Source organism: Apium graveolens, chromosome 4, assembly GCF_009905375.1.
Source record: "Apium graveolens cultivar Ventura chromosome 4, ASM990537v1, whole genome shotgun sequence".
In the NCBI taxonomy this organism is placed as follows: domain Eukaryota; kingdom Viridiplantae; phylum Streptophyta; class Magnoliopsida; order Apiales; family Apiaceae; genus Apium; species Apium graveolens.
The window spans coordinates 207,354,117-207,426,205 of record NC_133650.1 but is presented as its reverse complement, the minus strand read 5'-3'; the positions used below and the strand labels follow the sequence as shown (position 1 = coordinate 207,426,205).

The window sequence follows — 72,089 nt, the reverse complement described above, 5'->3', positions numbered from 1 at the left end:
TTATTTGCCTCCCAATCTTTTATGCAGGTTTCCCGGATAGGGGAGTAGAAATTTACTGAAATATTTATTTTTCTTTGATCTGTATCAATGGGTGGATTCCTTGAATTACTTAGAAGAAAAAATTTGGATTTTTCTTTAATTTGTAGCCCCTTAACTCCGGGGTCTTATGAATATAGGATTCAGAGTTGACTTGGTTAGTCTCTTTGATTTGTATTCAAGATTAGTTTTCTCGAATTACTTTAAAGAAATTTTTAGATTTTTCTTTGGTTTGTAGCTCCGTAACTCCGGGGTCTTATGAATCTAGGTGTTCAGAGTTGATTTGGTTAGTCTCTTTGATTTGTATCCAAGGTTGATTTTCATGAATTACTTGGAAGAAAAATTTGGAATTTTCTTTGATTTAAAGCCCGTAACTCCGGGGTCTTATGAATATAGGAGTTCAGAGTTGGCTTGGTTAGTATCTTTGATTTGTATCCAAGGTTGGTTTCCTTGAATTACTTAAAGGGAAAATTTGGATTTTTCTTTGATTCTTAGCCCCTAACTCCGGAGTCTTATGAATATAGGAGTTCGGAGTTGACATGGTTAGTCTCTTTGATTTGTATCCAAGGTCGGTTTACTTGAATTACTTAAAAGGAAAAAACTTTGATCTTTTTCATTTGTAGCCCCTAACTCCGAGATCTTATGAATGTATTGTATTCTAATTTGAATGTAGGTTAAAAGGTGTTTATGAAGATAAGGTTATGGGGGTAAAGTTGAAAGGATGAGGGCGAGATGTCAGGGATTTGACTGGACTCTGAAGAGATTGGCTAGTTTTCCGGGGTGTCAGGTGACGGCTGGAATTTATGCAGGGTTATGTATTTTGTAAGTTACTTGCATGTACAAACCCTTCACTTTTCCCCCATTTTCCTGAAAAGTTATGCCATAAAATAATTACAGCGGTATAATTTTTAAAAATGACGACAAGGTCATTAACTGCCGCAACAGTTACATTTTCGAGACTGGTGAATGGCTTCCACATGGAAGTTCTATCTGGCCAAACTTGTGAAGAGAAAAAACTGTTCACTTCACTTTTTCAATTTCTTTTTTCCGCCTATAAATACTCCTTCTCACTCTTCCATTCTTCTTTTACGCAACCAAAAGCCAAGGACAAAACCTCATATTTCCTATGAGTTTTCAAGTTTTTTCAGGAGGTTTGCACGCTTTCGATTCCGTTGAAGCCTCAACATTTTCTCCCGCTTACTTGTAAGTTATTTTATCTGCTTTGGTCTTCTTTACTTTGTGTTTGCATGCCGTTGATTTCGATGAAGTGGCTTGACTGTTCATTTCTTTCATTTTATGTTTGTTCAAATTTTGGGTTTTTTGATCTCGTATTTGCTTGATTATGGAGGTAGATAATGTTGTGTTTATGATTTCATGTTTCATGTTTATAAAAAGTGGCTAATTCTTGTTTGATTTGTATGCGAAAATGGGTTTTTATTTTCTCAAAATTGGCTTTGAGCCCGGGGTGGAATCACAATATTATTTGTTTGTGTGTTTCTGTGTATAACTGTATACATAGGTTGTAGATCTATATTTTGGTATTTTGATTTGTGAACAAGTTGTTCTCGAATTTGTTTGTTTTTTTTGTTTTGGGTTCGGGTGTGACATTGACTCTGTGGTAATAGTACATGCAAGGTAGACGTTATAAATAATTTTCTAACCTTAGGAAAAATAACTCGGAGTGTCCTCGATTTATTAGTGGTATAGACTTTAGTTCTCCTTCCTCTTCTTCAAGTCATTCACTAGACATGCCTCCGAGAGCAGAAAGACCGATACAGGTTTTGGCAGAAACTTTAGTTTTGGGCTCCGGGGGTACGTTAGCTAATGATGATGGTTCATGTGAGGATATAGATCACTACTTTATCCAGTGTCAGAGGGATCCCCGTCCTTTAGGGTTTTATTATAGAGATTTGTCTAAGGCCTGTGGGGCCCGGGATGGTTTGGAGGGGAGGCAGCCTTACAACAAGGCTGCAATGGATAGGATATTTTATAGCATTCCCGGGACCAGATATTATTGTGCCCCGTGGAGAAGGATATTGGTAAAAAATACACCGATGCTGATATAGACTGCGCGTTAAGTCCATCCTTGAATTTGGGGGAAGACTTTGAGTGAAGGTGGTCGGAGCCGAACGAGCGCGTGTACCATAGGCCTCTGAGTGGGTATGTCGATATTCCTTTAGAGCATCTTCGAGGTATTTGGTTTACACCAATTCAAAAAGTCCATATGCCGGGATATTTATGGCATTCCTTTTACCCAACTGGCCTCTAATTTTATTAGGTGGATTAGTTGGATTCTGGCTTGTTGCCATGTAAAGAACTATCTTCCCACCTTTAAACTTTTCCATCATCTTATTAAGATATAGAAGTCCACCAATAAGCCGTTGTTTGAGCTTCCATTAAAATGGAGGATTATGGATTCCCGGTTGATAAGGTAGTGATGCTAAATTCTTTATAGGGTTGGCATCAAGAGTTTATATATGTCTGGGGCAGGGACCTGGAGTTCATGCCACTTTATAAACAACGTTTAAAAAAAATATAAACCTCCAGTCTAGAGGCTCGGAGAAGGAGCTCTCACGATGATCTATGACTTCTGTGGGGCACTCAGAGAGCAATGGACTCGGGATTCGTTCCTTGATAACATGAAACTTCATGTTTTTGGCTGTAAGTTATTTTTTCTTGTGCTTCGTTATGTGCTTCATATAAATTATCTGTATCCGGGGTTAAATTTTGTTTGTTTTTCTCAGGTATCCCGGAGCTATATTCTATTCCAAACAGGATGTCTAATGCTTTGAAAGATTTAGCCGCCCGGTGCAAAAGATTGGAGGATTGAACAGCTTAGAAGCTGTTAAAAATAAGAAAACTGTTGAAGCTGGATCCGGATCATCAGGCCCAGGACGTGATGTGGAAAATGTTGTTGTCTTCGGGGATGAGGTTGATGTTGGGAAAGAGCAGGAGACAGAGCCTAGAAAGCGGAAGAGTCCTCATGCGGGTGTAGTTGAAGATGTCGAACTGTCGGAGGACCGGGCCTCTAAGAAAGTTGCTACGGAGATGGTCTCGGATACCCCGCAGACGTTGAAGGCGCTTCTTACAAGCTTCTCCCCGAAAAGTAGGAGGAAGGAGCTCTTTGAGAAATATGCCAGTGTTGCTGAGAGGAGACAGTATCTAAGGGAGCACCTGGATGATTTTATCATCGGTCTCCAAGATGATATTGCTGCTGTGAGTATTTTGATTTGTACTTGTGTTTTTCATAAGTATCTTCTTCTTATTGTTGACATATTTTTTTTTGTTTCAGGCCAACTCTAAGGTTTCCAGACTCGGGGCCATAACCTGGTCCCTGAAGACGAAGTCTGATGTCGGGGATGCGGCGAAAAGAGATCTCGAGAAGGCTAACTGGGAGGGAGCTTAAAAAATCTTAATGCTGATGTTGTCAAGGAGAGCATTGATCATAAGAAGATTGTGGCTGAGCTCCGGTGAATCAACAGCTTGCTGAGAATAACATGAAGGAAATGATTGAAGAGAATAAGCAGTTAAGGGAGGAGTTTGTTGCGTGACCCAAACCCGAGGATGTCATAGCTGGGTTCCGGGGTACTCTGGTGTATTACTAAGAGTTAAATGATAAAGTTGCTCAGAAGATCCATATTTTCTCGAACTTACCTACAGCTACTTAGCTCAAGTCCCCGGGGGACTCATTGACGGGTTTTTGGAGCGCTAACAAAAGCTTAACATGATTGTTGCAGCTGAAAAGACCTAGGGTGCTTCTGGTTCTAATCCTCCTCTTTTCCAGCAGCCTTTGGTTCAGTAGCATCCCTTTCCCCAAGAAGAGCCCGAACATGCTCGTCTCACTCCTCCCGAGACCCAGGAAAATTAATAGCAATAATTGGCCCTAGTGGCTTTGTAATTTGACTTGCAGTACTTTGTCATTTCCGAACTAAACTTGTTTGTTTATAACGTTTAACTTATGGTTTTGTTATCCCGGGGTCTGTTTATCGCTGCGATTTTCTAATTTATTGCTTTTGTTGCATATTATTTTGCACAAGTTTTTTAGAAAATTTTCTAGGTACTCATGGGCGGTGCTCAATCGACCCCGGGCTGGGGTTAAAATTTTAAATGCGCGAATTTTTTTTAAGTATACATAGATTGTGTTTAATCGACCCTGGGTTGGGGTTACAATGTAAAATATGAGCAAATTTTCCTACACATGGATTGTGTTTAATCGACCTCGGGTTGGGGTTAAAATTTAAGATATGAGAAAATTTTTAAAGTATACACTAATTGTACGTAATCGACCTCGGGTTGGGGTTAAAACTTATAATATGAAAAAAGTTTAAGCACACATGGATTGTGTTTAATCGACCCCGGGTTGAGGTTAAAACTTAAAATATGAGAAAAAAATTAAAGTACATATGGATTGTGTTTAATCGGACCCGCATTGGGGTTAAAACTTATAATATGAGAATATTTTCAAATGATGCATGGATTGTGTTTAATCGACCCCGGGTTGGGGTTAAAACTTAAAATATGAGAAAAAATTTATAAGTACACATGGATTGACCCCGGATTTGGGTTAAAACTTAAAATATTAGAATTTTTTTTAAGTAAACATGGATTGTTTTTAATCGACCCCGGGTTGGGGTTAAAACTTAAAATATGAGAAAAATTTTAGGTACACCTAGATTGTGTTTAATCGACCCCAAGTTGAGGTTAAAACTTAAAATATAAGAAAAATTTTAAAGAACACATGGATTGTGTTAATCGGCTTCTGGTTGCGGTTAAAACTTAAAATGTGAGAAACATTTTCTAGGTACACATGTATTATGTTTAATCGGCCCTGGGTTGGGGTTAAAACTTAAAATATGAGAAAATAAGTGAATGTTTGGTTAGCCAGAAATAGATTGTGAAAATTTATTCGAAGTCATGTTGAGCTTAAAATACGATATTTCATTGCAATAAGATTTTGATAATGGTTACATTTCGGAGCAATATTTGATATAGCCTTGAATTTCTTAATTAGACAAATAGAAAAAAAAATATAGCATTTGGAGTTCTTCTTTAATAAAGAGACGTCTCCGGTATGTACACCCTTTCTTACTGGTAGAACATCCTGAGCCGCATCTCGTGCCAAGTGTTCGGGACTTTGGTGTCATTTAGATAGCTAAGCTTGTAGGTTCCCGGTTGTAGCACTTCTTTGATCTTGTATGGTCCTTCCTAGTTAGGCTGTAACTTGCCTTGGTTTGTTGGGTCTAACGCCTCGGTATCATGGATAACTAATTCTCCGATTTCGTATGCTCCGAATTTAGCCTTCTTCATAAAGTAGAGTTTGGTCTTCTTTTTGTATTTTTTCATTGTCTGAATGACCTGGTCTCGTACTTCATCGAGGAGTTCCAAGTTCACCTTAAGGCTCTCGTGTACCTCTCAGAGATAGTAATCTGCTTCATCCAGATCTACACATTAGAACGATGAAAGTTCTTCTGTAAAGTTGGTCATCTTCGAGGAAGAAACGAGCAGCCTTGTACTTTAAATATCTGGCTTTGTTCTTGTCCTTCGGGAGTTTCCCATGTTTCAAGTAGGTTATGAAGGGAGTCATCCAGTTCTCAGAGCTACTGATACACATGATTTCGTTCCTTTCGATGCTTGGAGCCCAGAGTTCTTCGAAGTATACCGAAGTGTTTAAATATGAAGAATTATGAACTAGCTTTGACAATTCGTCATTCTTGGTGTTCTCTTCTCTATTGACTTGGAGGATAATTGCTTATTTAATCATAAATCCTTCAGGGCTGGTAAGGATGAGGCATGCTCCGGATCTTTCAGCAGTAGCGGATCCGTCAACGTATAACTTCCAAGAATCCGTGTTGGGTGGATTTTTTCGACTGATGTTGTAGGAATAACATTTGGTGAGAGTTAAAGGAAAATGCACTCCATCACGAACTCTGCTAAAGTTTGGGCCTTTATCGATATCCGGGGAGTGAAGGTAATGTTGAACTGGCTGAGTTCGATTGCCCAGTTAACTAGCCTCCCGAATGCATCGGGTTTATGAATGATCTTCCTTAGAGGCTAGTATGTGACTACTCTGATTTCTCGGCCTTGGAAGTATTGCCTTAGTTTCCTGCTTGCGTGCATAAGAGCGAAGGCAAACTTTTTTAAGTTTGGGTACGTGGTTTCAGCATCTTTGAGAAGTTGGCTAACGTAGTATACCTGGCCCTGTGCTCCTTTTTCTTCCCGAATTAGTGCAGCAGATATGGCCTTTGGACCAACCGCAATGTAGAAAGAGAGAGAGTGGTTCTCCCAGTTCTGCGTGTTAGACATGATTGAAGGGTTCATAAGGTGTTTCTTTACTTCTTCAAACGCCTGGTTATATGGGGTTCATTCTATTAGTTTCTTATTTTTGGCCCCTTTGAGTAACTCGAAAAATGGAAACCATCTCTCTGCAAATTTTGGGATAAACCTGCGAAGTGCTGCAAAACATCATGCCAACTTATGAATATCTTTTTGTGTCTGAAGAACTTTAATTTCTATGATTGCTTTTATCTTTTCAGGGTTTGCTTCGATTTCTCTTTCACTAAAAAGAAAACCCACGAACTATCCTGCAGTTACTCTGTATAAACATTTTTTCAGGTTCAATTTTATGTTGTATTTCCTCAAGTTGTTGAAACATTCTTTGAGATCTTTGATGTAAACCGGGATTTTTATGGACTTGGAGATCATGTCGTCTACTTAAGATTCCATATTTCTCCCAAGTTGACTTTTGAAGATGGTGCTCATCATTTTCTGGTATGTCGCCCCGACGTTTATGAGTCTGAATGACATCATGATGAAGCGTAAACAGCCCAGTGGGTTATGAAGACCATTTTTGCTATGTCATTTGGATCCATCTTAACTTGGTTGTATCCCGAGAAGGCGTCCATGAAACTTAGCATAATGTTACCCGTGGTTGCATCAATTAGCTGATCAATATTGGGAAGAGGGTAGAATCCTTCGGGCATACAGAATTTAAGCTTATATAACCAACACACATCCTCCACTTCACGTTCGGCTTCTTAACTAGGACCACGTTGGCCAGCAATCTGGATACTTATTTTTGCAGACGATATATGCTTTGAGAAGTTTCTTTATTTCTTCATCAATTGCTTGTTGACGTTCCGGAGTGAAATTTCTTCACTTTTGTTTGATTGACCTTTGCTTGGGATCAACATCTAGGCTATGCATTGCTACAGATTCATCTATTCCAGGCATATTTTCTGGATTCCATGCAAACACATTGGAATATTCTTTCAACAAATCTATGAGTTCTTTCTTAAAGGTGGATTTTAGGCCTTTCCCGTTCTTTAGTTTTTGGGTGGGTTTCCCGTGGTCGAATTCAACCTCTATTCTTTATGAGGCCAGTTCGACTTTGGTTTTCTCCTTTGTTTCAACAAACTTCTGGATTCAGGCATCTGCGTTGATTACGTTGTATCCTGAATCCTCAATGACGTTTATATCTAATTTTGGTCTTTTACTCAGATATTCCCGGTGTTTCTTCCTTCTTTGACCCTTGGGTATGGACATGGCTTTCTTCATGTTTAACGGTTCAGTTTCATCCATGACTATGGCTTTCCTGTAATATCTTCCCTCCACATCCCTATCTCATTTGAGTTCTCCAACGCCCTCTGGGGTAGGAAACTTGAGCTTCAGGTGAATAGTTGATGGGATAGCCCGGAGCTTGGTGATGGTAGGTCCTTCTAAGATCATATTATAAGATGAATCAACACTAATCACGTAGAATTTAATAAAATTGGAAACCTGTTGCGGGGCGATTCCAAATATAATGGGAAGATAGATTATCCTCGGATAGGAATCATGGAGTTTTTGAAGCCATAAAGTGGATCCCCGAGGCAGGGACCCATGCGAGGATGGCCCAGTTTCATCCTATTGAGTGTATGTTCGAAGACTATATTTGCCGAAGACCCATTATCCACCAAAATCCTTTTCACTTTATTTTTTGACACATCCAGGGTGACTACCAATGCTTCGTTGTGTTCCGGGTCCAATCCCTTGTAATCGGGGTAAGAGAAGAAGGTTCATCCTGGTAGGGTCGGATAATCATAACATCACTGTCCATGTCGGGGCTTCGGGGTGGGGATCTTGTGCCTCCTATGACAACACTGGCCACGTGTTTTCCGGTACTCGAGGATTTGTCCTTATCGTTTGGTTTTCTCTGTATATATTGACTCATTTTTCCCTTCTTGATCTAATCTTCGATGAACACTTTGAAGGAACGATAGTTTTCGGTTGTATACACATGATCTTCGTGATACTCGTAGTGCTTTTTTCTTGCCCTGTTCTCCAGAGGAACGAGCAGAGGTTTCAGGGGATAGTAAAAGGGTTTTTCTCTGACTTCCTTCAAAATATTGACCCTGAGCCTATTGAGAGGTGTCTATTCGGGTTCTGGCTTGGGTTCCCTTTTGGCTCTTGACTTTCTTTCACTCTTCTCGGGTTCTGTGTAGTTGCTCCAGAGTGGGGTGCCTTGGGATCTTTGAATATAGTTAGATTGTCTGTTTGTTTAGAACATCTTATCCTTCCTATAAGATGATCTCCTCTCCGGGAGATGATCTCCTCTCTTATAAGAACATCTTATTCTCCGATTCATTTTCATGGACTTGAGGAATTCATTTTCCTTGATGAACTTCGAGGCTAGGGCATACGCCGAGGCGAGACTCTAGGGTTCTCTATAGATCAAATCTTTGACGTAACCTTCGAATGACCCCGGGTGTAAATTTATGCGGAAGATATTAACAGCCTCTTTCTCTTCCAATTTATATAACTGGTTGACCGCTTCTTGGAATCTTTTGATGAATTTGGGGAGAGATTATTTGCTTCTCTATTGAATTTTTTCCAGGTGGCACATCTGAAGTTCATTCATGCGGTTAGCCCGGAATCGCTTCAGAAAAATTTCTCGGAAGTCTTTCCAAGCGTCCACACTATGAGATGGAATTCTGCAAAACCATTTTTGAGATCCGCCTTTAAGTGTTGATGCAAAGAAACAACACCTTGTTTGTGACGCCCTCAATCTCGGGGTTAGGAAATGAGGACCCACACACCTTCAATCTAATAATTAAATAAGCATAAACCCCGATTAACTACTAACAGGATCAAACAGGATAAAGTATGAGACAAGATTACAACTACCAACCATAAAATATAACTTACAACCCCAAAATAATATTAAATAAACATAATCAATTCCGGCTTGGAACCGACAGATAACCCATTGTATCTTTACAACCTTCTGGCTAAGCGCTTTCTCACTCAAAAACACCACTACCTGCTCTGGCAACCAGAAGCCCTCAACACGGTAGGGACCACCAGGTACGATCTTACGAGCAGTGCACCTAAGCCTGGTCATCTTCTTGCTTAACTGCCATGGTTAGATTAAAGCAAAACATATGAGTATAAAACTCAGCAAGTAACTATAAAGCAGTTCTACGATATAAAATCCACAATATACTTTACCAATCTCAGGGCATTATACTTTATTTGTTCTAGGTGGCAGATTTCCATCTTTCGAGTTATGAAAGAGTTATGAAGGAAAAATGTGGGACTTTCAAGGAACAAGGCTCGAAGCAGGGTGAAAGCCGACATTCATCACAAATCAATAAAGGATCAAAACAGATCTTTCAGAAAGGAAAGCAACAATATTTCACTATATGGAACCAATTATATGATCAACAGATTAAAATCAGGGTTCACGAGCTTTAAGCTTCACAATATCACAATCAACTCTTTTCAAAGCAATATAAACCATTTTCATTTTTTTTTCAAAGAATCAATTACTGAGTAGAAAGTTTCAATTCCTTTTTAAAATCAATATAGAACCCTTGATTGGACCACTTTATCTTTTTATTTCATTATAATACGGGTGATCAGCCCGTACCGACCTCCATCTGGTCTTTAAGGTACCATACGGCATAATTTCAGCCTTAAACTGGACTAGCCACGCTAGCCTCTTACAATGATCGGACTAGTCCCACTAGCCTCTTATGTCCAATCCAATCCACTAGGAATTCGTTTGGAAAACCTTGAGTTGGAAAAAGTAGGTTTTCTAAATTCATTTTATCACTACCAAGAATATGAAATCATTCGGACTCTTTCAAGTCGAAACTCATTCTTAGATTCAATTTCGATAATTCAAAGTTAAGGAAATGAATCAAGGATAAACAAGATGAAATTCTAGGGGTTTTGAATCAATGATAACAAGGCACTTAATTTAAAAGAATCAGACTGTTCCAAGGATCAATAGGGGATATGGTGATCAAAGAATATGGCATCATTACAAGGGGTTTGTAAAGGTAATTATAGGGTTTATAACAGTTCATGGCATAACAAATAAGTTAAACAGAAAAGATAGGTTACCAAAGGGTTGAATCAATAAGCTTATCAGTAACAGTTTTACAAGATCAAAGACAGGGTATCTCAAATCGATATCAGGGGTTCATTATTTTAGCAGTTCAATACTCTACATGGTATGAACAACATTCTCTCTATAACCATTTACACAAGTAATTAGAGTTACTTGCCTGAATTCGCTTTCCTGTTTCACAAAGGTTGAACTACTGCCACCTAGTATACCTTTCCCTTTCCTAGCCTGAATGCCCTCACGTTCCAAATCTACAATCAAAACCAAAACCTCAATTAGTTTCTCAACTCTCGTTCCCGAAACGTTCACTCAATACGATAGCTCGATTATACTTCTGACTCGAACTATACGAGTATAGCTTATATACACACATGCACATAGCACATAACACATTCTTTTCTCATAGCCTTTATATCTCTATATATATACTCGATCACCAACTTATACTCGCTAAATCTTGACTATTCTCTAAATCAAACATTTATAACTCATACGAACACACAATTTCATTCATAGTTAATTACTTACGACCATAGCTATCACTTATAGCTTTTAAAATCAATCAACTTAATTTCCCTTTTTCTTTTATCCTTAATTCGAACCAAAACAACAATCCAACAAGCAAAATCAAATATTTTCACATATAAACACTCAATCATTCTTTCAATTACCAAAAATCAAGTTTTGACCTTTATTTCATATGGCCTATTCGGCCTTAACACTTATCACAATCAAGAATCAAACATGCAAAGCCCTTATTTGACATGCATCAAGTATATCATCCCAAACTAGTTTAATTTCATTCTTACAACTGATTTAAACTCATAATTCAAACGTAATCATGGTTGATCACTCAATTTAACATTTAATTCAACTTAATCGAGTAGAAACATTCGAAATTTCCAAGAATCACAACATGCATGCATCAATTTGGACTATAACTCATTCTAATTACTCTACAATTTATAAAACAATCATCAATAGATCATTTGCTCCAACAAATCAACATGATTTTCCAAAAAAAACAAGAACCATTCGGCCTCTTCTAAGAATCCTCACATGCAAACTCAATTTCAAACGTTTGCATCTTTAATCACACTAATCTCTTAACATTAAGCTAGATTAACATTCATAATCAATAAGAATCTACTCATCAACTTGTAAACTACAAAACCATTCGGCCTTTCAAAAGAAACCACATGCAAACACAAAATAATTGATTAAATACTAGAGCTCAGTGTTTAACATCATTGCTCACCACCAGTTCACCGGAGTTCATCAGGCGGTGGCATCACGGTGGTGCCCCCATTCGGGGGTTTCCAACCTTCAACCACCGATTTCCTCAAGTGATTACACACATGCAAGCACTCATCTTTACTTTAAATCATTTAAAAACCAAAACCCTTTTGTTTTCATGAAAACCGAATTCAAAACCACCAAATCCAACTTTGGTTTTTCTCAAAATCTTGAAGATAGTGACATGCATGTATGTATATAGGTAGATATCACAAAATCTCACACAATCATGGTTCTATAACCGAAAAAAAAGTGAAGAACAAGTGAGAGATTAAAGGGAGAGTGTACCGAGAGAGAGAGAGAGAGAGAGGGAGAGAGAGAGAAATCCCGAGAGGGATGGAGAAATGAGAGAAAAAGAAAGAGAAGAGAGAAGCTCGGGTAAAAAGAAAGAAAAGAGGAGGTGGGTGAGATTATATACTACCAAGGGAGGGGTAGTATGGTAATTAGGTATCTCATTTCTGATTCACTTTTTATTCTTAAAAGAAAACGGATTTGATTTGCAAATGTCTCTCTCAAAAAAGATGAATTTGATACGAATGATAATTTTATAACGTGAATCTCGAAATTAGCTTTCCAACCATTACTCATAATAATATTTTGAGCGTACGGTTGATTTTATATGATTTTTACAAGTTTGTGATACTAATAACATTTTATCACATAAAAATCAATTTAAAATGCAACGATCACCAAATAAATCCGTCCATCATTTTTAGAAAGTCTACAGGATTATTACGAAGATAACAGAACAAATCTCATGCAGTTATCTTACCCAGATAATTTTATAAAAATGTGTGAAGGTTAAATAAACCTTTATATAAATCAAATAATTCCCTTAAATCCATAAAAATATCAACAGATCACGTAATCATGCATACAGATAGGCAAACACACACATATGAATACATCACAACTCATGTCTGGTCATAGAAATTATCCTTCTTTAATATTATTCCCTTTTTACGCGTTCCGGGTCACGTTCTGCCTGACGGCCCGACGCTCAGCGTTTCAATTATGCTTCTCATTATCATTATCGACCGACACGTCACTAGGATGCAATACTTCATTTAAACATTAATTTCACATTATCATACATATTTCACGTTTTATATACTTTAAATCCTTATTAGGACGGGATCCGTTCTACCTGACGGCCCGACGACACAGCTTAACTCCTAAGCTGACTCTTTAAATTGAAATGCTTTTACTTACACTCCTAGATTCTAATATACAGTAAGGACAATTAACCATCACTTAATCACATAATCATAATCACTTCACATAAATCATATTTTATTGACTTAATTACGTCACAAACTTCTCAATCATCATAATCTACCCTCCTTAAAAGGATTCTGTCCCCAAAATCTAGTCTAGGCAAATAGACGGGAATACTTTTCTTTCATTTCACTTTCTAATTCCCAAGTTGATTCTTCTACTAGTGGATTTCTCCACAACACTCTAACTAGAAGTACAACTTTATTTCTAAGTGTCCTCTCCTTTCGGTCTAAGATTTGAACTGGTTGTTCCACATAAGACAAATCCGGTTGAATTTCCACTGGTCCCAATTCGATCACATGGCTCGCATCAGCATTATACTTCTTCAGAAGAGATACATGGAATACATTATGTAGATGTTGCATTTGCGGAGGTAGGGCTAATTCATATGCCACCTTCCCAACTCGTCGCAGTACCTCGAATGGTCCAATATACCTAGGACTTAACTTCCCTTTCTTTCCGAATCGAGTTAAACCTTTCCAAGGATATATCTTTAGCAAGACTATATCTCCAGGTTCAAATTGCACATCTTTTCGTTCTCCATTTGCATACTTCGTTTGTCGATCTTGAGCTGCAACTAACCTTCTCCGAATCATTTCTACCTTTTCCTTCGTTTGTTGAACTAGCTCTGGGCCAATTAATTTGCGCTCGCCAACCTCATCCCAATACGTAGGGGACCTACATTTTCTTCCATACAACGCTTCATAAGGCGGCATTCCAATACTCGCGTGATAACTGTTATTGTAGGAAAACTCATTTAACGACAAATGATCGTCCCAATTTCCTTTGAAATCTATTGCGCAGGTTCGTAACATATCTTCAATTATCTGAATTGTCCTTTCACTTTGTCCATCCGTCTGCGGATGGTACGTCGTACTCATTTTCAGCTTAGTTCCCAAATGATCATGGAATTGTCTTCAAAATCTCGAGTTAAACCTCGGGTCTCTATCAGACATGATAGATACTGGAACTCCATGACGCATCACAATCTCATCCAAATACAATTTGACCAACTTTTCCAACAAAAATATTTCATTTATCGGCAAGAAATGTGCTGACTTCGTCAACCGATCGATTACCACCCAAATCGCATCATGATTGGACTTGGTTTTAGGTAATCCTACCACGAAATCCATTGCTATATGTTCCCATTTCCATTCTGGTATATCCAGTGGCTGAAGCAATCCGTTTGGCCTCTGATGTTCCTCTTTGACTCTTTGACACGTATAACACTTACTTATCCATTCCGCAATTTCCTTTTTCATGCTTGGCCACCAATAACTTTCTTTTAAATCCTGGTACATTTTCGTACTTCCAGGGTGAATTGAAAATCTCGAGTTATGCGCTTCTTGCAAAATCTCGTGCTTTAGTTTCACGACATTAGGTATCCAAATACGTGAGTTAACACGGTATATTCCTTTTCCATCCTTTTGAGCTTTAATTTCCTCTCCTGTCAACTTATCCTTTTTGCGATTCATCACTTGCTCTTGACAGCATCGAATCTTTTCCAAAATTTCGGGTTAAAATGACATCGCATATATAGCTTCACCTCCAAATTCTGGAGTATGCACTTCTATTTTGATCTTTTCATAATCCTTGATCAATTCTTCCGATGACGTTAACATATTCAACCTTTCCTTGCGACTTAGAGCGTCTGCTACCACATTTGCCTTTCCAGGATGATAGTTTATCGCACAATCATAATCTTTGATCAATTCTAACCACCTTCTTTGTCTCATATTCAATTCCTTTTGAGTGAAGATATACTTTAAACTCTTATGATCTGTATAAATCTCGCACTTTTTCCCCGTATAAATAATGCCTCCAAATTTTAAGGGCAAACACAATTGCTGCCAATTCCAAATCATGCATTGGATACTTTTGCTCGTGCGGCTTGAGTTGCCTTGACGCATATGCTATTACCTTCCCGTGTTGCATTAACACACATCCAAGTTCTTTATACGAAGCATCACTGAATATTACAAATCCTCCTTTTTCATCAGGTAACACCAATACTGGGGCAGTTACCAGTCTCTTCTTTAACTCTTAAAAGCTTTCCTCACACTTTTCCGTCCATATAAACTTCTCGTTCTTCCTTGTCAACTTTGTTAATAGGACAGCAATCTTAGAAAAATCTTGCACAAACCTTCTGTAGTATCCGGCTAATCGCAGAAAACTTCTGACTTCCGTAGGAGTCTTGGGCCTTTCCCAATTCATTACAGCTTCTATCTTGGCTGGCTCCACTTTGATTCCTTCTTTATTAACTACATGACCAAGAAATTGCACTTCCTTTAGCTAAAATTCACACTTCGAAAACTTAGCGTATAGCTTCTCTTTCCTCAGAGTTTCCAAAGAAATCCTCATATGCTCCTTATGATCTTCTTCCGTCTTGGAGTAAATCAGTATATCGTCAATGAACACAATAACGAACTTATCCAAATATTGCTTGAACACTCTGTTCATAAGATCCATAAATGCGGCTGGCATATTCGTCAAACCAAATGCCATTACCAAAAACTCGTAGTGTCCATATCTCGTTCGAAATGTTATCTTGGGTATATCTTCCGCTTTAATCTTTAAATAATGATACCCAGATCTTAAATCAATCTTGGAGAAATACGAAGCTCCTTTTAACTGATCAAACAAGTCATCGATTCGCGATAGAAGGTACTTATTCTTAATCGTCAACTTATTCAATTCGCGATAATCAATGCATAACCTCATACTTCCATCCTTTTTCTTTACAAACAACACTGGTGCGTCCCACGGGGATACACTCGGCCGAATTACTCATTTATCCAACAATTCTTGCAACTGAGCGGCCAATTCCTTCATCTCGACTGGCGTCGTACGATAGGGAGCTTTTGATCCTGGTTCCATTCCAGGAGCCAAATCAATCGTAAACTCGATCTCTCTATCTGGAGGTAGTCCAGGCAATTCATCAGGAAATACATCCGGAAAATCTCTTACTATTGGGATATCCTCTATCCTCACGGATTCTTTCTCCACATCCATAACATGAGCCAAATAAATTTCGCATCCCTAACGTATTAATCTCCTCGTCTCGATCACCGTTAGGAATTTCTTCTCTTGCCTCTTTCCTTTGAATATCACTTCCTCACCATCCTTGGTCCTTAACTTCACCTTCTTACTTTTACATTCTATTTGCGCCTCATGGTTTGACAACCAATCCATTCATAGTATAACCTCAACTCTCCTAACTTAAAGGGAATTAAGTCAGCAAAAAAGTGCCGACCTTCTATAATCACATCACAATCGGGATAAATCTTATTAACAATAACTTTCTCTTGATTTGCTACCTCTATAATCAAATTAGGTTCCAGAGGGTACGCAACACAATTTAACTTATCAAGAATACTTTCAGAGATAAAAGATCTAGTTGCTCCAGAATCCATCAATACTTTTACTTCTACTGAGTTAATAATAAGCATACATGCCACCACGTCCACATCTTGCACCGCATCTTTCATTGTCATATTAAAGGTCCTAGCTCTGGGTTGAGCTGATGGTGTTGGGAGAGACGGCGGTCCAGCAATCCTAAGAACATTGGCCTTTTGAACAGGCTCCTTGCAATTCCTGGCCATATGCCCCACCTTTCCACAATTGAAACAAGCCAAGTCAGGCTTCCTTGCTCCATTAGGACATTCTGAAGAATAATGCCCTTTTTGGTTGCACTTAAAACAGGTCACATCCAACTTATTACACCTTCTCGGGTGTCTCTTCCCACAATTCTTGCACTCTTGAATCTGAGGTCTGTTATCCTTCCCCGATTATCCTGCTTTCTGGAAATAGTTCTTCTAAGCTCCGTTATCGGGTTTAAACTTCTGAAACTTTTGGTGTTGACCTCCACCATTCCTTCCAAACTTTTGTCTAAACTTCGAGCTTCCTTGCTCTTGCTCCGAGCTTTCAAATTTCCTTTTCCTTCCTTCATTTTCTCTCCTCGCAGCTTCACGCTCACCTCCCACTATCATTGCCTTTTGTACCAAGGTAGCATAATTCTTGATCTCCAACAACGCTACTTGACTCCTAATCCATGGCTTAAGTCCCTGTTGGAACCTCTTAGCCTTCTTTGTCTCCGTATTTACACACTCAGGTACGAACCTAGACAGCTCCGAAAATTTCACTTCATACTCCGCTACCGACATCTCTTCTTGTCTAAGGTCCAGAAATTTCATCTCCAACTGATCTTGCATATAACACGGCAAATACTTCTCCAGAAACATCTCAGTGAACTTCTCCCATGTTAAGTCTTTTCCCTCCAACAACGCTTTCGAAGACTCCCATCAGAAACTCGCTTCATCTTTAAGGTAATAACTTGCATACTGAGCTTTCTTGTCATCCTTAACTTTTGCTAACTCAAAAGCTTTTTCCATTTCTCTTAACCACGACTGTGCTTTAATCAGGTCTGGAAAACCTAAGAATTTTGGGGGATGAACAGATTGAAAGTGTTTGAAGTTTCCAACTTTAGGGGCCACAGGTTATTGCAAAAGCTGAGCAAGTCTGCTCATCGTGGTGGTTTATGGGTTTACTTCTGGGTCTTGGGTTGGTATTTCTTCTTCTTGGTGATCTGGTGAGTTGGCAATTTCTTACAAACCTGATCGAGCAATTATTTAGCAATACGATAGCATGGCATATATACAACATTTTATTATGAAATCTTTTTGCGGGTTTTAAGCTTTACCCAATTTTGCTCATTCAATCCTATTACTACATAATTCTCATATCAATGTTGTTTTATCATGGCACAGAATAGGGTAGTACGAATTTTGAACATGGTTGTACGGAAACATGATATTTAGAACAATTTATGAGATATTTAGGGTGCACAATGGAAAACAAGATAATGGATTTATTTAAACAAATGGGTACATAAAGAAAAGTCTGGTTACCACAAGTTCTGAAATAAGGTACAATAATATAGCAGGGTTAAACAGAGGAAAAACTGGAAAATATCCCCCTATCTACCCCTAACTTCTAACAACTACTACTACAATGTTCCGAAATACAATAAAACAAATGAAAAAGGGATCTCGGCATCTGACCAAGTATCCCAAAGCCTACTGGCGCTGAAAAACAACAATTACGGGCTCAACCAACAGTCCTGCCTAACAACTAGTCATCCAGAATCTCTCTCAACACAACCAACATCCAGCGAATGATCTTATGCAGCCTCCGGGCCTCAGCATCACCATCACTAGTGGATGGTCCCTCATCCAATCTCCTCCGAGAAACCTGCTCCACCAACTGAATCCTAGCTCTCCACTCCTCCATCACTACTGAGGTCCTCTTCCTAGAGTCTCAAATCAACCTATCCACCAAAGCTCCCAACTCAGGGATACGGGAGTAAACAAAATCTCGGTCCTGGGCTAACTTGCCACCAACACTGACAGGTACAATCTTAGGCATCTCAGACTCTGGCTCAGGGGCAGGGGTCTCTGAATCTGGCCTCAAGGGTGAAATCTACATAGGGATCTCACTACTCACAGAGGGATCCTCCTATGGGTCTGAACTAATGGGGTCCACTGGGGTACCGGTCAAACTAATCTCGGAATCTGAATCGCTACCACTACTGGGATCCTGAGAGAAAACACAAAACAACAACCAAGAAACAATGTTAGGGTTAAATAAAGCTTCCAGCTAACTCACACCCTAACTCTAGTTTCCACTTTAACTAATACACACTTTCCTTAGACTATACCTTAATAGTCTAACTCAACTCTATACGAGTCGAACTCTCTCGTGATATAAATATACCCAAAATACCCCTTTTTAATCCTAACTTGTCTTAGGGACTAGATCCTGTAGCTCTGATACCAACTTGTGACGCCCTCAATCTCGGGGTTAGGAAATGAGGACCCACACACCTTCAATCTAATAATTAAATAAGCATAAACCCCGATTAACTACTAACAGGATCAAATAGGATAAAGTATGAGACAAGATTATAACTACCAACCATAAAATATAACTTACAACCCCAAAATAATATTAAATAAACATAATCGATTCCGGCTTGGAACCGACAGATAACCCATTGTATCTTTACAACCTTCTGGCTAAGCACTTTCTCACTCAAAAACACCACTACCTGCTCTGGCAACCGGAAGCCCTCAACACGGTAGGGACCACCAGGTACGCTCTTACGAGCAGTACGCCTAAGCCTGGCCATCTTCTTGCTTAACTGCCATGGTTAGATTAAAGCAAAACATATGAGTATAAAACTCAGCAAGTAACTATAAAGCAGTTCTACAATATAAAATCCACAATATACTTTACCAATCTCAGGGCATTCTACTTTATTTGTTCTAGGTGGCAGATTTCCATCTTTCGGGTTATGAAGGAAAAATGTGGGGTTTTCAAGGAACAAGGCTCGAAGCAGGGTGAAAGCCGACATTCATCACAAATCATTAAAGGATCAAAACAGATCTTTCAGAAAGGAAAGCAACAATAAATCACTATATGGAACCAATTATATGATCAACAGATTAAAATCAGGGTTCACGAGCTTTAAGCTTCACAATATCACAATCGACTCTTTTCAAAGCAATATAAATCATTTTTATTTTTTTTTCAAAGAATCAATTACTGAGTAGGAAGTTTCAATTCCTTTTTAAAATCAATATAGAACCCTTGATTGGACCATTTTATCTTTTCATTTCATTATAATACGGGTGATCAGCCCGTACCGACCTCCATCCGGTCTTTAAGGTACCATACGGCATAATTTCAGCCTTAAACTGGACTAGCCCCGCTAGCCTCTTACAATGACTGGACTAGTCCCACTAGCCTCTTACGTCCAATCCAATCCATCAGGAATTCGTTTGGAAAACCATAAGTTGGAAAAAGTATGTTTTCTAAATTCATTTTATCATTACCAAGAATATGAAATCATTCGGACTCTTTCAAGTCGAAACTCATTCTTAGATTCAATTTCAAGAATTCAAATATAAGGAAATGAATCAAGGATAAACAAGATGAAATTCTAGGAGTTTTGAATCAATGATAACAAGGCACTTAAGTTAAAAGAATCAGACTGTTCCAAGGATCAATAGGGGATATGGTGATCAAAGAATATGGCATCATTACAAGGGGTTTGTAAAGGTAATTATAGGGTTTTACAAGATCAAAGACAGGGTATCTCAAATCGATATCAGGGGTTCATCATTTTAGCAGTTCAATACTCTACATGGTATGAACAACATTCTCTTTATAACCATTTACACAAGTAATTAGAGTTACTTGCCTGAATTCGCTTTCCTGTTTCACAAAGGTTGAACTACTGCCACCTAGTATACCTTTCCCTTTCCTAGCCTGAATGCCCTCACGTTCCGAATCTACAATCAAAACCAAAACCCCAATTAGTTTCTCAACTCTCGTTCCCGGAACATTCACTCAATACGATATCTCGATTATACTTCTGACTCGAACTATACGAGTATAGCTTATATACACACATGCAAATAGCACATAACACAATCTTTTCTCATAGCCTTTATATCTCTATATATATACTCGATCACCAACTTATACTCGCTAAATCTTGACTATTCTCCAAATCAAACATTTATAACTCATACGAACACACAATTTCATTCATAGTTAATTACTTATAGCTTTTAAAATCAATCCACTCAATTTCCCTTTTTCTTTTATCCTTAATCTGAACCATAACAACAATCCAACAAGCAAAATCAAATATTTTCACATATAAACACTCAATCATTCTTTCAATTACCAAAAATCAAGTTTTGACCTTTATTTCCTATGGCCTATTCGGCCTTAACACTTATCACAATCAAGAATCAAACATGCAAAGCCCTTATTTGACATGCATCAAGTATATCATCCCAAACTAGTTTAATTTCATTCTTACAACTCATTTAAACTCATAATTCAAACGTTATCATGGATGATCACTCAATTTAACACTTAATTCAACTTAATCGAGTAGAAACATTCGAAATTTCCAAGAATCACAATACGCATGCATCAATTTGGACTCTAACTCATTCTAATTACTCTACAATTTATAAAACAATCATCAATAGATCATTTGCACCAACAAATCAACATGATTTTCCAAAAAAACAAGAACCATTCGGCCTCTTCTAAGAATCCTCACATGCAAACTCAATTTTAAACTTTTGCATCTTTAATCACACTAATCTCTTAACATTAAGCTAGATTAACATTCATAATCAACAAGAATCAACTCATCAACTTGTAAAATACAAAACCATTCGGCCTTTCAAAAGAAACCACATGCAAACACAAAATAATTGATTAAATACTAGAGCTCAGTGTTTAACATCATTGCTCACCACCGGTTCACCGAAGTTCATCACCGGTGGCGGTGGCATCACGGTGGTGCCCCCATTCGGGGGTTTCCAACCTTCAACCACCTATTTTCTCAAGTGATTACACACATGCAAGCACTCATCTTTACTTTAAATCATTCAAGAACTAAAACCCTTTTGTTTTCATGAAAACCGAATTCAAAACCACCAAATCCAACTTTGGCTTTTCTCAAAAACTTGAAGATAGTGACATGCATGTATGTATATAGGTAGATATCACAAAATCTCACACAATCATGGTTCTATAACCGAAAAAGAGTGAAGAACAAGGGAGAGATTGAAGAGAGAGTGTACCGAGAGAGAAGAGAGAGAGAGAGAGAGAGAGAGAGAGAGAGAGAGAGGGGGGTGAAGAAATGAGAGAAAAAGAAAGAGAAGAGAAAAGCTCGGGTAAAAAAAAGAAAAGAGGAGGTGGGTGAGATTATATACTACCAAGGGAGGGGTAGTATGGTAATTAGGTATCTCATTTCTGATTCACTTTTTATTCTTAAAAGAATACGAATTTGATTTGCAAATGTCTATCTCGGAAAAGATGAATTTGATACGAATGATAATTTTAAAACGTGAATCTCGAAATTAGCTTTCCAACCATTACTCACAATAAGATTTTGAGCGTACGATTGATTTTATATGATTTTTACAAGTTTGTGCTAGTAATAACATTTTATCACATAAAAATCAATTTAAAATGCAACGATCACCAAATAAATCCGTCCATCATTTTTAGAAAGTCTACAGGATTATTACGAAGATAACAGAACAAATCTCATACAGTTATCTTACTCAGATAATTTTATAAAAATGTGCGAAGGTTAAATAAACCTTTATATAAATCAAATAATTACCTTAAATCCATAAAAATATAAACAGATCACGTAATCATGCGTACAGACAGGAAAACACACACATATGAATACATCACAACTCATGTCTGATCATAGAAATTATCCTTCTTTAATATTATTCCCTTTTTACGCGTTCCGGGTCACGTTCTGCCTGACGGCCCGACGCACAGCGTTTTAATTACGCTTCTCATTATCATTATCGACCGATACGTCACTAGGACGCAATACTTCATTTAAACATTCATTTCACACAATCATACATATTTCACATTTATATACTTTAAATCCTTATTAGGACGGGTTCCGTTCTACCTGATGGCCCGACAACACAGTTTAACTCCTAAGCTGACTCTTTAAATTGGAACGCTTTTACTTACGCTCCTAGATTCTAATATACAGTAACGACAATTAACCATCACTTAATCACATAATCATAATCACTTCACATAAATCATATTTTATTGACTTAATTACATCGCAAACTTCTCAGTCGTCACATTCTTAAGTTACTGTACCTGTAGATGTTTGAGATTTTCTCAAAGTAGTTAAGGTGTTCTTTGGGGCCAGCCAACCCATCAAATGAATTGAAGTTGAAGTGTTTGAGGCCTGCTTCCCGGGGTATGGATTACAGTTACACCGACCTCCATGTCGCATTCTACTTTTCTTTTCAAGTTACGTAAGGCCCATGCCAACTACTCCTGTTTTGTCTCTTTCTCGGGTTCAGGATATGAAAAGGGGATGTGAATTTTTTGAGCTTTCTTCCTCGGCTTTGCCTCTTCCTCTTAGATTCTTCTCTCAATTACCAGCTTAGTTTTCGCCTCTTCTTCCCTTCGAATTTAATCTCGGAGATTCGCCTTGCGGATGTCTTCTCGGGCATCTTCAGTCGTCCTTTTCATAATTTTAACAATTCGATCTAGGGCGGAGCCCCGAGTTTCCCCCGAATGTTCTTCCAGGTCTTGAGGCTGAGTTTCTAGCTTCAGGTGATTTTTCTCTTTCCACAGGTTCATAGCAGCTTGGATCTTACCAGGGTCATGTTTCCTCATGAATTTTCAGGGGTTTCATTGTATTTGTGGCCCACCTTGTCAATGAAAAATCTTTGATCTCCTGGTTGGAGGGTTTGATATGAGTTATGGGTTGTGGGATGCACATCTTCAGTTTCATCGATAAAGTCGTCTCTGTCTGGGGCAGTGTTGGCCGGAATTGCGTCGGAAATAAAGGGTTTGTTTCTTCTCGTCGTCATATCACTCAATACCAATCAACAAAATGCAGTTTTAAACTGTTACAACAAAGCGAGTAACCAAGTTTTTAACCGAAAGTAATAGAACAATTATTACCAAACTAGATTTACACAACTTTGTAAAGAGTATAAGGACTAGAAAAGTAGATCTGGAAAGAATAAAATAGCAATCTTACTAGGGTGCTAGATTTTGGTCTTCTGGACAGAGCTGAGCGGCTGAAATCAACACCACCACCGAACGGAGGTTCGACCCCTCCTTCTAGCACAAATGATAACTCCAATATTTTCACGGGCTCTTCTCCTTTTCATATCCGGATTCAGACCCTTTTTGTGTAGAAACATGACTTTTTAAGGTGTAACTATAAGAGGGGTTCTTATAAAACGGAACTAGAAGGAGGGTGGCGTCCCCACGACACCTCCGACGTGAGAGTGAGATAATGTTTGAAGAAGAAGGGTAAAACATGAATTATTTTAATATATGAGTGGTGTGTGTATAGGTGTGTAGGTGAGTAGATAATATAACCCCCAAAATATCTTTTTGGAGGCTTGTTATAGGCCTCTAATTAGGGATTGGGGGTTTGTACCTTGAATCAGGATTGTTGAAATATCCTGGGTCCTGGGCACCTAGACGTCCACGATGGGAGCACGTGCCCAGGTGTTCTGTCATGTCCCCGAATCTGGACCGTTGGAACGTTCTGGATCCTAGATACTTGGAAGCCCATGATGTGAGCACGTGTCCAGGTATCTTATGTCGCTGGAGTGTGTTGAGGTGTGTCTGGCGTGTGCCATGTGTGTGTGGGAGTGTGTGTCCCATAATAATTAAGGAATACTCCTTATACTCACAAACCCATGATTGGGAGAATTATTCTAATATGACAAGACCTCCTGGGGTCCACTACCACTCGGGTTCACATTCTTGTGATTGGTCCCTGGGCTCCTTTTATTGGGCTTTTCAAGGGTTTTTTTAGGCCAATATTATAATGGTCGATCAGATCTTGCTCTGCATATCATTCGGAATACATATACAGTTTCACTTTGAAAATGCATATGACTTGCTTGGTCTGAGTCTTACATATGGAAGTTAAAGCAGCGTTCTCGATATACATCTTTAAATTAAAGTAAATATAATAATTCATATTGACTTGGAAGCTAAAGCAGCATTATTGATATGCATGGTCACAGGGCTTCCTATACAGAGCTAAATATGTCACTTCTTTATCGCTCATCTTATTGAATTCATTCTTCTGGGGTGAGTTTCTTTCTAAGAAGCAAGGATACGGGTGTGGGGATGCGGGTGCGTAGTGCGGGGATACATTGATTCGGTAAATAAAACAATATGGGGATTTGGGTGCGGGGATACGGTACATATATTTATTATAAATATATTATGAAATCTATTAACAAAACTAATAGTTTTATGCAAATTGCATCAAATACATCATATAAGCATCTATAAAACGTGAATATAAATATATGTAGTATAAATATTAAAAAATATGTATTTTAGTTGAGAATTTTTGAGAATTTTGAATATCGGAGTATCCCCAAGAATCCGAGTATCCGATATGGGGGTGCGTGAAAATACGGGGATTCGTTGGGTGACCGAAGAATCCCTGCTTCCTAGGTTTCTTTTAATAATAGTTTGATATCACGTTTTTACCCATATTTCACATGGCATCATTGTTATGTTTGTAAACACAATCCAAATTCCTTTGCTTATATATATGACATCAACTTGTGCAATATGCATGTAACCACAATTCAAATTCTGAACTTATGCTTCAGTTCTTAGTTGATATGAGTTAGTGACAGTGTAGGCCTCGTTTGGTAGCTTGTAACTTAAAGTACCTGGGAACAAAAATAAAATAATATAAAAGTCAACAAAGTAACCCTAAATACTTGAATGTTTATAGTTACAGTAAAATACAGGAGCCCATTTTTAGAGCGGTAAAGGTAAATGAACAGAGGCTAGCCGAATTCTGTCCGAGTCGAGTCGAGCTTAATTTTTTTTTAATGAATCGAGCCGAGCCGAGTTTAATAACCGTGCCTGAAGTGATGTTCAAACTCGGCTCGTTTAAGAACAAGTCGAGCCTAAATTACAAGTTATTTAATGGTGTATATGAAAATGTGAATAATTGGAGATGAATATATCACGATAACAATGTTTGATAGTTTCCTAACGACAAAATTAAGCGTTAACTTTAGAAAATAAACAAAAATTCTAAAATAATTAAATTATTTATAAATGATGAAAAATTTACTAAAAAAAATTTAAGTGATTAGTAATAATTTATTATTTGTAATATATATATATATATAAACTTTATCCGAGCCGAGTCGAGTTACCGAGTTCGATCTGAATCCGATCTGAGTCTGAGTTAAACGAGCCGAGTCCGAGCCGAATAGACAAAAAGTTCAACTCGGCTAATTTAATCATTTGAGCTTATTTTCATATTCAAAATTGGCTCTGCTTAGCAGCTTCAATTAAACGAGTCGATCCCGAGTTTTGTTCACGAATGACTATGTTCATTTGCAGCCCTATCCACTTCCCTCTACAATCGTGGTCACCGATAGCTCCGTTATTGCCCAACCTATCACTTACCGATCACCCGTTAAAAAATTAGGCGATAAACATCTAGACCTCTTGTCGATAATTCTAAGACATATCTTTTCTCTTCTCTTCTATATATCAGTATATATCTCTCACTCTCAAATCATAAATTTTTCGACAAATCTCAAACAACAAGGCTCTTATCGCAACATATTTCAATCAAGACTCTTATCGCATTACTCAGGTATGATTATAACATACAACTTATGTTTAACATCAACTGAAGCAAATAGATTATAACATACAACTTATGTTTAACATCAACTGAAGCAAATAATTACGAACATATTCTAATAATTGATTATCAGTTTGATATATTATATATTGTATTCACGCGCAAATAATTTTCTATTTGTTCTATTTTATAATATATTTTTCAAATATATAATATTTTTTTTTACCTTTTACTTGTAATATTTTCGTAATTGATCAACATAAATGGCCTGATTGCCATTATGTAGGAAGAAGCAAACTGTTGCCGCATGTGTTACGATATATAGTGAGATGTTGAAAAGGATAACAAATATTTTAATTGAAATGTTACATACAGTAGCTCATTTATGTGTCAAAATACCTACACCAATGAATTATCTATCTGACGATTCCGTTAATGATAGAGTAAAAGCAAATTTTTGAACGTTAAGTCTATTATTCAAATTAGTGACCAAGTGTGTATAGATAATATTCGAATGGGCCTAAATTGTTTTGACATATAGACATTGGAGGGTTAAAGGATAAGAAAAATATGGACATGAGAGAAAGAGTTTCTATATTTCTTTACATAATTGCTCAAAATAAAAAAAAATAGAACAATGCTAGTATTTCTTAGAAGAAGTGGGGAAACAATATCACGTCACTTTACATTCGTTCTCCATGCTACCCTTTATCACGTCACTTTACATGCGTTGTTTTAAGGCAAATTAGTCTAAATAGGGCACTTTAACTAGTTCACTTATAAAATTCCTATTAATTGGTATATTGTTTTGTAAAGTTGTTTGGGTGCTTTAGATGGAACACATGTGAAAGTGCGTGTTCTTGAAAATGATAAGCTTAGATACATAAACAAAAAAGGAGAAAAAGTGTATGCTCAGGAGACATGCAATTTATTTATATATTGCCTGGTTGGGGGTTCCGCTCATGATAATATAGTACTTTGAGATGCTCTTTTAAGAAGAAATTCTTTTAAGGTTCCTCAAGGTAGTAATTGATAACTCCGGTGAGCGGGCGGCTCCGTCCGACGGTGTTCCTGGACCTTCTGTGCGGGGGTGAGGTGTAGCTGCTGGTTGGGCACCTGCAAAACAACACCGGAAGGGGGGTTTGGCTCCCACGGCACCTCCGGTGTGAGAATGAGAGCAGGCTTTGGAGAAGAAGAAGGTTTATGTAAGTAATGTAAAGGCTGCTGTGTGTGTGTATGGATATTTATATGTGATGGCTGCTGTGTGTTTTTGAGTGTATAAGAGTGTGTGAGTGTAAGAGTAAAAATATTTCCCAACCCCTAAACCCTTCAGTCTTGGGGGTATATATAGCCCCAAGGTAGGGTTTAGGGGTAGTTACCTCTCAATCTGGGCCGTTGGATCTTGGGAGCGGAGGACGCCTGGCTTGGGCGGATTGCTTACGCGTGTCTAGGGGAGGACCACCTCCAGAGTGTCCTAACGGCCTCTGACACGCGTCGTGCTTTTCTGGAGTGTTGGCTGTTGATAGCTGTCATAGTCACGTGCCCACGTACCCCTCCTTGGCGGGTTGTAGAATGTGCATGTGTTTGCTGGGACCCCGCTCACGGCGGTCTGAGTCCAGATCCGGATCTGGGTAGGCATTAGGTCCGGGCTCCCTGTCGGATCCGGATCCAGGTAATGTGATGGGGTCGGGCCTGGTCTCTCCATTTGATCGTTCTGAGAGAGGGGGGTCTCGGACCATCGATCGAGCCTGGTGTCCCTTGGATCCAGGTTACATCCTAGCCGAGTCTCTTATACCCTATCATTTGCCCCCCACTCCCTTATGCGGATTTTTCGGATGAGGGAGTAGAGTAGGATTACATGGTTGGCTTGGGAGAAAAATTTCTGCTCCTGGTTGCCCCCAATCTGGATCTGGTGTAGTAGATGCCAATCTGGATTAAGGTAGGATGGTTGATGCCTTAGAAAAATTTCTGCTCCTGGTTGCCCCCAATCCGGATCTGGTGTAGTGCATACCAATCCGGATTAAGGTAGAATAGTTGCTTTAGAAAAATTTCTGCTCCTGGTTGCTCCCCAATTCGGATGTGGTGTAGTGGATACCAATCCAGATTAAGGTAGAATAGTTGCTTCAGAAAAATTTCTGCTCCTGGTTGCCCCCCAATCTGGATCTGGTGTAATGGATCCCAATCCGGATTAAGGTAGAATAGTTGCTTCAGAAAAATTTCTGCTCCTGGTTGCCCCCCAATCCGGATCTGGTGTAGTGGACACCAATCCGGATTAAGATAGAATAGTTGGTTCAGAAAAATTTCTGCTCCTGGTTACCCCCCAATCCGGATTTGGTGTACTGGATACCAATCCGGATTAAGGTAGAATAGTTGGTTCAGAAAAATTTCTGCTCCTGGTTGTCCCCCAATCCGGATTTGGTGTACTGGATACCAATCCGGATTAAGGTAGAATAGTTGCTTCAGAAAAATTTATGCTCCTGGTTGCCCCCCAATCCGGATTTGGTGTATTCTAGAGAACTAGAGTATCAGAAATCAATCCGGAGTGATACGGATCCGGGTAGTCCTTCGGGATCCGGGTAGGATGCTTCAGGTTCTGCCAAATTTTTCAGAATTTGTAACGTTTTTCGCTCAATTTCCCCCCATGAATTTGAATTTCGACAGTTGTTTTCCTAGAAAGTCGCCCCCATAATAATTATGGGGTTTAATGCGGTTTAATGTGTATATATTTTTTTTGTAACTGTTGGGTGAACCAGTGTTTGGACGCCACGTGGCAGGGGAGTTACTCTTTCCTGGGCCTATAAAAGGCTGCCTCCCCTCTTCCATTTCATTTTTTATTTTCACCCAAAAAATGAAAAGTCTCTTCGCCTTTTTATTTTCTTTTTCAAATCTCTCGGAGTTCTTCGAAGTCTTGGAGTTTCTTCGCCATTTCCACCGTCGTTCTGTCTTTTCTTGCTCCCGTGTTCAGCAAATCTGTAAGCCTTTCTCTTCTTGCTTTTTCTCTTTCAACTTCTTGCGCTTTATTTTCGAGTTTTTGTGCTTTTTCTTTGAATTGATGCATGTTCGAGTTCTGCTTGTCATCATGGCTTTTAGGTCCAAATCGGCCTCTGTTGTTTTATTTTGTGGTTTCTTTTGCTTGGATCTGTAGCTTTTGGGGTTTTTTACCATGCTTTTGTGCGAAAATATTGTTTTTGTTTTCGACTTTTCTGGGTTTTTTGATGGTGTTCTTCGTGTTCTTGAAAGAAATGTTTGTATGTATGTATAAAACTCATATATTTTGCCTTTTGATTCTCAAGATGACTGTTTGTGTGTTATGGTTTTGTTTTTTATCCGGGTCGAGGGTATAGGGTCCAGTTCGGGTGATGTTTTTGGTAGGATTATATGACTTAGGCTTTTTCTGTTTTTGGTTGCTTTTGATCCGGGTATGGGTAATTTTAAGCTTTTGGTTGCTATGGAACCGGATCTGGGAATTTGCCATAAAGATCCGGGTCCATGGGGTTTGCTTTTTGTTGATTGTAGTTAACATGATCCGGATCGTTGATGTTTTTCCGGGTTGGACTTGCATTAGTGGTCCGGATCATTAGGTTATGCTAATACTAACATAACACAGTTGATCCGGACCTCTTAGCGAAACAATTTAAATATTTAGGGACCAGGCTGACTGACCTTCGTTTTAATAGGTATATGGTCCGGATCGAGGAGCGGGCTAGAAAAGTCTATAACTGCTACCCAAACTTTTCTGGAGAGGAGAGTGACCCAGATTCTTCTGGTAGAGAACAAATCCGGGTATAGATGGTTAAGAAAGCTTCTGCTTCCGCCAAGATAATCTCGAAGTTTAGGTATAAGAGAATTCCTGGGGGCTCGGTTCCCTTCACGCCCGAGGGGTACTGGATAGATGTCAAGTATCACTTTGTTGAAAAGCCGACCGAGATCGAAAACGAGGTCTATTATAGCCGGGTTAGATATGATAGACAGCCCGACGGTCACCCCGAGGTATACAACCAGGAAGCTCTTGAGAGGATGTTCGCTGCGTTCCCTATAAGCCGGGATCACTACCAGTTGAAGGACTCGTTTTCTGAGGCTGATCCGGGTGAGATGAATGAGGCGGTCCGGGCTGCTTTCCAGTTGACTCCAGATATTGAGTGGAGATGGCCAGAACCCCATGAGAGGATCTATCATCGGCCAGAAGATGGTTTTGTCCCGGTCTGGATGGAACATCTCAGGTCCGGCTGGAGCCCCCGGTGCCATATGTTTATCAAGCACCTCTGTAAGCACGAGTACAGGATATCCCCGATGCAAATCACCCCGAATGGGATAAAGTCGATGACATGGTTCATCGCTTGCTGTAACAAATCCGGATTCTTGCCCATCTTGAAGCTTTTTCATCAGATTTTTTATCTCTCCAAGTCGAGTCAGAAGCCTTTTTATGAGAACAGGTTCCGGGCCTCGGAGTGCGGTTACGGCCCGGGTAGAGCTAAGCCAATAATGCACCAGTCTTCTTTGAAGTACTGGAATGGGGAGATAATCCTTCTGAAGGGATATGACTTGGCCTATCTCCCTTACTTTACTACTGAAGGGGTTCAAACTAAGTTTAACCCGGCTGTGCTCGAAGACCGGGCTGTTACCCAGATTAGATGTTTCTGTGAATCTCTCGAGTTCCAGCCGACTCGGGACACATTTATGAATCATAAGCTGCTTTTTAATCTTGGCTGTAAGTTGTCCTTTTTTCTTTTTTTATTTTTTTTCTGATTGTGGATAAGATGCTTGTCCTTGATTCGGATCTTTTTCGCACAGCTTGATGATCCGGATCAAGGTCTAGTTTGCTTGTAATCTGTTAACATTTATTTTTTCCTGTGATCCGGATCTCTTTCATCCAGCTTGATGATCCGGATCAAGGTCTAGTTTGCTTGTAATCTGTTAACATATATTTTTTCCTGTGATCCGGATCTCTTTCATCCAGCTTGATGATCCGGATCAAGGTTCAGTTTGCTTTTCTGTTTGCATAAGTTTCAATCCGGTATTTAATCTCCCTTTGTTTCCTTTCCACAGGTCTGCCTCATTTCAACCGCAATTTCCTGAAAATCATGTCTTCTTCTGCATATGTTGCTGCTTTCAACACCCTCGGGCTGGCCTTTAAGACAAGCAAGGGTGCCCCTGGTCCCGGATCTGGCTCCGCAGATATTGAGGGAGGGGCCGAGTCCTCCATCCCTCAGAACATCCCGGATCCGGGCCACGAGTCTGAGCCCGAGGTTCAGGAGATTCCGGGCGGTGATGGCCCCCCGAGTAAGAAAAGAAAATCTGTTCCGACTAAGCCACCCCGGGGCAAAGCTGTGGTTTCCAACCGGGTTATATGTGATTCGGAAGGCCGAGGGCCCGATGGAGAGGCCGTGAAGATAGGCACCAAAACTCTAATCGACCTAGCCGGGTTCATGTCCAGTATCCCCTCCGAAGAAGATTGGGAGGAGGTTGAGGGCTACAATATGGCTGCTGCCTTGAAGAGGGTCACGGGTCAATGGGGGCAGGTAATTTCTGAATTTTGATGATCTTAGTTCCGGATTATGCCCCCTAATTTACTTTTTGCTTTGCTCATAGTATTTGTTTTTTTTTCAGCTTGGGAGTGCAATATCCATTTGCTCCGATGTTGCTTTCACTGAGCTCAAGGAGGCCAACAACCGGACTAAAGCTGAGAAGATGCTTTCTGATTCCCTGAGGGGTGAGCTGGAGGAGGCCCGGGAGGGGTTCCGTGTGGTGGAGTCCGGGTTGAACGAGAAGCTGAAGGATTCGGAGACCCGGGCTAAGGGGCTGGCCAAGGAAGTGGAGAGGCTCAAGGCCGAGCTTGTTGCTAAAGAGAATCTGAACAAGGAGGCTATCATTGCTGAGTTCAAGGCTAGTAATGTTTATGACTTCGAGGTCGCTCAGGTCGGGGTTCCCGAGGTGCGTAGGTCCTGGGTCGTTGCTGAGCGGCACATCAAGACCGACCCGTTGGCGTCCCGGGAGAGCTTCATCCAGGAGTTCCTTGCTGCAAAGGCTGCAGTTGAGCAGGGTCAAGGGGAACCGGAACCCTACGATGGCCCGAGCCCCAGCTTTCTCTAGATCCGGATCAGCTTTGCTAAGCTTCTCGGGCCCAGCCCATGTAATTTTATTTTCTAGGATTTCTCATTTGTCGTACTTTGATTTGGACCTTGTGTAATATTTGGATTTGTTCCGGGTTGATGGCAATCCGGATTGTCTTTTAAACTCTTATTTCGTTGTAGAAAATATTTGCTTTTCTTCGATCTGTGTTTTTTTTTAGCAATCCGGATCCTGGTTAAGGCCCTTAATCCGGATTGGGTTCATATCAGGGATGGTCCGGGTATGGAACCGTGTCCGGGTTGTTTAATTTTTTGCTTTATGTACTTGAAAATTTAAGTACATAATGGTTGTTGGCAACCTGGATTTGAATGCTAATCCGGGTTGTTTTTTGCTTTTAAATTTGGTTTAAATCCAGGTATGTCTAACCCGGATTGATGTTTGCTTTTTTGCTTTATGTACTTGGAAAATTTAAGTACATAATGGTTGTTTGCAACCTGGATTTGAATGCTAATCCGGGTTGTTTTTTGCTTTTAAATTTGCTTTCAATACGGGTATATGACCTACCCGGGTTGATGTTTGCTTTTTTGCTTTATGTACTTGGAAAATTTAAGTACATAATGGTTTTTTGCAACCTGGATTTGAATGCTAATCCGGGTTATTTTTTGCTTTTAAATTTGCTTTCAATCCGGGTATGTCTAACCCGGATTGGTGATTGCTCTATTTACTTAGAATTTTTCTAAGCAAATAGTGGTTGCTTTCGTTTTTTGCTTCTAACCCGGGTATGAGAAGGTACCCGGGTTGTTTTTTGCTTCCATAACTGGTAATTTAAAAGTAATAACTTTCTAAGAAAGGAAAATTCTTTTCATTGATTTGCAAATTTTTTCATATAAAATATAGGATCATAGATTGGTTGCTTGCCATAGGCTACAAGTTCTGGTTGCTTTTGGTTGCTTTTTCTACTGGTAAAACTTTCTGAGCCTGAGTCAATGCCATGTATTCGGTACTTCAGACTCATCCATGTTCATGAGCTTGTATGTTCCTGGCCTTAGAACTTCCTTGACTTTGTATGGGCCTTCCCACTTTGGCATTAGCTTTCCAGTGTTGGTGGGGTCTGAAGCTTCCGTGTCTCGAAGGACCAGGTCTCCAACTTGAAAGTTTTTGACCCGGGACTTCTTGCTGAAGTGCTCTCTTATTTTCTGCTTATATTTTTCCATCCTTGCCACTGCCTGGTCTCGGACTTCGTCAATTAGCTCAATATTCGTTCTGAGCCCCTCCTCATTTGCTATCTCATCAAAGTTGATTGCTCGATGGGAGGGGGATCCTACTTCAATTGGTAGCATGGCTTCAATTCCATAAGCCAGCTTGAAGGGGATTTCTCCTGTGCTTGTTCTGGGGCTTGTTCTGTATGCTCAAAGTACATTAGGAAATTCTTCTGGCCATTTGGTTTTGCTTTCCCTGAGTCTCTTCTTTATCCCCCTGAGAAGTATTCGGTTTGTTACTTCAACTTGGTCGTTTCCTTGAGGGTAGGCTACTAATGACTTCTTGTGCCGGATGCCCCTTTCTTGAAGGTAGGATTCGAATTCTGAACCAACGAACTGCGGACCATTATCTGAGACCAGTACCCTCGGGATCCCAAACCTCATCAATATGTTGTCCATGAACTTGATGCAGTCTTGTTGGTTTATTGTTCTCATTGTCTTTGCCTCTACCCATTTTGTCATATAATCAATTGAGACTAGTAAGTACCTGAGGTCTCCTCTGGCCCTGGGAAAGGGTCCCATGATATCAATTCCCCATACAGCAAATGGGATTGGTGACAAGACTGAAGAAGGTAGCACTGGGCTCATCCGTGTCACATTGCTGAAGAGTTGGCATTCCTTGCATTTTTTCACAAAGTCTATTGAATCCTGATGGATAGTAGGCCAGTAGTACCCCTGCCTTATGATTTTGTGAGCTAGTGCTTTTACGGACATGTGGTCCCCGCAGATTCCTTCGTGAACTTCTATGAGGCAGTATTGTGCCTCTCCTGGGCCTATGCACTTGAGTATTGGGGAGGAGAAGGTCCGACGATAGAGTATTCCCTCTTCCATGAAGAATTTTGAAGCTTTTGCCTTTAACCTTTGCGTCTTCCCTTTGTCCTCCGGGAGCTCTCCCTTCTCCAAGTAGTTAATGAATGGGGTCATCCAATTTGGACTGTTGTCTATTTCCATAACTTCCTCAGACTCTGTGCTTGGTTTCTGCAATTCTTCGAAGTAGACGGAGCAATCCAGGTCTGATGAATTTTGAACAAGCTTAGATAATGTATCAGCTTCTGAATTTTCCTCTCTGCAGATTTGGATGACTTGTATTTTTGGTATCGAGGCGAGGTAGCTTTGGACCAGAGCCTGGTACTTGGCTAGAACTGGATCCTTGGCTATGTACTCGCCATTTGTTTGCTTTACGACGATCTGGGAGTCGCTGTAGATTTTGAGATTCTGGATCTCGAGTGTTCTTGCTAGCTTCAATCCTGCAATCAAGGCCTCGTACTCTGCTTGGTTGTTTGTTGCTGAGAATGCAAAGGAGATTGCTGTTTGGATTGTGAACCCTTCTGGGCTCTTTAGGATGAGCCCGGCTCCTGATCTTTCATTGGTTGAAGAACCATCAACGTTGAGAGCCCAGGCTTCTGTTTCTTGATATGTGTTTCTCTCAGGGTCAATGCACATGGGCACGGGCTCTTCTTCTGGGAAATTGCATTCTATGATGAAATCAGCTAGAGCCTGGGCTTTGATTGTTGTTCTAGGAATGAAAGTTAGGTTGAACTAACTTAGCTCAACTGCCCAATTTACCAACCTCCCTGAGACATCTGGCTTGTGTATTATCTTCCTTAATGGTTGATTTGTTACAACTCGTATCTCCCTTCCCTGGAAGTAGTGTCTGAGTTTTCTGGATGCTGTGACTAGGGCAAAAGCAAACTTTTCTAGCCTCGGGTACCGGGTCTCTGCATCTTTTAGCACTTGGCTCACATAATAAACTGGTTGTTGTTTGCCATTCTCTTCCGTGATCAAGGCTGCTCCAACTGCCAGGGCCCCTGCTGACAGGTAAAGGGATAGGGGTTCCCCGGGTTGAGCTTTTGTTAACACAGGGGGTTGAGAAAGGTACCTTTTGATTTCTTCAAATGCGCTTTGGCATTCCGGGCTCCAATTAACTTCTCTCTTGTTGGTTGCTCCTTTTAACAGGTCAAAGAAGGGTAGGCATCTTTCAGCTAGCTTGGAGATGAATCTCCTTAGTGCAGCCAGTGACCCTGCTAGCTTCTGCACATCTTTTTGCGTTCTGGGGGCCTTCATCTCTTGGATTTCCTTTATCTTTTCTGGGTTGGCTTCAATTCCTCGGTTGCTTATCATGAATCCAAGAAATTTTCCCGCCCCTACTCCGAATGTGCATTTTTCTGGATTGAGCCTGAGTGAGTACTTTCTCAGGTTGTCGAAGCATTCTCTCAGGTCTCTTATGTGCCCGGGGATGCTTGTGGACTTTGCAATCATGTCATCGACATATGATTCCAGGTTCCTTCCAATCTGGTCCTTGAAAATTTTATTCATTGCCCTTTGATATGTTGTTCCCGCATTAGTCAATCCGAACGGCAGAATTATATAGGCATAGACCGCCCTGTGGGTGATGAAGGCTGTCTTTTGTCTCTGGGATTCATCTTGATCTGGTTGTACCCCGAGTAGGCGTCCATGAAACTTAGCATCACGTGCCCAGAAGTCGCATCGATCAATTGATCAATGTTTGGCAAGGGGTAGGGGTCTTTGGGGCATGCGATGTTCAGGTCTGTGTAATCGATACACATTCTCCATTTTCCGTTTGCCTTTTTCACCATTACTACATTTGCCAGCCATTCCGGGTACTTGACTTCGCATATTATTCCCGCTTTCAATAGCTTCTCAATTTCTTCATCGATTCCTTTCTGCCTTTCCGGGGCAAAATTTCTTCTCTTTTGCTTGATTGGCTTTCTCTCTGGGTTGACGTCCAATCTATGCATCGCTATGGATTCATCCAATCCGGGCATGTCTCTTGGTTTCCAAGCAAATATGTCAGAGTACCCTTGGAGTAGCGAAATCAGGTCTTTTCTGAAATTAGCCTCGAGACCGGATCCTATCTTTATCTTTTTTGAAGGATCGCTTGTACTGATCAGAATTGTTTTTGTTTCAACAGCGGCCTCTATCTTGGATTGATCCGTATCTGATACCATCTTCTGAATCCGAGCTTCTGTGTTCTTTTTCATATAAATCTGAGCCTGGGCTGTCATATCTTTATTGTTTCTTTCTTCAGTCATTTCTGGGTTGGTTGCTTGCACAGTAGGGTTGGTTTGGTCAATGCCTACGCCCAATTCAATCCCTTCTGTGACTTGGTTGCTTTTTTGCTCTTCTGAGCCTTGTTTGGTTGCTTTTGGATCTGAGAGGGTCTCTATGACCTGAACTTCTTTTCTCCCATGATCCCTTGATTGTTGGCGATGTTTCTTAATACTTTGCTGTTTCCGGAGCACGACAGCCTTTATCTTGTTGTCTTGATGGGTCTCAGCCATTACCAGAGCCTGGCTATAACATCTTTCAGCTACCTCATAGTCTCCCTTGATTTCTCCTACCCCGGTTGGGGTTGGGAACTTGATTTTCAAATGTGATATGGAGGTGATTGTTTGGATCCTGGTCAAGGCTGAGCGCCCGATTATGCCATTGTAAGATGAGGGAGTATTGATCACGTAGAACTTAATCACATGGGTAACTTGGTTTGGGGCCGATCCAAATATCACTGGCAAGTACAAAGTTCCTTGGATCGGGACCAAGTTGTTCCCGAACCCATACAGAGGGTCCTCTCGGCATTCATTTGAGCGCACGCTCCTTAGCTTCATCCGGTCCACAGTATGTTTGAAGAGTATGTTTACTGAAGATCCATTATCAATCAGCATCCTTCTCACTTCGTTGTCAAAGATATCAAGTGTTACCACCAAGGCTTCGTTGTGATTTGGGTTGACCCCTTCATAATCCTTGCTGCTGAATGAGATCATCATCTCCGGGTAGGATTGAATTGAGAATACCTCATCTCCTGAGCCCGGGCTCCTAGGGGGAGAGTGTGAGCCTCCCAGGACCACATTTACCACATTCTTACCTTTTCTTTGCCTTTCCTCTCTCTGATTTTTCTCCCTTGAGATGTATTGATTCAGGTTGCCTTTCTTGACTTGATCTCAATGAAGTATTTTAAAGAGAAACAATTCTCAGTCTTGTGCCCATGGGTTTCATGATAGTCGCACTGCCTGTTGTAAGGCCTGCTTTCTGGGGGAGTCTGCATTGGCTTTGGAGAATAGTAGAATGGCTTTCCCTTGATCTCCTTCAGTATCTCTTCCCGGGTCCTGTTTAGTTGTGTCCACTCTGGCTCTTGCCTAGGCTCCCTTTGCTGCCTAGGGGGACCGGGATCACTTTTGGACTCTGTTTTAGGGCCCAATCTTTGGAATATTGGGGTATTTTGTACAACATTTGTTTGCTGGGTTTGGTTGCTTTGTTTGAACTTTTTCTCCTGATGGTAACCTCCTTTCGGTCGGTCATCAGAAGATTTGTTCCTGTTTCCTCCATTCCGAGTCATTCTCATTGCCCGATGAACATCCGTTTCTTTTATGAACCGGGCTGCCATAGAATAAGCAGCGGCCAGGCTTTGGGGTTCCTTGTTTATCAATTCCACAATATATCTCTCGTTGTGTTCTGGATCCAGGTTTCTTCGAAATATGCTTAGAGCCTCCCTTTCATCGAGATTCAAAACTTTGTTGATGGCTTCCTGGAACCTCCGCATGTAGGCTGAGAGTGCTTCGTTATCATACTGACGGATTGTCTCCAGGTGGCACATGTGCATTTCATGTGTTTTATTGGCTCTGAATCTTCTAAGGAAGGCTTCTCTGAATTCTTTCCAGGAGTGGATACTTCTTGATGGGATTCTGCTGAACCATGTTTGAGCCCCCCCCTTTGAGGGTCGAGGCGAAGAATCTGGATTTCGTCAAGTCATTGTAATAGTATATCTGAGCTATCTGTTCGAAGTAGTTGAGGTGCTCTTCCGGATCCCCCAGCCCATCGAAAGAATCGAAGTTGTAGTGTTTGAGATTTTTCTGTCGGGGGATGGCTTCTAGGGAGTGGTTGAAGGGCGTGAGAGTCTCCCCAACTTCCACCCCGGATTCTTTCTCCATTTTTCTCTGGAGCTCGTAGATCATTTCCTTGAGGTCTTTCTGACCCTCCTCTTTGTCATCGGAAATGAGTTCGGGGGTAGGGTCCCTCCGAGTTCTTTTTCCTCTTATTTTAGCTAGGAGCCTCTCCTCCTCCATCTGCATTCTTTTCTGAATTTTTTGCTCCAGCTTTTCCTCCTCTTCTTTTCTTATCTTTTCTCTGATTTCTTCTAACTTTTTCTTTCTGGTTGCTTCTGTCTCCTTCTTACTAGGCTCTTTTTGATTCTTTTTTGCCTTAGCCCCAATTCGGTCAAAGACAGATCTCCTGGATTGCTGAGAGTCCCCGGACTCTTCTTGCTCATCATCTTGTTCAAATTCCATCTGAGCCCCGGCTTGTTCATCTCTGTAGAGCCTGATTGCTTCAGCAAGTTCGTGGCTTGTTAAGTTAGCCATATGCTCCTCTGCAACTGGAACATTGGTGTACTTGTACTGATTGAGCTCTATGACATTTCTAGCATCCCTTACCGGGGTATGCTGCGTCAGTGGTTGCTCCTGGAAGGTCTCCCTGTCTCCTCCAGGTTCTTGGACTTGAGAGGGGTCTTGATCCTGAATGTGGGTACTGGCGGAGGGCCTACCAGCTGTACTTTTTCCTGCTCTTGCCATTACCACAATTGTACAGACAACTGACCAAGATTTGAGGCTACAAATGTGGATCTGAGGTTGCTTTTTTGAAGATTACAAAAAAATTCCAAAATAACAGCAAGCAAACTTTCTGGGTTTTGCTAACAATAATCCTAAACAAGAACAGCAGGCTCTTGAACACAAAAGAAAATATGCAAGCTAAAACAGTTCTGGGTTTTAAAATTACCAAGACTATAAAACCCCAGGCTTCAAAACTATCAAGATTATTAAACCCTAAACAACCAAAACTTAACAAACAAGAGCGGGCTCACACAAACGTGGCCTAAAGTAACGAGCTCACACAAACGTCGCTAAAATGAACATTCATATTCAAGAAAGGGTTTGGTTGCTTGTGTTCTTACAGGTTTAAAAGTGGACTCTCTCAAGAGTTTACTGATGAAGATGAATCCAGGGGCACCGAGACCCAAGGATGGAGCGCCCCTCCTTCTAGCGCCAAATGATAACTCCAGTGAGCGGGCGGCTCCGTCCGACGGCGTTCCTGGACCTTCTGTGCGGGGGTGAGGTGTAGCTGCTGGTTGGGCGCCTGCAAAACAATACCGGAAGGGGGGTTTGGCTCCCACGGCGCCTCCGGTGTGAGAATGAGAGCAGGCTTTGGAGAAGAAGAAGGTTTATGTAAGTAATGTAAAGGCTGCTGTGTGTGTGTGTATGGATATTTATATGTGATGGCTGCTGTGTGTTTTTGAGTGTATGAGAGTGTGTGAGTGTAAGAGTAAAAATATTTCCCAACCCCTAAACCCTTCAGTCTTGGGGGTATATATAGCCCCAAGGTAGGGTTTAGGGGTAGTTACCTCTCAATCTGGGCCGTTGGATTTTGGGAGCGGAGGACGTCTGGCTTGGGCGGATTGCTTACACGTGTCCAGGGGAGGACCACCTCCAGAGTGTCCTAACGGCCTCTGACACGCGCCGTGCTTTTCTGGAGTGTTGACTGTTGATAGCTGTCATAGTCACATGCCCACGTACCCCTCCTTGACGGGTTGTAGGATGTGCATGTGTTTGCTGGGACCCCGCTCACGACGGTCTGAGTCCAGATCCGGATTCGGGTAGGTATTAGGTTTGGGCTCCCTGTCGGATCCGGATCCGGGTAATGTGATGGGGTCGGGTCTGGTCTCTCCATTTGATCGTTCTGGGAGAGGGGGGTCTCGGACCATCGATCGAGCCCGGTGTCCTTTAGATCCAGGTTACATCCTAGCCGGATCTCTGATACCCTATCAGTAATAACACTTAGTGAAAGATCACTCCTAATTTTTATTCATTTTTAGATATTGGTCAACTTTTATTAGTGATAAAACATATTCTGTTAGTAACAAAATATATGCTAGTTGTTATATGATGTTATTATTTATGTGATGCTGGCTATATGAATTGTGAAGAATTTCTCATCCCTTTTAGAATTCAAAGTTATCATTGAATGAGTGGAAAATGGTTGACAACCTACAACGCCCGAAAAATTATATATTAAACATTCTCTGAGCATGAAACGTTATCGAAAGGTGTTTTGGGATGCTAAAAATCAGATGGATATTTTGAGAGATACTACTTACCAAGAATTATTTCAAGCATGTGCTTTGCTTCATAATATATAAGATCTAACATGAATATACACCCAATACAGCATAGAGCAAGAGAAAATGGAGGAGGACATGGTGCAGATTTTGTTCAACATCTCAAGTGCTTCCTGGACTAATTTTAGACAGAATTTGGACAATGAAATGTTTACTGATTGGCAAAATTCTAGACATGTTTGATTTCTTTTAGAATTTTGTACTTTTCTCCTTTGTACTATATTTTGTTTAACGTTGACATTAATAAGTTTTTTATATAATTTTATTATGGTCTACTTTATGTAAATAATCTTTTACTTTTTAAACTAAAGTTGTAGGTACAAGGTTATGACGTCAAATCCTAAAGAAAAACAATTGATTACAAGAGACAATGGTACGGTCGCCAATATTAGGTGGAGCATTGTTGAAGATGTTGCCCTTGTTAAGTCACCGATGAAACTTATAAAGATGGTGGTTGGAAAGCTCAAAATGGACAGTTAAAATCCGGTGCTTACGGAAATCTTGAAAATATTATGGAGGAGATAAAACCTGGTTGCGGCATGAAAGCTCGACCACATATTGAGTTACGAGATTGTTGAGAAGACAATAGTTTATTATTGAAGAGATGCGTGGTCTAAATTGTAGCGGATTTGGATGGAATGAAACGAATAAATCATTCTCTTGTGATAAGAATATGTTTGGGGATTGATTTTTGCATTTTCTATGCAAGTAAGAAATAAAATATTAAAATTATTTTTGCGCAATTACTGATGTTGCTGGTCTGCTATATTCTGCAAATGAGTAAAATAATATGTTATGTGCTTCATTTTTGTGCATCTGGGTATTTTTGCATATCTATAAATGAAGTACACTGAAATACAACACGAACGCCGTGGTGCCAAATTCAAGAAATCCCAATTTTAAATTTTAATACTTTGCCCAAAGAAGTAGACCTGCTTACCATATTAAAAAGTTATGAGAATATAAACGGTTCCTTTCTTTCTATAAAAATAAGTGCTCATTTGCTTCTAACAGAGCAAAAACATAATCCCCAGCACACATGCTGTTCTCCATCTATAATAGCCCATATGAAGGCGTATTGTTTGAACAATTTGAAATAAAGCAGATCAACTTCAAAATCAAAAAACTATTAACCAATTTAAATCTTGGCCTTGTCATTGCCACCTCGACCCATAGTCAATATGACCCTTGTCTGCATTCACGACTCATCAGGTGTTTGTTGTCTTCGGGTTTGCTGCCCTCGTAATCGTTCACTCCTTCTTAGACCTGTTTCTCCATCTGAGGACTCGGTATCAGGATCCCTGGACTCACCAGGGAAGCTCTCTCCCCAAAGTCTGGTAGTAGGTCTTCTGACTTGTGCTCTTGCTCTAGAGCCCCCTGACCAGCTACTACTTCTTGAGCTATGTCTTGGATGGAACACTCTAATTAAAAGAAATACAGTCAGCAAACGATTTTCATTTAAAGAGAAACTGCTATCCTCCTCACCCGTCTCCTCTCCAATGGAAGCTTGCAATGTGCTGATCAAATCACCAAAATCCCTCTGCCGCTCCAATCTCCTCCAATCACGCTGCCTCTCTGGATTAGCCTCGGTTGGTCGTACATCAGGATGCACAAGCCTCGCATGCTTCCTCAGTTCTGCATATGTGCCACTGAAGTCGCATGTTTCACAGGCACAGCTTCTTGACTTTGAATTCATATATATACGGGCAGGTTCCACTACCATCCAACCATTAACATCTCCACGACAGAGAGGGCACACCAGCTTTCCCTTTACTTGGTTATCTACATTGTCATGCATCCCTGTGGACACTTCCCTACTTGCTTCAGCTTGACTACTAGTGCCTGCTGCTTCTGGAATAGCAACATTTGTGGATGGTTGTGCTATTGACACCGGGACACCTTCCTCTTGAACAGTTTCTGACCTTTCTGCAGATGACTTGCGGAACTGGTCAAAACAATTGGAATGTCGGTAGCTTGTGTCACACATGAAAGGCCGACAGCCTTTATCATGAGATGAACATATCAGAAGTATTGCATTATGAGGATGTTCCATACATACGGGGCATAGAGCTGATTCCCATTCTTTAACATCTTCATTCTCTTGAGGGTTTTTAGCAAGTGATAGAAGTGATCGACTAGATCCACATGGAAAAGGAGACACCCTTGACCTATCAAAAGATACAGAACGTGCTCTTATCTCTTTTGGCATCTTTAGGTGTGAAAGTGGCAGCACGTGTATGATGAGAACTACATGCAGAAGACAGGTTAAACTTAGCAAGAAACTAAAACTAGAAAGTTCACAAATCAAGTGAGAAAGGCAGTATACCTTTCTCAAATCATTATCTTTTTTTTCGGCATTAAATTGTGGAAGGTCGTACAGATAAATACGTTTATTATTCAATAAAAATGGGAAGTCAAAAAATTGAATTATTTTTCTCGAATTTCATTATAATTTAATTTTTTGCTTGTCCTCAAACAATGCTTTTATTGGTAATACTGTGGGAAGTCGGTTCAAACTGGATATAAAGCAGAGAAGGGAAGACAGGTGAAAGCATAGAATGCATTTCTTTCACATGTAAAAGGAATCATTTAACAAGTATAACGCATATTCAAAGTTGTCTGGAAAAGGCAAATACACCACCTGAACTTGCACACGAAAGTGTTTTGCATAAAATACATCATTGTTATATGTCAATGCAATCATCAAAATAATCAATAGATAATCACCATAGAAATGTGATACACGAGATGACTTGTTGAGAGTTAGGCTTTCGTTGCCAGATGAAACAGTTAATCAAGATAATAAATAGTATAGTTTTCCGTACTTTAGAAATAGTTATTAAAGTATCTTGTTAGAAAAGTAGATTTTTCAAAATCACTAGTTACATATGCGGTATGCCTAACACGCGCAAAATTTACAAAATAACGCCAATTTATATCCTTAAACCAAGTTACATATACAAGTGATGAGATGACAATTAACACTTTGTTTTGTCAACGTCCTCCGAAATCATATATTTTTACAAAACTATAACAAATATACTGTAAGTCATCGCCAATCCAAAACAGTACAGTGAGAGTTTCTTCTCCTTTAAAATCCATCAAACTCAGGTTCTTTAAAAGGAAGTCAAATAACCGCTAAAACCATAAAGCTTGCAACTTTAAACCAGATATCTTGCAACTTTAAACCAGAAAACACCTTAAAATCCTTGACTAAGAAACCAAAATCGACCCCAACTTTACATATTAGTATATTACCAAAACAAAAATTGAACATCTCAAATCATAAAGGGTGCAACTTCAACCCAACAACAAGATTTTAACCCTCGACTAAGAATCGGAATCCCACCCAATTTTATACATTAGTAAATTTACCAAAACAAAACTCGAAAATGACAGAAATAGCCTACATAGACCTCACTCAACTTTATAATTAAAATTTCATATCCCTTTTAGCTCAAAAATACACATTTTCATCAAATCTTTTAAACCGAACACGATCCGAAACCCGAAACATCTACCTCTCCTATTACACACTACCAAAACCAAAACACCAACAAAAAACCACAGCAAAACTTACAATACAAACTTGGTAATAACCGAACACGATCGATATATAACGATTTACAACAAATAAGCAGATCCAAGTAATACTAAACGCGCCTTAAAGAGTTATAATTGGGAATTTAAGCACAATTACTGAGACAAATCAACATATATATGTGTATATGTGTGTGTGAATTGATGATTACCTGGTTATAATGAGAGACGGGTTCGACCAACGGGTCGGATCCCGATGAGACGGCGGTCGGGGCGAGCAACTTGATTGAGAAAGTAGTGAGAACAGAGAAGAAAAGGGGATTATTTGAGGGTGCTGTCATATTTATACTTGTTATTAAGCGGGTGACGTGGCTTCGTTATGCGTCTCTTTTGGGGAATTTGAATTATTGGGTTCGGTCTGCAGCTGCCAAAACTTCCGCGACACATTGTCTCTTTAACAAATATATTAATGATGTTTTAAATAATTTTAAAATTTGTTTATTCAATTATATAATAATTTTAATATATTTATATAAATATATAATAATAATGAAGGAATTAGTAAGAAGTTGTGGTCGTAATTCATTAAGATAAGTTTTGGTTATTGTTTATCAGGATATAAAGACTATATCTAGAAGTTTAGAAATTTAGTAGTTTAACATATATATAATACTATTTATTTTATTTATTTTTATTTTTAATAACTAAAATAGAGAGATAACCGTTGAACCAAAATATAACTCATTCTGGTTATTATAACATATAATAGCCTAAAACCCGTGCGATGCGCGTATTATTTTTAATATTACATAAATTTTTTGAATTTAATTTGAAGTGAAAATTTTAAGTTATGAAACTTATTTATTTGAAATTTTAATAATATGATTTGATAATACTTATTAATATACACATATGTATATAAGTTGTTATCCTACAGTTTTAAAATATAATGTAAATATTGAAATTTATATTGTTATTGATATTTATAAGTGTGTTATTCATCAAAGTGCAGATCTGGTGGAGTTTTAGCCTTATTCAATATTGCAGCATAGCTATTTGGTACAAACTTGGCTCCATCAACAATTAAATCCTTGGGCGCTATCAGAAATAAGTGAGAAATAAAATTGCCTGAAAGATGTTTGATGAAATGTCTGTATAGAAACCGTCAGAAAATGTGAGAGAGAATAAGAAAAGAGAGAGAGTGAGTAGAATAAAAATGAAAATAAAAGATTTAAAAATCGTTTATCTCTTTTACTTAGACACCCCACGTGACAGCAGTTAATAAGAAATGGAACAGACCTTTACACCTGTCAGCCATGCAGCAGTTAAGGCAAAAGTTAATGGGCACGGTAAATAAGTAATAATTACATTGCACGTTCAGTTTTTTTTTTATAAAAAAACGGTTCCCACTAAACAAATGATTATTACTGCTTTATCTCACATAAACCAATATTCTGAGAAAATATGACCGTTCAAGTAATGACCAAGAAAAATAAATCAAGTAAATAAATACTGCCACGTCAGCATCAGAACTTGATTATTATCAGGATTTAAAAGTCATCAGAATATGGCTCCTCAACTCGAAAAGTGAATGTTTATTCCTGTAATTCTTCACACAAATACTGATATGGGTACATCAGAACTTCCATCAGAACTTTTCCTCAGAATTTATGCAATTGACACTTAAACTGTTCATCTAAAATAATATTTATCACCACAGTAATTTTCATCATTCATATGGAGTGTAAGTGTGTGCAATAAGCTAAATATCAGACAAAGAGTATAGTCTGATTCACTTCAGTGCATCTTAGAAATAAGGCATAACTAAGAACTTTGCTTAAAAATTGTCATTAGTCTAAAGCCTACTATAGAATGAGTTCATGCATGAGTCCACCTCAACTGTTTTGTGCTCATTTTATGCATCTTTTGAAATTCCTTTTTACAGTGGCTTCTCAGTATAAGTGAGTCACAACTGCTTATCAGAATTTATGCCATTATCAGAGTATTTCTCCAGTAATCAGAGAATGTGAAAAGTCACTAAGAAAATTTTATTTTGCTTTTCGAATGCATATTACTTAATACCAGCAATGCACTTGGGTCTTCCCTTCCACATATAATTTTCTCTAGATCTCAAAAGAGTACCTGATATTTATTTCTTTTTTTTCTTTTTCTTTTGATAAGTAAGGCTTATCAGCACTTAGTACATCCATCAGATTTACTAACATCAGAACTTAACAGATAAGAAGCACTATTCTAGTTTTTGACTTAGTAATAAGATACACAAAGTAAACTTTAACCAAGCTCAATATCAGAATCTGCTTGTGTTAAAAGATTTCCACATAAACAATTACTTCAAACATGGGATTATTAGTATATTAAAGACTACTAGGTCAGCATCTAGCACAGTTATCCTCATTGGATTGAATAGTCAACGAAACATTCATATCACTATCAGAGTTTAGAAATTCACATCAGACAACAATCAGCACTTAGAAAATTTCAAATTAAGCACATATTACACAAAGATAGTAATATCATGTAAATACTGATCATAAAGTCTGATGTATCAGAACATTAACTAAGCAGATTTAGAGAAAGAACCTGAAACCATTCCAAGTTCATTTACCAATCTTATAAAAGTAGCTTCACACAGTGGTTTTGTGAAGATATCTGCTAGTTATTGATCTGTTGGAACAAAATGCAATTCCACTGTACCTTCATCCACATGTTCCCTTATGAAGTGGTACCTTATGCTGATGTGCTTTGTCATTGAGAACTGGATTACCTGTCATAGCAATAGCACTTAGATTATCACAATAAATAGGGATTTTAGAATATGTTAACCTATAATCCAGTAACTGATTCTTCATCCAAAGAATCTGTGCACAACAGCTTCCTGCAGCAATGTACTTTGCTTCTGCAGTTGATGTGGAAATTGACTTTTGTTTCTTGCTAAACCAAGAAACTAATCTGCCTCCAAGAAATTGGCAGCTTCCACTTGTGCTTTTCCTGTCAATTTTGCATCCTGCAAAATCTGCATCTGAGTAACCTATTAGCTTAAAGTCTGATTCCCTAGGATACCACAATCCTAGATCAACTGTACCCTTAAGGTACTTGAAAATTCTTTTTACAGCTGTTAAATGAGGTTCTCTTGGATCTGCTTGAAATCTTGCACAAAGACAGGTAGCATACATGATATCAGGTCTAATTGCAGTTAGATAGAGTAGTGAGTCAATCATACCTCTGTAATCAATAATATCTATTGATGTACCAGTATCTTTATCCAGTTTTGTTGCAGTGGCCATAGGAGTGGATGCACTTGAACAGTCTTGCATTCCAAATTTCTTCAACAAAATTCTGTTGTACTTAGATTGACAAATAAAAGTTCCTTCTTCATTCTGCTTGACTTGAAGGCCCAGAAAATAGCTAAGTTCTCCCATCATACTCATTTGATATCTTGAATGCATTAGCTTGGCAAACCTTTTACAAAGTCTGTCATTTATAGAACCAAAAATGATATCATCAACATATATCTGCACCAAAAGTAAGTCCTTTTCATGGTTGAGATAAAATAATATTTTTTCAATGTCTTATACCATGTTCTTGGAGCTTGCTTAAGGCCATAAAGTGCTTTATCAAGTCTGTATATATGATGAGGAAATTTTGAATCTTCAAAACCTGAAGGTTGTTCAACATACACTTCTTCTTCCAATTCTCCATTAAGAAAAGCACTTTTTACATCCATTTGAAAGACTGTAAACTTTTTGTGAGCAACATAAGCCAAAAATATCCTTATGGTTTCCAATCTAGCAACTGGTGCAAATGTTTCATCATAATCAATTCCCTCTTGTTGAGAATATCATTTTGCAACCAGCATTCCTTTATTCCTTGTAATTATGCCATCACTATCAGTTTTGTTTCTGAACACCCACTTTGTACCAACAACAGATCTGTTCTTTGGTCTTGGCACTAGGGTCCAGACTTTATTTCTTTCAAATTCATTTAACTCTTCCTGCATTGCTTGCACCCAATCAGCATCTTGAAGAGCTTCTTCCACTTTCTTTGGTTTAGTCTGAGAAAGAAAAGAGTGATAGAGACATTCATTTGATGTTGCTGTTCTAGTTCTTATACCTGCTTCAGGATCTCCAATAATCAAGTCAGGTGTATGTGCTTTAGTCCACTTCCTTGCAGATGGAAGGTTATCTCTAGAACTGGATGCTCCCCCATGATCCATGTTATGTCCATCAACATTTTCTGATGCTCCCCCTGAAATTATGCTCTCTGAGTTGGATCCTTCAGAATTTGAGTTTCTAGAATTATCAGAATTTGGCCCATAAGAACTTGATGAATCAGAATTTGAGTTTCTAGAATTATCAGAACTTGCCCCATCAGAACTTGACGAATCAGAACTTAAAGAGCCTGTTATAGGTTCTGATGCTTCTTGAGATGTGGTTGGATCTTCAATATGCTCCCCCTGTACCGGTGCATTTTCCTTTGGCATAGTCACCACAGTTTCAATAACATCAGAGTTTAACCCATCAGAGTTTGCAGTATCAGGATTTAGACTGTCAGGATTTACAGAATCAGAATTTAAAACTTCATTCTCAAATCTCAGCTGATCATGATCATTGAAATCTTCAAGTCCAGTAATCTTCTTATCATCAAAAGAGATATTGATAGATTCCATGACAACCCTTGTTCTTAAATTGTAGACTCTGAAGGCGTTTGTGGAAAGTGGATATCCAACAAAAATTCATTCATCAGCTTTTAGATCAAATTTGGATAGCTGTTTAGGATGAATCTTAAGAACAAAATACTTGCATCCAAACACATGAAAATACTTCAGATTTGGCTTCTTTTTCTTCACCATCTCATATGGTGTCTTTCCATGCTTGTTGATAAGTGTTGCATTCTAAGTAAAACAAGCAATCTGCACAACTTCAGCCCAAAAATAGGTTGGTAACTTTGCTTCATCAAGCATAGTTCGTGCAGATTCAATAAGAGTTCTATTCTTTCTTTCAACAAATTCATTTTGCTGTGGAGTTCCAGGAGCAGAGAATTCCTGCTTGATTCCTTGGTCTTTGCAGAACTCTTTCATAATCAAATTCTTGAACTCAGTGCCATTATCACTTTTTATGATTTTCACAGAGTCTTTAACCAATTTATCCAGTTGTTTGACATGATCAATCAAGATAGATGCAGTTTCACTTTTTGTGTGCAAGAAATACACCCATGTGTATCTGGTGAACTCATCCACTATGACCATAGCATATTTCTTCTTTGCAATAGACATGACATTTACTGGACCAAATAGATCAACATGTAGTAGGTGATAAGGCTCAAGAATTGAAGATTCAGTCTTGCTCTTGAATGAAGATTTTCTTTGTTTTGCCTTTTGACATGAATCACAAAGGCTATCAGGAGCAAATACTGATTTTGGCAGTCCTCTCACAAGATCTTTCTTGACTAGTTCATTTATATTGTTGAAATTTAAATGAGACGGTTTCTTATGCCAATCCCAGCTTTCTTCAATTGATGCTCTACTTAACTAACAGATTGCAGAACCATCAGAACTTGTTGAAAGCTTGGCTTCATAAATATTACCATGCATGTATCCTTTCTATACAACTTTGTCTGTAGATTTGCTTATAACTTCACAGTGTTCTTCAAAGAAATCCACATGATAACCTCTGTCACAGATTTTACTAACACTCAGCAAATTGTGTTTAAGTCCTGAGACTAGAGCTACTTTTTCAATGATGACATTCCCAAGATTGATATTACCATATCCCAGAGTTTTTCCCATGTTGCGATCTCCATAAGAAACACTTGGGCCAGCTTTCTCCACAAAGTCTGATAGCAGGGCTTTATTTCCAGTCATATGTCCTGAACATCCACTCTCCAGAACTAGGATGTTTCTCTTGTTGCCCTGCAATCACAAAGACCACTAATGATTAGTTTTAAGGACCCAGACTTGCTTGGATACTTTGGCCTTATTAAGTTTGTTAACATTTGCAGCGGATTTAGCATCAGAGTTTATGTTAACAGTTTTCTTATCAGAATTTGCAATATCAGACTTTGCATCAGAACTTACACTAGAAGGAATAATGCTAACTTTCTTTAAAGAATGTTTTATTTGATAATAATCATAGTACAAACTATGATATTCCTTACAAGTATAAATGGAATGCCATAAACTACCACAATGAAAACAAGGATTTTGTGGCCTATATCTAACAGACTGACTCTTAACTCCTAATTTTGAAGGTAAGGAGTTTATGTTCTTATTCTTCCTGCAAAAAGAAGCCAGATGGTTAGAATTTCCACAGTGTAAGTCATATGTCATAGCCTATTTGTATATTCGAGGATTCAACTCAACTCAAATAAGAATGTAATAAGTAAATAGTGGATCGACCGTCAGAGAGATCTCGCAAAGTAATATCTGTCAAAGGATTCAGAAACAAGGTTCATCTACAGACTTGAGGAATTAATTCACTGGAAGAAGTTCAAGAAGTTGATCATGCCTCAGTGATATAAATCAAGATCGTGGATTTAATCAAGTGACAGAGATCTCGTCAGAGTATCAATTAATTACAAGGATTTAATCTGAAGAAAATCAAAGTGTCAGAGTCAAGACATGAAGAAACGTCACAGAAGTTAGTCACTCATGAACCAGACAGTACATCGAGTGTCAACGTTGAAGTGGTAGAATTGATTCATAATTTTCAGTAATTTTCAGAAGATTTGCAGAAGAATGGTTGCTGCTCAAGACTAGAATTAATTCTCTATTAATTAATTAATTTATCTAATTTAATTAAGAAAATAAATTATATCTGCGAAGAATAATTTATTTATTAATTGAATTAATTGATTAATTAATTCTGAATTAATTTTAGGAATTTTCAGAAGTTTAATTGGATTAAATTCAAGTCTTAAATCAGCAAGACAAATGGAAATGAACTAGCATGACAATCTGGATTGTCATACCGATTGTCATGCCAAGTCATTTCCATTGTCATACCGAAAGTTACTCTAGGAGGATAATTGTCTTGCTAGTTCATTCTGATTGTCATGCTAGTTCATTCTGATTGTCATGCTAGTTCATTCTGATTGTTATGCTAGTTCATTCAGATTGTCTTGCTAGTTCATTCAATTGTCCTACCGAAAGTCTTGCCAGCTATAGGATTGTCATGCCAATTCAATTCTATTGGTTTGTTGATTAAAAAGAAGCAGAAGACCTTCTTTCAATTATCTATCATTCAAACAGAAGAACAAAGAACAAGAAAAGCAGCCGCCTTGAAATATTACATTTTTCATCTGTTTAATCCAAGATTAAATTTCTAGATTGTAAAGTTAAATCCAATCAACTAGAAATCTTTATCTTGTTCTTGTGTAACAATCTAGCGGATCAAAATCCCTAGAACTTAATCTCAAATCGCGTTTAGCATTTGATTCTAATTATTGCAAAAATAGAAAAAGTTCATGTCGAATTTATTCTAGATTTGTGATAATTGATTTGAGATTAATACCTTGTAATCGATACAGTTGTTGTAACACCTTTCAAGTTTAATAATATTTTTATTTAACTTGAATTTTGTTTCACATTTTTTTTATTCCGCATTTAATTCGATTATTCGGTGCTGTTTGTATTCAACCCCCCCTTCTACAAACACATTGGGACCCAACAATTGGTATCAGAGCCTTCTGATTAACGAACAAATCAAGATCCTAGACTTTTGTGATTTTTCAACTCTTTGAATTTTTATTCATTCAAAAATTCACAATGACTTCACATAAAGTTGGAACCGTTAAAATTCCACAATTTGATAATGAGAATTATATTATGTGGAAGAAGAAGATGCTCTTATTTTTACAAGTTGCAAATCCCAAATATTCAAACTTGTTAAAGAAGGGTATAAAAACTCCGATGGTTATTGAACCGGAGGTAATAATAGATGGTGTGGTGACTACTAAAGCTAGAACCTATCCAAAAGAGCCCGAAGATTTTACTCCTGCTGAGAAGGAAGAAGCCTCCTTGGATGCCAGCCTTCAATTAATATTAATTGATTCCCTTGATCCCTTGATGAACAGACATGTGATGAACTGTAAAAATTCCAAACACATGTGGGAAACTATTGAGGTGATTAATGAAGGCACAGAGGAAGTTAGGGAGAACAAGTTGGAAATCCTAACCTTTGAATATGAACATTTCAAATCAAATCCAGGAGAAGGAATTACTGAAGTGTTTGAGAGGTACAATGCGTTGATCAACAACCTGAACATCAATGGAAAGTATTATTCAATCAGGGAGGTCAACAAAAAGTTCCTTTTAACACTGCCAGCTCATCTTGAACATAGAATCACTGCCATTAGAGAAGCTAGAGATCTGAATGAGATTTCTTTGGACAGGCTCTATAGAGTGTTAAAAACCTATGAGTTGGAGCAGATTCAACAGAAGGAAGTCTACGGGAAGGATAGAATGGTCAGCACATCTACTGCACTTGTAGCTGAAGGTCAACAACAACAGCAATCTCAACAATTAGAGAGAATGGTACAGTATTCCAAGGCTGAGGAAAATATGTTAGTAGCAGAATATGATCCTCCTACTACAAATCAATCAAGTGATGATTTTTATTCCTTGGAAGAGCTGGAGCAATTGGAAGACGAGTCAATGGCCCAAATTGTCAAGAGATTCTCCCATGTCAGATTCAAGAGGAATCCCAAGCTGAAGTACAAGTCCAACTACAACAAATTCCAGAAAGGTGGATCTTCATCCTCTAACACCAGCAGTGGTGGATACAAAGCAGGGATGGTTGATCGGAGCACCATTAGATGCTATAACTGCAATGAGTTGGGACACTTTGCCACAGAATGTAGGAAGCCAAAGCAAGTAAGAAAGAACTCTGAAAGGGCTTATCTGGCAAAGGGAAGAAGCTGGGATGATACTGACAGTGAAGATGAAGATGAAGGAAATCTTGCTCTTATGGCTATTGATGGAAAAGCTTCATCGTCAAGAATAGAGGTAAAACTTTCTGATGCTGAAATGGTTTATCATCTAAGAGGTAACTTAGATTGTGCACGTCGTGATAATGAACTGTTAAGTTTACAGATCACAGACCTTGAGAAAGAGGTCAATGAATTAAGACTTGTGCACATTAATCAAGACAAATTAAAAGAACAGGTATCTTTTCTAGAGAATAGAGTTGACTGTTATAGAAAACTTGAAACTATTCTCAAAGACAAGATCACCGGTCTTGAGACTAAGGTTAGAGCCTACTTCAATTCTTGTTCGAAGGCTAAAGAGTTCTACAGTAAGCAAGCTGTTAATCAAACATCTGGAATAGGTTATGATTACAATGCTGCTATTGGAGAATTAGGCATAAACTCCCCTCCCCATGTCTGTGCTAAAGGGAGGGAAGTACCACATGTGCTTAAGGGTGTTGATGAACCCCTCTATAAAGCATCAATTGCTGAACCATTTGATGCGACCTCTTCTGTTATTCATGAAGAAATACGTGCTGAAGATCATGCTAATGAGAAGATTGTTTCCAAGTCAAGTGAGTTGAAAGTTCCAGTCAAAGTTGTGAAAGCAACTGAGACTAACTCAGACACACATGAGTTGGATAACAATAATTCCCTGTCTACCATGCATAAATTACCTGCTGTTAATCACTCTCATGAAGCATGTGGTGTTGCTAATTGTATGTCTTGTGTTTTAATATGATGTATGCTTATTTTAATGGTAAGCATGTGTCTAATGATAAGACTACTCCTCGTCAGCATGTGAATAACATGAAGCATGATAGGTCTAAGACTGCTAGTCCTTCTAAGGCTAGAAAGGAGACATTTGTGCCTAAGCTTAAACAGAAATTTGTTAAGGCTGTTTACAAGGTCAAATGTCCAGTCATTGAGAAAGTTGAGACAATTAAAATTAAAAATGTTGTTTTGTCTGACAAAGGACAGTTCTACAAGTATGCCGGGCCCAACCAAGTTTGGGTTCCGAAGAAGGTCTAATCCATTTGAAGTGCAGGGTAGTATACAGGTGTAACCGGTAGTGTGGATTCTTGACAGTGGATCATCAAGACATATGACCGGAGATAGAGCCCTGCTATCAAATGTGGATTGAGAAAGCTGGCCCCCTGGTTACCTTTGGAGATAACAGCAAAGGTTTATCTGAGGGATATGGCTGTTTGCAAGCTGGGAATGTTATCATTGTAATTTTGTATATTGTGCTAGGTTATTATCAGGAAGCAGTATCTAACATATAGCACCAGTGACGAGACTTGAGTATATTATGACATATCAGGCACCTGCTGCACATTACACTTGGAATTGTACTCTAGTAAGATGTGTACAAGTGTACTCCTGGTTGGTGAGTCAAAAGAGGAAGTCAATGCACCACAGTTCATGGACTTTGCAGCTGCAGATCTATTGGACTATGCAATCTCTTCTTCACAATCTCACTTCAGGTTGGTATGAACTAGTGTACTACTCAAGCAATCGTCAAGAACATGGTATGGCACTCTAACTGAAGTTATTGTTTAATATGAACTAGTAGAGTCGTCATATTTTTAACTCTCTTATCACTAAGCACAATCATATTGTTTTATATGTGCAGTGGTATATTGATTATGCAACATAACAATTAGTATCTAAAGTACTTGACAAGTATCGGTCAATGATATGTTGTTAACATTATGTTGCAGATATTTGTAAGCTTTTGACATGAATGAGAATTACTTAGACTTTACCCTAAGTGATCAATGTTTTATCAAAAACTCATTCATATTGAAAAACAAAATCAAACTTCTTTCTACATTAGTGATTTCTTATTTCGTGTAAAATCTTTTGAAATCACTATTGTAAATCATTTTCTCTCTATCACCATATGTTCTGTGTTACAGGTTCAGTCTCCAATGACTTTCTTTCATTGACAGTCATGAGGTTGAAAACCCACAACGTCTATCCCAGACTGTAAAGACAATCACAAAAACAGAACCAACCAACACTCTCTTACCACTAAATGTAGTATGAATGAGCGTGAGGGAGATAGTGCCTAGTGCACCACATAAGGAAGGTTCTGTAGTCAACCCAGTAGCTCTGTCTCCTACATAGATGAGTAGTATTTAAACCGAGACAACTGCTAGCCCCCATACATCTTCTCAAAAAGATGTAATGGCTGAAAAGGCACAAAAACAGTTACTAGATTCATTCTCTCAACAGGGTGCGTCTATTGAATTTTGCCTGTCGGCCAAGGTATCCGATGTAGTGTCACCACTTCAAACATAATCAATTCTTGATGCACAAGGAGAGGTTACACACACAAAGGATGAGTTGACGGAAACAAGAGTTTCGACCATTTTAAGGTCAGATTCGATTGTTCAAGGTTCGTTAGTGGACCAATTGCCTTTACAGGTGTTAGGAGAGGATACTGATCCAAAAGCCATATGTCAGTGGTCAGTGTCTACCTCCCCAGGCTTAAATCCCCTGGATGCATCTGCGGATAGTGGATCTGACATAGGTGCAGATCGGCAACTTGTTGATAATGATTCAGATATTACCTGATGAGTCACAAGGAAATGTCTTCACAGGCATTAGAAGGGAACTTTGATCTTTATGCTAAATTCTTTGGATCATTGTTTACCTTCCCAGAATTCAAATCTGGAACCCTAAAAGGGAAACTAGCAACTTGTAGATTATGACTCAGATTCATCTGACGAGTTTAACAAGGATGGGGATTTGTGAACTCCCATTGCACCACCTGTGACCTCCTTAAGGATGGCTAAGGTGATTTTCCTTGCAGGTACAGCTGATTTTTGGAGCTATGAGAGAAGAGTGATACACTTGTGAGAATGAGTGTAAACACGAGTGGAGAGAAGAGTGAAACACATGTGAGGTACACTAAAACACAATCACACACTCACAGTGAGGAAGAAAGAGAAACTACTTGTTATTTCTTTTCCAACCAAGTGAAATATGAGAACTCCTTCAGACGACGGCATACATTCCTTCTTTAAGGGGGAGATAAAAGCTTAAGTAATAGTTTGGAGGATTCCTCAACTAAGGGGGAGAAATAGCAGGGAGGAAGAAAAATATCCTACATGTACACTACACCACACCATTGTTGTTTCTAACTACGGATCCTATTGTACGGGAGAGGTGGTAAACACAAGGTGATTTCCTAGTAAGGGAAGAAGCTGTTAGGGGAGTACCATTGGTTTTTATCTGCGGATCCTATTGTACGGGAGAGGTGGTAAAACGAAGGTGATCTTCTGTAATCAGTTGATTCTCATAGGGGGAGAAGCAAGAGATATGGGCTTCTCAACAGGAAATGTGGTTGTACAAATGAAGATGGAACTACTTGAAGATATGTTCAGTCTAGAGGAACATCTACTTGGAATCTGGAAAATGTTAAATCTCATCCAGAAATTTTCTGCTATTTACTTTGCATGTATGTTTATATCTTTTTCTTATTTGTTAGTTGAGTTATCCTCTAGGTATTTGTGTGTTATTGTCTAACAAACAAATAGGGGGAGATTGTAAGTCATATGTCATAGCCTATTTGTATATTCGAGGATTCAACTCAACTCAAATAAGAATGTAATAAGTAAATAGTGGATCGACCGTCAGAGAGATCTCGCAAAGTAATATCTGTCAAAGGATTCAGAAACAAGGTTCATCTACAGACTTGAGGAATTAATTCACTGGAAGAAGTTCAAGAAGTTGATCATGCCTCAGTGATATAAATCAAGATCGTGGATTTAATCAAGTGACAGAGATCTCGTCAGAGTATCAATTAATTACAAGGATTTAATCTGAAGAAAATCAAAGTGTCAGAGTCAAGACATGAAGAAACGTCACGGAAGTTAGTCACTCATGAACCAGACAGTACATCGAGTGTCAACGTTGAAGTGGTAGAATTGATTCATAATTTTCAGTGATTTTCAGAAGATTTGCAGAAGAATGGTTGCTGCTCAAGACTAGAATTAATTCTCTATTAATTAATTAATTTATCTAATTTAATTAAGAAAATAAATTATATCTACGAAGAATAATTTATTTATTAATTGAATTAATTGATTAATTAATTCTGAATTAATTTTAGGAATTTTCAGAAGTTTAATTGGATTAAATTCAAGTCTTAAATCAGCAAGACAAATGGAAATGAACTAGCATGACAATCTGGATTGTCATACCGATTGTCATGCCAAGTCATTTCCATTGTCATACCGAAAGTTACTCTAGGAGGATAATTGTCTTGCTAGTTCATTCTGATTGTCATGCTAGTTCATTCTGATTGTCATGCTAGTTCATTCTGATTGTCATGCTAGTTCATTCAGATTGTCTTGCTAGTTCATTCAATTGTCCTACCGAAAGTCTTGCCAGCTATAGGATTGTCATGCCAATTCAATTCTATTGGTTTGTTGATTAAAAAGAAGCAGAAGACCTTCTTTCAATTATCTATCATTCAAACAGAAGAACAAAGAACAAGAAAAGCAGTCGCCTTGAAATATTACATTTTTCATCTGTTTAATCCAAGATTAAATTTCTAGATTGTAAAGTTAAATCCAATCAACTAGAAATCTTTATCTTGTTCTTGTGTAACAATCTAGCGGATCAAAATCCCTAGAACTTAATCTCAAATCGCGTTTAGCATTTGATTCTAATTATTGCAAAAATAGAAAAAGTTCATGTCGAATTTATTCTAGATTTGTGATAATTGATTTGAGATTAATACCTTGTAATCGATACAGTTGTTGTAACACCTTTCAAGTTTAATAATATTTTTATTTAACTTGAATTTTGTTTCACATTTTTTTTATTCCGCATTTAATTCGATTATTCGGTGCTGTTTGTATTCAACCCCCCCTTCTACAAACACATTGGGACCCAACACACAGTTATAACATTTCTTTCTAGGAGTATTAGGAACAGGCTTATAATCATTGCTTTTATTCACACCTACCTTTCCATTCGTATTTTTCCTAGGTGGCTTTACCTTGTTTACATTTTTAACATCTTTCAGCTTATGCTTAAGCTGCTTCTTTGTCATTAAGCTTATGTTAACTTCAGTTGGCTTATCCTGTTTTGGTTTGTCAGAAGTTAATTTATCTTTAACTTTTGATTTATCAATATCAGACTTTACAGCTACAAACTTAACAGGATTTACCTTTGGCTTTTGTTTAACAACTATAGGCTCAATTTCTACAGTTCCTTTATTATTTTTATCATCTCCATAACCTAAGCCCTCTTTCCAATTTCCACTACTTAACAAATTCTGAGTTGTTCTGCCAGAGTTAGTCCAAGTCCTGATAATCTCTCTTTCCTTTTCTAACTCAGTTTTTAGAGATTCATTCATTTTTAACACTTCATCTCTAACATAGAAAACATCATTTCTATCTTTATGAGTTTAATGGAACATAACTAACTCTTTTTCTAAATAATCATTCCTCTTTTTATAGGCAAGATTTTCAGAAGTTAATCTTTCATATGTTAAAGTTTGATCTCTATAACTAATGAACATGGTTTTAAGATATCTTCTCAACTCAGTAATATTATCAGTATGAAAATCATAAGTTGTTTGAGGTACCTTTAACTCAGCAGCTTCAGAACTGCTATCAGCATTTTCCATCAAGGCATAGTTCACCTCACTTTTAGAATCTGAAGTGTCTGTCCAACTTTTCTTCTTTGTGACAAGAGCCTTGCCTTTGTCACTTTTTCTTTTCTTGCAATCAGGAGATATGTGGCTTCTCACCACAGTTTAGCATTTGATATTTGAGTAATCTCCTCTGTCAGACTTTCCTCCTTTGCCTTCAGATTTTCTGAAACCTTTCTTATCAGAACTTGCACCTTTCCTGGAAAACTTCTTTCCCCTTCTGAATTTCCTGTGTGCAATCTTTGTGATTCCTTTCACCATAAGAGCACACAGCTTCATCATCTCTTCATCAGGGTCCATCTCAGATAGACTTTCAGTTTCTGAATCCTCATCACTATCAGGACTTGATGACTCAGTATCAGACTTTTTGATGAAAGCCTTTCCTTTGCCTTTCTTTGAGACAGCCACTTTAGGGGATTCCTCTCAGCCTTAAGAGCAACTGTTCTTGATTTTCTCCCATGCCTTTTGCTTCTTTGATCCATCTCAAGTTCATGAGTCTTGAGCATACCATAAATTTCATCAAGAGTAGTTTCATCAAGAGCATAGTTGTCTCTTATAGTTGTGGCCTTCATAAGATTAATATCTTCAAGATCATATTCCTTATCTACCAGTGACAGATCATTCAAGAGTTTGACAAATCTGTCATATAATCCAGTTAATGACTCATCAGGTTTTGAGTCAAAGTGTTCATACTCTTGAGTGAGTATAGTCCTCCTGTTCTTCTTAATTGAATCAGTTCCCTGGCATCTTGTCTTCAAGGCATCCCATATCTCCTTTGCAGTCTTGCAGTTAATTACCTTGTTTGACATAACATTATTAATGGCACTGTGCAACAAATGTCTTACCTTTGCATCCTTTGCAATAGATGAGATATCTTCAGCTGTATATTCACTTTTCTCCTTTGGTACAGTCTGTGCTGGTTGATCTGCAACTATAACAGAGAGCTTGGGTGGCTTATGTGGTCCTTCATTAATTATGTCAAGGAATTCTGGATCTATAGCTTCCAGAAACATAGACATCCTCACCTTCCATATGGGATACTCAGAAGGTTTCAGTATGGGAACCCTAATAGTCTCATATCGATTATGGATTTGAGTCTTTGGAGTTTCTTCAGTTTTGGTGGGCTTGGTTGGAGTTTGTGCTTCTTCAGACATGATTGTTTTTGGATCTTTACTGTATGTATGTTAACAGATTGCTCTGATACCACTTGTTAGGTCACACACACTGTAGAAGGGGGTTGAATACAATGTTTACTATAATCAAATCGAATATATGAACTCAAGTAACAAAAAACAGATTTTATTCGACACAATAAACTCTGTTACAAAGAACTGTTCTCTCTCAGTGATGAACAAATTATCACGAGAGCTGCTAGGGTTACAATGAATAATAATCTCGATTAAGATAACACATATAGTGTAAACCGTATATCTGTGTTTATATACTATACACAGTTACAAGATAATCTTCTAATTGATATCGAATATAATTCTGCTTCTTAATATATATCAACTAGTTATCTTTTCTTCCGAGTATTCTATTCTTCATAGAATTCTTCTCCATGCATATCTCTTCTTATGTTTGTCTTGATCTTATTTCTTTTCAATCAACCGTCTTCCTTATCTGAACGTCTCCTTAAGTCCTGATATTATCTCCTGATAAATATCTCCTGATAACTTAAGTTCTGACAACTTAAGTTCTGATATCTTAAGTCATGACTTCAGTATAAGTACTGATTTCCAGTTAAGCACTGATTTATCCTGTTAAGTAAGATCTGAAAACTAAACACAAATCATATTAGACATGACATCACAAATATATCTAACAGGATAAATCAAAATTCAAATGTTTCAAATGTGGCTTAGCAGGGCACTTTGCCAGTGAGTGTAGAAAGTCAGATTCCAGCAAGAAGAAGTTTGAGCCTGTAGACTATAAACAGAAATATTTTGAGTTGCTCAAACAAAAGGAAAGGGCTTTCATTACACAAGAAAATAACTGGGCAGCAGATGGTCTGGATGAGGATGAGGATGTCAGCTATGTCAATCTAGCCCTAATGGCCAAATCTGATGAAACAGAGACAAGTTCTTCAAGTAATCAGGTAATCACCACTAACCTAGCATATTTACCTAAAGCTGAGTGTAATGATGCAATAAATGACATGTCTACAGAATTATATCATTTGCGTGTTACACTTAAGTCTCTTACTAAGGAAAATGCTAAAATCAAATTAAACAATTTGTTTTTAAGTGAGAGGAATAATGTGTTGGAATCTCAGTTTATTAAATTTGAAAAATTGAGAATTGAGTGTAAAATTGCTAAGGATGAATTAACTGAGTCCTTAAAGAAAGAAGAGATCTTGAAGAAGTAGCTTGAACGAGAACAGGAGGTGATTAAGGCATGGAAAACATCTAGAGATGTTCATGCTCAAATCATTAAAGTTCAAGGTATTGAGTCCTTATGTGATGCAGCCTGGAAGAAGAATAAGGAGAAACTGGAATCCAATTTGGTTGAAGGATTGCTAACAGATGTGGACTCGACGGATGATGAGAGCCATCCGTCGGATAATCAAAAGGATTATCCGTCGAGTGACACAAATCCTCATCCGTCGGCTGTAAGCAAACCTGTGAGTAAAGCCAAACTTGCTAAGTTAAATGAAAAGTATGGATCAGTTTCCAAAAACTTCATTTCAGGAGAATCTAGTCAATTGAGGAATGAAAAGAATGTGAATGTTGGTCATCTGTCTATCAAGCAATTGAATGACAGACTAGAAAAGATTGAGGTTAAAACAGAGGCTAAAAAGAAAAACAATTGAAATGGTAAAGTAGGGATTAACAAGCATAACAACTACACACCTGATAAGTATGCTCCAAGAAAAATATGTGTTAAGTGTGGTAGTGTAAATCATCTGTCTGTTAATTGTAAATCTGTCATGCCTACTTCCATATCTGTGCCACCTCCTTTTCCCAACATGAATGTCATGCCTTCTATGCCTATGAATGCTATGTCTACACAGAATATGGATGCACAATTTGCTAATATGCCATTTGCACCTAATTCTTATTATGCTGCATTTAGTATGCCTCAAATGCCATTTAGCATGCCCTACTGGAATAACATGTTTACTAATAGCATGCCATTTCCTGTTAATCAAAATATGCATGATAACTCTGTTGCAATGAATGGTTTCAAAGGTACAACTCAAATGACTAAGGATGAATCTGATATCCCCAAGTCAAATTAGATCAAACCTAGGAAACAGAAAAAGAAAGCTAACAAGGAAGGACCCAAGGAAACTTGGGTACCAAAATCAACTTGATTTGATTTTAATGTGTACAGGGAAACAGAAAGAATCTGTGGTACTTGGATAGTGGCTGTTCAAGACACATGACTGGTGATTCTACCCTGCTCACAGAGTTCAAGGAGAGAGCTGACGCAAATATTACTTTTGGAGATGACAGCAAGGGTTATACAATGGGATATGGCTTGATTTCAAAAGACAATGTCATCATTGAGGAGGTTGCCTTAGTGGATGGTCTCAAGCACAATTTGTTGAGCATCATCTAGCTGTGTAACAAAGGCAATTCAGTAACCTTCAACTCAGAAGCCTGTGTTGTGACAAACAAGAGGAGCAACAAAGTGGTTCTCACTGGAGTGAGAAAAGGATATGTGTACCTAGCTGACTTCAACTCATAAAATGCAGAATCTGTTACTTGTCTTCTCAGTAAAGCAAGTCAAGATGAAAGTTGGCTATGGCACAAGAAACTATCCCATCTAAACTTCAAGACCATGAATGAACTTGTAAAGAAAGAACTAGTTAGAGGCATTCCTCAAGTGGAGTTTTCTAAGGATGGACTGTGTGATGCTTGCCAAAAGGGAAAGCAAATGAAAGCATCATTCAGAAAAAAGCTTGATTCAACAATTGAAGAACCTTTACAACTGCTATACATAGATTTGTTTGGAACAGTCAATGTGTTGTCAATCTCAAGGAAAAGATTTTGCCTAGTAATTGTAGATGATTTCTCAAAGTTCTCTTGGACATATTTTCTTAAGTCCAAAGATGAGGCTAGTGAAATCATCATCAGTCACATAAAGTAAGTCAACAATCATCCTGATTTCAAAGTTAGAAGAATAAGGAGTGATAATGGAACTGAGTTCAAAAATTCTGTCATAAGAGTATTTTGTGAAGAAAGTGGGATTTTGCATGAGTTTTCAGCAGCAAGAACTCCACAACAAAATGGAGTAGTAGAAAGAAAGAACAGATCACTTATTGAAGCTGCAACGACAATGCTTGAAGAGTTTAAGTTACCAACATATTTCTGGGCTGAAGCTGTAAATACTGCATGTTACACTCATAATATTTCTCTGGTTAATCAAGCAAAATGCATGACTCCCTATCAATTGTTCAAGAACAAGAAGCTAACTCTAAATTTTCTTCATGTCTTTGGCTGCAAATGTTATATCCTGAGAAATCAAACTGATCAGAATGGGAAGTTTGATGCTAAAGCAGATGAAGGAATTTTTGTTGGATATGCTGTTGGTAAATTATATAGAGTCTACAATCTGAGAACCAACATTGTTGTGGAATTAATACATGTTGTGTTTGATGATAAAAATATTGAAGGACTGCAAGATGAAGATTACCATGAGAGCCTCAAATTTGACAATGTGGAGATGGTTAGTGATGACAGTGATGATGAAAGTGATCAAGAAACAGTATCAAAGGATAATGCAGAAAAATCCATTACCAATGAAGCACAAAATTCAACATCTGTCGAGTTGAAAAATGCTTCATCCGTCGGGAGACAATCTGCCTTATCCATCGGGAGATAACCAGCTTCATCCGTCGGTACTCAAAATTCACCATCTGTCGGGTCATCAAAAGAAGCTGGAAGTCAGAATAGATCACTTACAGAAAGTTCCCCTTTCTTAAATTAAAGATCCATTAATTCAGGGGGAGTTTCTAATAATCAAAACTCAATCACACATCAAGACAACAATGAGGCCTCTTCATCTAGAGCTAATCTACCTCAACAAAGGAAATGGACACAGGATCACCCCTTTGAACTCATCATTGGTGATGTATCTTCTAGATTTCAAACATGGAGAGCAACTCAGGAAGAATGTCTATATAGCAGTTTCCTATCTAAGGAAGAACCAAAGAAGGTAGAAGAAGCTTTGTTGGATCTTGATTGGATTTTAGCTATGCAGGAGGAGCTAAACCAATTTGAAAGGAATAAGGTTTGGAAGCTGGTACCCAAGCCTAAAGGAAAGAATCCAATAGACACCAAATGGGTATTCAGAAACAAGATGGATGAAAATGGCATAATAGTCAGGAACAAAGCTAGATTGGTTGCCAAGGGCTATTGTCAACAAGAAGGAATAGATTTTGATGAAACATTTGCTCCTATTGCAAGACTTGAAGCCATCAGAATCTTCTGAGCCTATGCAGTCCATGCCAATTTCAAGGTCTATCAAATGGATGTCAAAAGTGCCTTTCTGAATGAAGATTTGGAGGAGGAAATCTATGTCAGTCAGCCTCCTGGTTTTGAAGATCCAAATTTTCCTGAATATGTCTACTATCTTTTGAAAGCACTTTATGGACTGGAGCAAGCACCTAGAGCCTGGTATGACACTTTGTCAAAGTTTCTTTTAGGGAATCACTACACTAGAGGTACTATAGACAAAACTTTATTCTTTAGAAATGTTAATGGCTCTAGTATACTTGTTCAAATTTATGTAGATGACATTATTTTTGGCTCTACATATGAGAAACTTTGCAAAAAGTTTGCCAAAGTGATGCAAAGTAAGTATGAAATGAGAATGATGGGAGAACTGACTTACTTTTTTGGTTTACAAGTTAAGCAAGTTAGTGATGGAATATTCATTAGTCAAACTAAATACATTTATAATCTTTTAAAGAAGTTTGATCTAATGGATTGCACATCTGCAAAAACTCCCATGGCCACTGCAACTAAGCTTGAATTAAACACTACTGAAAAGTCTGTGGATATTTCAAGTTATAGAGGCATGGTTGGCTCACTTCTGTACTTAACAGCTAGTAGGCCAGATATAAGGTTTGCTACATGTCTTTGTGCTAGATTTCAGGCTGATCCTAGAGAATCTCACTTAATAACTATTAAGAGAATTTTCAGATATCTCAAGGGAACACCAAAACTTGGCATTTGGTACCCTAGAGATTCTGGTTTTGATCTAACTGGTTATTCAGATGCAGATTATGCAGGTTGTAGAATTGATAGAAAAAGTACAACATGAACCTGTCAATTTCTGGGAAACAAGCTCGTGTCCTGGTTCAGTAAAAAGCAAAATTCAGTTTCTACTTCTACAGCTGAAGCTGAATATATTACTGCTGGCAGTTGCTGTGCACAGATTTTGTGGATGAAAAACCAATTGTTAGACTATGGTCTGCAAGTTGAAAGGATTCATATTTTCTGTGATAACACAAGTGCAATTGTCATCACTGAAAATTCAGTACAGCATTCAAGAACAAAGCACATAGACATCAAGTACCACTTCATAAGGGAATATGTAATGAATGGTACTGTGGAACTACATTTTGTTCCAAGTGAGAAGCAGCTTGCAGATATATTTACCAAGCCACTGGATGAATCCATATTTTCAAGGTTGGTAAGTGAGTTAGGTATGCTAAATTACTCTTGAATCTTTATAGAAAATTTGCAAGTTGTAATGCAGCCAGAAATTTAATTAATTTTTCAGTGTTGGATGAAATTTTGGCTAAGTCAAAATTTACATCCCGACGGATGATCATTATCTATCGAGTTTGATCATCCGTCGGAATATAATTTGTTAGCAAAATCAATTATTTTTCTGGAATATTTTATAACTCGACGGATAACTATTTATTCTCATCCGTCGAATTGTCTGAATCCTAGCCGTTAATTTCCTGAACATTATCCATCGAGTATACTTACAATTTGTAAGCATAACACGACATATAATTGATAGAATTTTTACAGTTTATTTTTTTTAAACGGCTATTTTGGGCAATTCTTATTGGTCAATTTATTTTACTTTATTATTTTGACAGTTATTTTTTGAGATAGTATAAAAGCATAATTCATTTTCATTGCTTTTCTTTTATCATTCTCAAATCATCTGCTCTAACTTCTCTCTTTCTCAAAAGCACTTACTTTCTCTCTCTCTCTGCAAGTTTTTACTCTCTAACAATGGCACCGGTCGTCAAGATAATGTCTCAAATTAGATTTATCTATGAGGTGAACAACTTCACTGCTCTTGTGAATAAGGGGATTCAACAGTCTGGCGACTACCACAAGATGATGGATTTTGTGTAGAACTGCAAACTCAACTATGCTATGCTGGAATCACCCACCATATACTGTGAAGTTGTTGAAGAGATGTGGACGACTGCAACATTCAACTCAGCTGATAAGACTATCACTTTCACTATTAAAGGTAAGGAATTTTGTGTTAATAGTGACATTGTTAAAGCATGTTTCAAAATTCCTGATAATATTGTAACTTCACCACACATAGACACTGACATTGTTAATATGCTTAACTCCATGGGTTATGCACTCTCTACTTCTAAATTAAGTGAAATTGGGAGGTTGGGTCATAGGAAGGAATGGAGTTATTTATGTGATGTAGTTACTAAGGTATTTTCTGGTAAAATGAGAATATTTTGATTCAGTTAATATCTCTATACTTAACATGCTTTACATGCTTGTAACTGATAAACTTTTCAACTTTAGTGATCTTGTTATAATTGAGTTGGGGTTTAAGTTAGGGGAGCTAAATAAGAGGGGTAAAAATGTTTACTATGCTAGATTTTTAATGATGATTGCTAACCACCTCTCTGAGGATATTGTGCTTGAGAACCCAACAAGTCATTGACCCAACAGTTGCCTGCCCAAGCTACCAAACCCAAAATTTCAAAAACCAAGACAAAGAAAGCCCCCTCTGGTGTCTCTCAAAAGATGCCAGTTGTAAAATCCACCAAACCAAAAGAGGGGAGTGTGAAGGTGGGTAACAAAGGTGAGGGACAGGGTGAACATCAAAGAAACCCTAAGGATAAGGTTGGAGAGGTGAGTGTTTCCCAGCCTAGCCACACTGCAGTTTCCCAACAAACTGCAGTGCTTAATAAGGATATAAGCTCATTGCTAGTTGCATCCTCCCAAAAGGATGTGACTATTGAACAAAGCTCTCAACCAAGAGCACAGGCCAAAAGGGTAAGGGACACAAGCTCACCCCAAACCTATACTAGAAAGAAGAAACCAAAGACCCTTTGGGATGCACATGGTTCACACACTGTGCAAACTAGTGCTAAAGACACAGTCATTGCACCTTCTCAAAGTCAGGTTGATGTGGCTCCAATAAATGTGGAGTCACAGCCAAAATCTTTAACAATTGAAGCCCCTGAAACACCAAATTCTCCCACACACTCTTTGGATGTTAACATGATAAACATATCACTTCCAAATTCTCCATCTTTAACTCTCTTGGAGAAGCCAAAAATCCAAGCAAGTGAGCATCATCTTCTAGATGATTTGTTGGCTCACTTGCCATTTCTTTCTGAAACTGTTGAGACATCTGTGCCAAAATTCTCATCAATCTGTACAGAGTCCACAATAGTTTCCACTCCAAACTCATTCATTTCTACTACTCGATGGATATTGTTCATCCGTCAAGTAGTGATTGTATCCCGAAAGATAAGCTTAACAGCAGTTATCCGTTGGATAGTCAAACTGCTAACCCGACGGATATTCCTTATCCGTCGAGTGTCTCTGCACAGCTTCAAATTTCATCAATTATTACAAGTGTAGAAGACTTAGTGGTAGTGCAATCACTCCTAGGATTGAGGGAAGGGAGTGAAATGAGTGAGAGTCTGGGTTGCTCCCAGGAAAAAAGAGAGGAAAAGAGTGAACAAATGCAATCCATTTCTTCAGGATTGGAAAAAGTGAGTGTGAGGAGTCCCACCTTAGATGGTGAAGGTGAGGGTATGAGGGTGGGGAGCCAAGGTGAGACCTTGATGCAACAAAAAAAGATCAAGAGAGAAATGCAGGTATAGGAGTGATAAGGGTGGAAACCATTGCAAGTGAGTCAATGAGTGTCAATGATGCAGAAAGTGAAAGGCTATTTCAGCAAGAATATCAAGTTGTTATAGATTCCATTTCCATGGATGCTGAGACATTTACTCACCCTGTGACAACTTACCAAACTCTAGATGTACAGGGCAATGAGGAGGCTGAAAGATTGCTGAACTTGGTGCATACCACACAATCTTTACAAAGAGCAAAGGATGCAATCACTATTATGCCTTCCAATATTGGCAGTGATTTGGAACTGAATGAGACTTCTTTTAGGGATGATGGTGGTGATGAGGAGGAAGATAGCATGGACATAGGGGGAGATGCCGATATTCCAGCCTGGATGCTCACAAAAAAATGCTCCTACTCACAACTCCAATCAACACTTTTCAAGCTGATTCATGACACCCAAACAACCATTCATGCATCTTCCAACGCTAGTACAAAGCAACTACTCAAAGCACATCTTGAAGCACTCCAGCTGCATAAGATTCAAGCCCTCCAACACAGTCAGAGTGTGGATGCCATCAAACAGGAAATTTCTTAAGTCAAGCAGGATGTTATAGAAATGATGGATGTTAGACTCCCTGCAACCACCATGACTGAAATTGCTCACAAACTAAGGAAGGAGGATGATCTAAACAGGAAAGTTGAGGCCATGGACTCAAGACTATCTGTTGTAGAGAAGTCAATGGCCAAGATATTAAACAATCAAGAAGCTCAGACTGCATTACTCCAACAATTGATGGCAACTCAACTCCCTCCTACACAACTTGATGATAACAAAAAGGAGGAGAAAGGATCAAGTGAGGGGGAGAAACAGCTTAACATTCAAGTCAGTAAAGTAATTGTGCCTACAATTGCTTTCACCAAGCCACCAACAACAAACAATATTGATCTAATAAATGAAGCAGCAGCCACATTGAGAGCAGCTAAGAAGAAGCAGTTGAGTCCAATCAACTGGGAGAAAATTGATGAGGATATACAAAAGAGATTTGGGTTAGTGAAGAAGCCATAAAAATCAGCCATTCATCACTCCCAAGTCAGGAAAATATCTGTGAATGAAATGAGCATGAAGAATCGGGAAAAAGGACAACCATCCTGCATCAAATCTCCAAAGGCTAAGCTAATTTTGAAGCCAAAGGTGAACTATCCAAAATCTTCACTAAAGAACCCCTTGGACACAGTGTATGAGACACCAAAGCCTGATGAAAAGAAGCTGTTGGCCAGGTCCATAGCATTCTACAAGGATCTAGTTGATTCAGTATTGAAAAGAAGAATTGCTAAAGTTTTCAGGAATGGTAAAGAAATTTATGTGGTGGCTGGACACCCTCAATTTGCTGAAGCAAAGAGAGAAGAAAAGGCAAGATTGAAGCAAGAAAAGAAGCAAGCTGCTCTAGATGCTAAAAAGGTCAAACAAACGAAGGAGCAAGTTGCTATCTTGACCAAGCTACAAGCTGTGAAACCTACACAACAAGTTTCTGCACAACCATCTGAAACAGTTGAATCTCAAGATCAAGTAATGCAAAATGAAACTCCACAGACAAAGAAGCCAAGGTACAAGCAAAGAATAAAGAGAAAGTTGGATTTCAGTGATGAGGAGATGGAAGGGTACTTTCCCAAAAAGTCTATTTATACAGCAACTCAAACATCCATGCCCTCTGTGGTACATGAAGAATACAAGATAGATCCAACCAAGAATTTCCCTGGTAAACCTATCATTCCAAAGGATGAACCAATAGACTGGGACAGTCTACCAATACCTGAACTAAATCTACCTCAATTCATGAAGCCAAAGAAGATAAAGAAAAGAGCAGTCAAGTCAGTGAAGCCCTCAACTCTCAGATCCAAATCCCTAACCAAAGTTCAAACCAAAGTCAATAAGGGAGACATAATGTACATCTGTGACATCAAGGAATTCTCAGATTTAAACCTCTATCTAGATGAAATGGAAGAAGTTAGAGGGATTGATGCTTACATGAATCTGCCTGAAAGGTTAGTATTCAAGTACAAGGGGGAAAAGAGATACAGTGGCCACTTCACAGGATTCTTCAAGAAAGCCAATCTCTGCTGATAAAGGTTTATTCATCCTTCAAGAAGAACTTTGGATTCAATGTGACAGCTAGAAGACTTGTTCTAAAGAAGATTGAAGAACTGGGGAGTATTAGAGCCAAAGATGCACTCCCAAAGACTCTAACTATTCCTTACACAGGGATTATAGTGCATCTAAGGCCCTACTGGCTGATGGAATTTATGGATGATAAAGGAGTTAAAAGATTCTTCAGATTAGAAGACCAATTGAGCATATCTAGCAATGAGACTCTTTTGGAAATGTAAGAAATGTTAAATCTCTCAGAATCTGATGAACTGGAATTCCACAGATAGCTCCAAAATCAGATAGAAGAAAACAAAAGAAAGCTTGGAAAGATATCCAGATCTTCAAGGAAATAGATTAATCTGCTCAGGCTAGGGGAGCACCTTGAAAATAACTGTGAGCAAATCTTTGTACATTTTGTTAATTACAGCACTTTACAGTTTTATTTACTTCCATTTAAAGTTGTATTTTTAGGGTGTTTTGTTATCATCAAGTTTCTCTTAATTTATGGCTATAATTCTAGTAGACATAAATTGGGGGAGATTGTTGTGAATATGTTGTGGACTTGATGATTTCATTAACAAAACACCTTAGTAGATTTAACTTAGTAAAAAATATAGCACTCGACGGATAAGGAATATAGTCTCAACGGATGACTCAATATAGTCCTGACGGATGATGATTTGTTATCCATCGAGTGAGTAGCTTGTGTAATAATAAGTCATGAAGCACATTTTTGCAAACACCTTTGTTTAGATTCTGTAGTAGCATATAAGTCATGTTGACTTTAATTAGATATGCAGAATAGGTTGATTAATTGTACATAGATGATGTCTTGTAATTCTGCATGAATGAAATGAAGTCAGGTGCCAATTAGCTACCCGACGGATGATCAACAAAGCTACCCGATGGATGATCAACAAGGCAACCCGACGGATGATCATGTACCTGACGGATAATCAATTCAAACATCTGTTGATAGTGACAACACAGTCACATGCGTCGAGTGTATGCAAAAGGAATGTGGAAGCCTATTCAACTGGGTTTTTGAGAACAAAGAAGCATTGCCATTTCCATGCTATTGTGAAGATATTCAAAGATGCTGAAATAGAGTAATGAAGTAGCATATTATTAGACTTGATAGGTTTTGTTTTATTATCTTGTCTTATTACTGTGTAATCTTGGTGATATATAAACCAAGAGTAGCAATTAGAACAACAAGAAGACTAAGCAAGTATTTTCTCAGAGAAATATTTATAAGCTGTATCCTTAGCATTTCTCTGTAAGTTTAGTTGTTCTCATTTGTAAGCAGCCGTGAGCTATTCAAGCTTCACAGAGTTCTCTTGATATATATATATATATATATATCTGGTGGATACATTCAAATCCACCAGAAAGTTTTAAAGACTTGTGCTTTTATTACTCTGTATTTTGATTCATATTTAACTTGTCATTCCGCACTTTGCAAATCAAAACACTGTCATATATATATATATATATATATATATATATATATATATATATATATATATATTAAGTTAGAACATTTTATAATTCAGAAAAAGTTTCAAGAATTCCATTCAACCCCCCCTTCTGTAATTCTTGTTGTATTGTTAGGGACTAATAAATATTAAATTTTTTTAAGAAAAAAAAATTATGTAATTGAAGGATGCACCATAAAATTTCATATTTGATATGATAATATAAATAGATAAATAATTCAACTTTAAAAATCAAATATATATTTTTATTTTTATTATGTAATTGAATTGTAAGATAATGCTTATTTTAAGTATATTTGTCGTTACATAGTAAAAACTATATAAAACAAATATTTTTACTGTGGATCCATACAAAATATATCTGCAACAGTTACTGGTTAGAGGTGCAAATGGTTTTGACTTTTGTATTATTTTAAGAACATAGGATATTTGCATTGTCTTAAATGATTAGAC

At 38.3% G+C, this 72,089-nt stretch overlaps 1 protein-coding gene across 1 annotated transcript; it reads right to left on the bottom strand.

Moving 5' to 3' along the window:
• Positions 1-41,709: 41,709 nt before the first annotated feature.
• Positions 41,710-44,630, bottom strand: LOC141720581 (uncharacterized). Its single transcript, XM_074523071.1, has 2 exons — positions 44,510-44,630; positions 41,710-42,925 (listed from the first exon to the last, which is right to left on the bottom strand). The coding sequence occupies exon 2, from the start codon at positions 42,808-42,810 to the stop codon at positions 41,956-41,958; it is 855 nt and encodes a 284-aa protein (XP_074379172.1). The 5' UTR covers positions 42,811-42,925; positions 44,510-44,630; the 3' UTR covers positions 41,710-41,955.
• Between the last annotated feature and the right edge of the window lie 27,459 nt (positions 44,631-72,089).

Coding starts and splice junctions, on each gene's coding strand:
- LOC141720581 (XM_074523071.1), bottom strand. CDS start 42,810: ATGGAACATCCTCATAATGCAATACTTCTGATATGTTCATCTCATGAT.